General features: G+C 42.1%; 2 protein-coding genes, 1 long non-coding RNA gene and 4 other non-coding genes across 9 annotated transcripts; 2 read left to right on the forward strand and 5 right to left on the reverse strand.

Annotated features, from left to right (window-relative positions):
* Window positions 1-26,470: 26,470 nt before the first annotated feature.
* On the reverse strand, window positions 26,471-30,314 carry LOC106608110 (40S ribosomal protein S7). The gene is made up of 7 exons (XM_014205827.1): window positions 30,231-30,314; window positions 29,363-29,448; window positions 29,187-29,258; window positions 28,589-28,732; window positions 28,054-28,118; window positions 27,005-27,155; window positions 26,471-26,583 (listed from the first exon to the last, which is right to left on the reverse strand). Exons 2-7 carry the CDS (start codon window positions 29,435-29,437, stop codon window positions 26,506-26,508), a joined length of 585 nt encoding a protein of 194 aa, XP_014061302.1. The 5' UTR covers window positions 29,438-29,448; window positions 30,231-30,314; the 3' UTR covers window positions 26,471-26,505.
* LOC123743584 (small nucleolar RNA SNORA73 family) lies at window positions 26,742-26,964 on the reverse strand. Its single transcript, XR_006770440.1, has one exon. It is a non-coding gene; the product is annotated as a small nucleolar RNA SNORA73 family (small nucleolar RNA).
* On the reverse strand, window positions 27,673-27,897 carry LOC123743586 (small nucleolar RNA SNORA73 family). Its single transcript, XR_006770442.1, has one exon. It is a non-coding gene; the product is annotated as a small nucleolar RNA SNORA73 family (small nucleolar RNA).
* Window positions 28,196-28,418, reverse strand: LOC123743587 (small nucleolar RNA SNORA73 family). The gene has a single exon (XR_006770443.1). It is a non-coding gene; the product is annotated as a small nucleolar RNA SNORA73 family (small nucleolar RNA).
* Window positions 28,828-29,050, reverse strand: LOC123743588 (small nucleolar RNA SNORA73 family). Its single transcript, XR_006770444.1, has one exon. It is a non-coding gene; the product is annotated as a small nucleolar RNA SNORA73 family (small nucleolar RNA).
* Window positions 30,290-36,664, forward strand: LOC106608109 (ribonuclease H1). Of its 3 annotated transcripts, none has more exons than XM_014205826.2 (9): window positions 30,290-30,378; window positions 30,705-30,806; window positions 30,917-31,041; window positions 31,220-31,417; window positions 31,753-31,852; window positions 31,938-31,992; window positions 32,135-32,219; window positions 32,385-32,509; window positions 36,322-36,664. In XM_014205826.2, the coding sequence occupies exons 2-9, from the start codon at window positions 30,742-30,744 to the stop codon at window positions 36,406-36,408; spliced, it is 840 nt and encodes a 279-aa protein (XP_014061301.1). In that variant the 5' UTR covers window positions 30,290-30,378; window positions 30,705-30,741; the 3' UTR covers window positions 36,409-36,664. The 3 variants fall into 3 exon arrangements, with proteins under 3 accessions (XP_014061301.1, XP_014061299.1, XP_014061298.1); XM_014205824.2 differs by having other exon boundaries at window positions 30,292-30,401; XM_014205823.2 differs by having other exon boundaries at window positions 30,315-30,806.
* A 3,774-nt stretch (window positions 36,665-40,438) lies between these two features.
* LOC106608108 (uncharacterized) lies at window positions 40,439-44,237 on the forward strand. The gene is made up of 3 exons (XR_006770328.1): window positions 40,439-40,734; window positions 43,805-43,960; window positions 44,131-44,237. It is a non-coding gene; the product is annotated as an uncharacterized lncRNA (long non-coding RNA).
* Window positions 44,238-64,018: the final 19,781 nt, after the last annotated feature.

The following is a 64,018-nucleotide window of genomic DNA, read 5'->3' on the forward strand; positions in this document are numbered from 1 at the left end:
TCCATTCTTGTATATTTTATTCCTCTTGCGTTACTAATTTTGTACTCTTACGAGGCCTTGGGAAGGGCAAGCATTTCATGGTAAAGTCTACACCTGTTGTATTTGGCGCATGTGACAAATATTTTTGGGGGGATTTTATTTTATTCTCACGTATCACGCTTGTGACGTCCCGGCCTGATGCTTCTGTAATGAGATGCTATATGAGATGTGCCAATGCACCCACACACTGTGACAAAGAGTAAAACAACATGAGACTGAAATAATGTGATAGGAAGAGCTTTCAACAAGGAAGACGATGTGATGAAAGCAGATAAGGAGCACTAAATGATCAGGTCTTATAACCTACTCAGTGGCCTTGTGGTTAGAGTGTCCACCCTGCGATTAGCAACTTGGGGGTTCAATCCCAGGTTCAGTCATACCAAAGACTAAAATCTGACTCTAAAAACCCTCAGGAGATAGGCTCCTGCCATATGGGCCCTTCAGGATCAGACAAGGCTATTGTACTTTAAATGGCCAGAAGTTATCACAATATTTGATATGAGGCTTGTGTAATTTCAAGTAACATTAAACATTGTCATGCATCTGATGGGTCACAACATATGGCTGGGGGCTGGTCAGGACAGGGGCTATTTCCCCCCCATGTTTAAGTTGCATAATTTAGCATTTTTCAAACACCTGAAACAGCTTTTTCCTGTAATCTAGAGCCATAATCAATATCCTTAATTCTATGTAAAAAATATGTTTATTGTTCTGTATATCTAAGCATACCTCTTGAGCTGTCTGTCTGCCTCCTGACTGGTGGTCTTTTTTCTAAAGACACATAATATGCTTCTCTGCTTCTCTGCTCAAATCTGGGTAAAGATTTAAAGGAATGTGAGTCTTAGTCAGTACATTTAGTTAATGATTTATTTTCTAAAGTCTACCAACCTTGCCAGCAGGCATGCCAGCTAAGATACATGTAACTGACAAAATAATGGAAACACTTGAGCAAATGTGGGATACAAATTATACTGAAAGCAGGTGCTACCACCCATGGTTCCTGAGTTAGGCAATTAACATCCCATCATGCTTAGGGTCATGTATAAAAATGATAGGCAGGCCATTATCTTCACTACCATGGCTATGCCCCCATCCACAGGGCACAAGTGGTCACTGAATGATTTGATGAGCATGAAAATGATGTAAGCCATATGCCATGGTGGTCTGAATCACCAAATCTCAACCCAATTGAACACTTATGCTAGATTCTTGGAGCGACGTCTGAAACAGCGTTTTCCACCACCATCAACAAAACACCAAATGACAGAATTTCTCGTGGAAGAATGGCGTCACATCCCTGTATTTTCTTTATTTTGGCAGTTACCTGTAGTTAGACAAGCTAGCTATTATAAGTTGATTGATAGCCTGAAATGGCTTCTTGGTAGCTAGTTATGAGGTTGGGAGATTGGGAACCTATCTGGGCCAGCTAAAGACAACTTCATAAAATTTCTAGGTGGCCAGTAGTATTACAGAGAAACAACAAGGTATTTTTTTTTTAACAGGACATATCTGAGGGGGCATGACGCCTCTGACGTTAAATTGAATATTCACTCAAATATGTATGCACGCACACAAACACTCATACATGCCACACACATCGTTTTCGTGATAGAGTTCATGGCGTTACACTCTAAAGCTAAGGATCAAAGGTTCTGAATCCCACAGACAGGACATTCTAACACTGAATTCTGGTTCTCTACAACTCTCAATCTCCCACTGGCTCATAGAGTTAACACTGGATTTCACAAACACAACTGCTTGGCAAATAGGCGATATTAATATTAACTCTCTCTCACTTTAGAGGCAATACACTTCTTTGTGTGGTTGCATGTGGCAGAACAATACTACTGCTGAGTAGGGTTGCAAAATTATGGAAACTTTCAATAAATTCCCTGGTTTTCCAGAAATCATGGTTTGAGGATTCTGGATTCCCTACTTATTCCCTCTTGATTACGGGAATTCTCCAACCGGAATTTCGGGAAAACCAAGGAATTTATTCAAAGTTCACTTAATTTTGCAACCCCACATTCTGAGAAACATCGCCAGACCTACTTTGATTGGTCTTCTGGCTCTTAGTTTTTACTCCATAATGGTTTAAAATGGTCTTAATTTGTATTTGGTACCTCATTTTGGCAGCCAGGTATAACATGCTTTAAATCACAATCTTAAGTCTGGAAATGTGCAACGGATCACAGTTTTCCCAGTTAAGCTCATTTCATGAATCAGTCGGACTCTCTGACTCTCTCAGCAGCTCTGTGAATTCACCATTCAGAACGTTGGGCCTTTTTTAATACCAAACCAAAGATAAGAACACCCCACAGTGATTCATGCTTTGATCAGTTCACTTCTCTCTGGAACAGAATACATATATGGAATTATATTATTGTTCTCTACTACATATATGCATGTGTGTCAATCACCAGAGCCATATTTTTTATACTGAGATGGGATATGGGCTCTTCACCATAGCTGGTGCATCTTCCTACATGAGAACCCTTGACAGAGGCGGTAAGCTACTTGAATGCAGTGTAGTTTAGGCCTACTCAATGAGAGTGAATGAGTATGCCCAGCCTAGCCCGGGCCCATTGATGGGATGTGAAAGCTACAAGAGCAGAAAAGCAACCTGCGGTGATTCATCCCCTCTGACTCAAGGGCTCTTTATTAGCTATAAAAAAATAAGGAACGTTTCAATGGAAAATGAAGGAGAGAGAGGGGGGGTATAGAGAGATAAAGAGGGAGAGAGAGAGAGCTATAGAGAGATAGAGAGGGATGGGAGAGGAAGAAAGAGCTGTACAGGGGGAGAGAGAGAGCGAGAGAGAGAGAAAGAGAGCTGTGCTTTGTCAAGACTAGATATGTCTCCAAGCCCGTCAATATTTACCCTACCCAACATCATCATCATCATCATCATCGGGGTGGCAGGTAGCCTAGTGGTTAGAGCGTTGGACTAGTAACCGAAAGGTTGCAAAAAAAAAGTTTATTTTTTTTAAATAATTACAGTACCATATTTATGAGATTGACAGCGCAGAGGATACTTTTTGTTTTTCCTTTCCTCCAATAGACATTTTAAAACTTCCTCCTTTGTTGAGTTTTGTTGGACTTTTAACACCCACAAAGTCTTGGTTAAAATGGATGCGCCTGTCCCTGCCAGGAGATCAGTGCTTTGAACCAATGTGCCGGTAAGGAGAATGTTTGTCTCACAGCTAAACGTCAAACAGCTCAGAGGGGGAGAAAAGGAGGAACAAGGAGAAAAAAAGAGGGGAGGAAGATCTCTGAGAAAAGGAGTGAACCACAAATGGATACCGTCATTATAAGTAGTGAGAGCTGGCGTGAAATAAATGTGAATAAAGGGCCAGCTCTCCTCCCACCATCGACAGCTCGCACACCTCAGTGAGCTGTGCACTAACCTTGATGTAATTGCTCCATCTAGTGCTGAGGGATAATAGAGAATGAGCCAATGTATGACATATCCTATTGATTACACTATTGATTACAGTAGGATTAGAGCCCATATGCTATAGTATGGACTAGGAGTCTAGGACTACACTGTTTTGCAATATTGGACTTCAGGATTCACACGACTCTATTTCAGAGGAGAACTTACACTGCATCTGAACAATTTAACATGAGGCTTAGAGTCATGTTAGCGTCACTACTGAGGGAGTTGACGGATTTCAACATTTCCTGGTGCTGTAGTGACTCCTACTGGACAGGAAAGGCATTGTCATAAAGGAGAAGACACGTGACACTTTCTGCTCCTGTTCTGACAGTAAACCAGCAATTTGGAAAAATATATTGACAAAATATTGCTTGTTACAGGCTGTTATCAATGCTAGATTAAACATTGTTAGGGTGACAAACAAAGTAGGGTGCATGTGTTATCAAACATAAAAACACTTATGCTCACTATGCTTAATTCAATGATGTTATGTTTCAGTCAGTGGACATATACAGTTGAAGTCAGAATTTTATGTACACCTTAGCCAAATACATTTAAACTCAGTTTTTCACAATCCCTGACATTTTAATCCTAGTAAAAAAATCCCTGTCTTAGCTCAGTTAGTTGAAAAAATGATTTATTTCAGATTTTATTTCTTTCATCACATTCCCAACGGGTCAGAAGTTTACATACGCTCAATGAGTATTTGGTAGCATTGCCTTTAAAATGTTTAACTTGGGTCAAACGTTTCGGGTAGCCTTCCACAAGCTTCCCACAATAAGTGGGCGTATCCTTCCTGAGCGGTATGACGGCTGCGTGGTCCCATGGTGTTTATACTTTTGTACTATTGTTTGTAAAGATGAACGTGGTACCTTCAGGTGTTTGGAAATTGCTCACAAGGATGAACCAGACTTGTGGAGGTCTACAATTGTTTTCTGAGGTCTTGGCTGATTTCTTTTGATTTTGCCATGATGTCAAGCAAAGAGGCACTGAGATTGAAGGTAGGCCTTGAAATACATCCACAGGTACACCTCCAATTGACTCAAATTATCTCAATTAGCCTATGAGACGCTAAAGCCATGACATAATTTTCGGGAATTTTCCAAGCTGTTTAAAGGCACAGTCAACTTAGTGTATGTAAACTTCTGACCCACTAGAATTGTGATACAGTGAATTATAAGTGAAATAATCTGTCTGTAAACAATTGTTGGAAAAATTACTTGTGTCATGCACAAAGTAGATGTCCTAACCGACTTGCCAAAACTATAGATTGTTGTCAAGAAATTTGTGGAGTGGTTGAAAAACGAGTTTTAATGACTCCAACCTAAGTGTATGTAAACTTCCAACTTCAACTGTACCCAAACAGTATATGCTGGCGCCAGAGATTACAAAATGTTCAGTGGTGAAATCTCTCTTAATGACCCCGTTGCATATTTGAAGCGAGATCACAGATCTTCATTGAAATTGGAGCAAAAAATGACCCAGTCATGTGCCTATACGTGACGTCAATTTCCCAGCGTACAAGTGTGTATTATATGCATGTGTGAAATGTAAATCTGTTTTTTGCATATGCCCACTCTCCCTGAGACACCCTTGGAGAGTGGGGTCACGGCGAGGGTCAGCCATTATCAACAGCAAACCTAGAGCAATTAGGGTTAAGTGCCTTGCTCAAGGGCACATTGACATATTTTTCACATTTGACATACCAAAGCCTTACTGTACATTATGATAGAGCTGTTTTAGTACATATCATAGAGCTGTTATAGTACAATATCATAGAGTTATTTAGTACATTATCATAGAGTTGGTTAGTACATATCATAGAGTTGTTTATTATATTATCTTAGAGTTTAGTACAATATCAGAGCTGTTTAGTATCTTATTATTGAGCTATTTTAGTACATAACATTGAGCTGTTTTAGTACATATCTTAGAGCTGTTATAGTACAATATCAAAGAGTTGTTTAGTACATTATCATAGAGCTGGTTTAGTACATTATCATATAGCTGTTTTAGTACAATATAATATAGTTGTTTAGTACATTATCATATAGTTGTTTGGTATCTTATCATAGAGCTGTTTTAGAACATATCATAGAGCTGTTTTAGTACAATATCATAGAGTTATTTAGTACAATATATTAGAGCTGTTTAGTACATTATCATAGAGCTGTTTTAGTACAATATCACATAGTTGTTTAGTACATTATCATATAGTTGTTTAGTATATTATCATAGAGCTGTTTTAGTATAATATCATAGAGCTGTTTTAGTACAATATAATGTAGTTGTTTAGTACATTATCATAGAGTTGTTTGGTATCTTAATATGGAGCAGTTTCAGTACAATATCATAGAGTTAGTTTTGTTTTTCTATGTTGTTATGTTCTAGTTTTGTATTTCTATGTTGGGTTTTGTTTGGGATAATCTCCAATTAGAGGCAGCTGGTCCTCATTGTCTCTAATTGGAGATCATACTTAAGTAGGTGGTTTTTCCACCTGGGTTTGTGGGAGATTGTTTTTGAGTAGTGTATGTTTCACCTCTGTGTCACGGTTTGTTGTTTTGTTCTTTAGTTTATGTTTATGTATTGCATAGTTTCACAGTGTAAATAAAGTGTGGAACGACACACGCTGCACTTTGGCCCGCTTCTCCTTACGACACCCGTGACAAAAGCACCTCGCCCAAGTTGCTCTGGATAAGAGTGTCTGCTAAATGACTAAACTGTCAATGTAAATATGTTGTCCCCTATTGGATATATTTAGATATGACATGTATTAGGGCCTCAAAGAGCAAGTAACCAGCCCACCTACTGGCTAATTGATTAAATATCATTGTATGAATTGATGGCCTTTCTGACTTCTTGTGGGGATCCTGTGTAACAAATCAGATTAGAAAATAACTTGTCTTTTCTAAGTCTAGTAATCAGTGATAACCCCTTAACAGGGATTAACGCAGGTTGAGGGTGGTGGGGCCCACTCAACTTAATCATAACATATTGATAGCCTTAACCATACCACCATCTAGGGTGCCCTAGTACAGTGTTTCCCAAACTCGGTCCTGGGTCCCCCCAGGGTGCACGTTTTGTTTTTTTCCCAGCACTACACAGCTGATTCAAAGCCGGATGATTAGTTGGATATTTGAATCTGCTGTGTAGTGCTAGGGCAAACAAAAAAAACATGCACTTCTTTGAGTGGGAAGTTTTGAAAGAGAAAAAAACAACTCATAAGTCAACAACATAATAATAAAAACAAATAATAATAATAATAATAACCAAAACTAACACACTAGACCGATTTATAAATGAATGGATGGTTTCATATTTTGTACCATCACGATAGAGTTGTTTACTCACATTGATAATTCTGGCAAGCCTTTGTAGGAAGGAGAACTTCACTTTGGTAGTCTTCACATCCTCAGCCAGAGGAAGAGCCTCCGGTCTGGTAGCTTCGAACGATGTTCTTCTGGATGATTAGTTGGTCATTGCTGCCTCATTATATCTGTCGAGGAGTTCTTTACTCAAGGACTTGACAAGAATCCTATCAAATGAGTCCTGAGTCGACACGGCCAATTGAAGGATTTTCTCCAAGCCAAACTCCTCCAACATATGTTTGTACACGGCCCTGTACACTTTATGAATCTTTAGGTTCTCTGTATATGCTTGGGTCTCAGAGGAGCCTGACATTGCACAGAAGACAGATTTGACTTTTGGGATTAGGTCTTGTGACGTGCGTGCAACGTCAACTGGGTACAGATCAGTTTGAGTTGTGATCTTCGACAGAAGTCTCAACACAAGCATGCTGATGAGGCTGGTGAAGTCATCATCAGTGTCTGAGTTTTCAGAGGATGGGGTTGGAGGCGGGGCATCTTTGACAACATCCGGGCTGGTTGTAAACTGATCACCAACAATGTTCTGAGCTACACCAGAACGACTGGTGGTATCCTCTTTCTCTTCATCCATGTTGGCCCTAAAGCGTCGTGCTACAGTGGAGGTCTCACTGACACGGGAGAGAGACAGCTGAGGGGAAGAATTGCCACTCAATAAACTGCCAAGGTCAGTGACATCTGTCAGAGATTCTTGGAGAGATTCTGATCTCTTGGTTGGAGATGACCCTCTGCTTTGAGCATCAGAAACCACAGAGTCCATGATCTGGCTTACCATTACTTTATTAATATACAGACTAACTGTGCCACTAAATATTGATGTGGAAGAAGTGCATGACATCCTATCTTCGGACTTGCTAGCCGACACACTGACTACCTGAGCCAAAGTCATTGAAGATAATGAAGGCACAAGGCTAGGAAGAAAGAGGCGCTACACAGACTCCTCTGCAAACAGCCGAACCAGCTCGTAAGCTGTGTCCTTCCCTGTATCCTCCTTCCTCTTCAGCTAAGTAAGGACTGTATTCAATGCACTCTTTCCAGTCGCCACTGTCAAAACCAGAGGGGTCAAGTTGCTGTCAGAAATGATGCGATTGACTAAGTGAGTAAGATCACGGGAGAGAGCACCAATCCTCCCCTGAGATGTGAGCTTCTCCAATCTAGCTATTCAGGCTGTCAGATCATGGTGAGATGTAACCTGCCCTTCTTCCTCTGGATATACCTCCTTCATGGTATCTGCTGTAGCAGACATGGACTTACTGGCATCACACACCACATTTTCCAGTCGATGATTAACTAAGCATCTCACAATGGTCAGAGGAGTTCTCTCGGGTAATTCAGAAGAGATTGGAGTGCCAGGGATTGCAAATTCCCACTCCAACTTCCTTGATTTGATTGAAGATGTTGATTTGGCTAATGATGTTAATTTGACTGATAACATTGACAAGGAGGAAAAAGGCCCCTGTGGCTCTCGCAAGACCAGTTCCTCACCACAATCACTGCTTACATTCTAAATGTCCTCCAGCATCATTTCAACCACATTCTCTATTTGTGAAGGCTCCCCTGCTGCCACCATTTGTTCAGATTTCGACAGCTCTTTCTGAATGGAAACCAAAATATGGCTGAGGGATTCTTTGGCTTGAGCCATCATTGCTTTGGCTTGTTTTACCAATGTGAAATAGCTTCTCATCTTCAGATTGTGGTAAAAAGTATTTGCAGTTGTCCAGATCTTCTTCTCAGATACTTTCACAACAGTCTGGGAGCCTTCGGGTGCGGCCTCGGTAGCTTTGGAGATTTTCTCATCGCGCTCTTGAAGCTTAGAGTCTACATGCCATAGAGTAGCAGTAGAAGACTGCAGGAGAGAAAAGGCTCTTCATGTCGTTCGCAATTGATCCAACCATTTCAAATGCAGCTGTATGCTTCAAGGACATGATTGATGTTGCTGGAGACCTTTGATAATCTGTCTGGTGGAGAGGTGTTGACTGGCTTGATCTGGGTAAGCTACTGACTGATTTGGTCAGTATTTAACTGACCTTGTTAGTCACCTTCATCTGGAACTCTTCACTTGAGAGATTCTCGATGACAGAGGATGAAGAACTGGACAAAGACGTCTTCTAGGTAAGACATGAAACTGCCCAAAAAGTCACCGACATCAAGGGAGTTGTAAGAGGAACTAACTCTCTGCAACAGAGGATATGCATTCTAAATCTGCCACCTCTGAACTGTACATGGCCACAATCTGAGATAATACCTCTTTGGTGCAGAACTCTCAGTTTGGATCATAGAGAGCCAGTAAAAGTTGCACGTTCTCACTCTGGCATTTGTGTAGAACACCAAGACCAGCTGACCTCTTGCAGTTCACTCTTACTGAGAAGAGGAAAGATGCGGCTTTGAGTATGATCTGATCTGGATTCAGGTTGCTCTGGTGTTTCCTCTGCTACAGAGGTAGCTGAATCCCTTCAACCAGACAGAGAAGATGAGCTGAGTTCTGCTACGGGAGATTCACTCCTACTTGGTGAAGAAGAGTCCAGAGTTGAACCAGGCAGAACACTGGAGCCAGCATGCTCCAGAAGCACAGCGCTGGAGATAGTGTTTTCTGGGAACAAAGCACTGGAGTCCATTGTCTCCAGAAATTCTTCCTCTTGGACTGTAGCTCCATTCATTCTGAGGAATAATTATTTGAGTTTTGCCTGAAGACTGCCGCAGAGTCTACGAGGTGCATGGAATGGTTTCCGCTTTGACATACAATGTCCCACTTGGGGATATCTCTGGGTGCTTGTTGGTTGATCTGATTCAGCTTGCTTCACAATGTCTTTGACATCATCTTCAAAGTTGTCAATTATTTTAGATGCCTCAGAATCCACATTGGTCTGTATGAGCCCAGGGGCCACAGAATCAAGGATCCTGTCAGATGGGCCAGACGTATTCAGCTGGGAGTGGCACTAAATGTAGGGGAAGTTTGAAACAAAACAGAGGTAGCGCTACAGAACCTTCTCAGTACAATCTCGCTCACAGCCTTTGAGGGTTTAGACTTAAACTTGGCACTTGACAGAGTGTCAAGGTTTTTCACCACGTTGTGGCAGAGTTGCAAAGAAAAAGCCATATCTCAGACTGGCCAATAAAAATAAAAGATTAAAATGGGCAAAAGAACACAGACACTGAACAAAGGAACTCTGCCTAGAAGGCCAGCATCCCGGAGTCGCCTCTTCACTTTTAACGTTGAGACTGGGGTTTTGCGGGTACTATTTAATGAAGCTGCCAGTTGAGGACTTGTGAGGTGTCTATTTCTCAAACTAGACACTCTAATGTACTTGTCCTCTTGCTCAGTTGTGCACAGGGGCCTCCCACTCCTCTTTCTATTCTGGTTAGACCAGTTTGCACTCTTCTGTGAAGGGAGTAGTACACAGCGTTGTACGAGATCTTCAGTTTCTTGGCAATTTCTCGCATGGAATAGCCTTAATTTCTCAGAACAAGAATAGACTGATGAGTTTCAGAAGAAAGTTATTTGTTTCTAGCCATTTTGAGCCTGTAACCGAACCCACAAATGCTGATGCTCCAGATACTCAAATAGTCTAAAGGCCAGTTTTATTGCCTCTTAATCAACCCAACAGTTTTCAGCTGTGCTAACATAATTGCAAAAGGGTTTTCTAATGATCAATTAGCCTTTTAAAATGATAAACTTGGATTAGCTAACACAACGTGCCATTGGAACACAGGAGTGGTGGTTGCTGATAATGGGCCTCTGTACGCCTATGTAGATATTCCATAAACAATCTGCCGTTTCCAGCTACAAATGTCATTTACAACATTAACAATGTCTACACTGTACTTCTGATCAATTTTATGTTATTTTAATGGACAAAAAAATGTGCTTTTCTTTCAAAAACAAGGAACTTTCTAAGTGACCCCAAATTGTTGAATGGTAGTGTATGTTCAGGTCCTCTGGAACAGGAGAGTCTTCAGTATCCAGGTGCTCCACTGCAAGGGCACTGCCAGATGCCAACATTTAAACTTTCACAGCCACTTCTCAAAGCAGCTTAGCCAATTCCCAATCTTCTTTTTTTCAATTCCTCCAACGTCTTCAAAAACAGTCATCACCTCCTCTATTGCAGGTGGAATGCAGGAATCAACATATAATTGGTCCATTGGATTTGTGTGATCATCAAAAAATCTCTGGACCATGTTGACCATCTGTTCAGTTGTCTGAGTACCAGAGGCAAAAGGGGATGACCGCCCTGAAAGGGTTCTGCTGATAGTCAAAGAGAGGGCAGAGTTGAGCTGTTCACCTCCTTGATAAGGCCAACGGTAAGCTCAGGTGGGCAAGAGGACAGGATCTCATGGTCAGACAGTTGCTCCTGGACACTGCTGATGATACTGTCTGACATCTCTAGGTGGACTTTCACTGAGCTCTGGGAACTTCAAAATGAACACGCAATGCATGATCAAATCAATCTCTTACTGATACGTTATTTGAAAACAAATCCAACAAACATTGTTACAGATGTCGGATCTTAATTTGAACTCTTTCGTCACAGTAGCAAAATAATCCTGTGGCAGGAAGATTTTAATATCTGGAGAAATAATTAGAATCACAGCCAGGGGCAGCAGGAAGCTGTGTTTGTATACAATGCACACCATCCTACATTGTACCTTATGTAGGTTACATGCAGGCTACAGCACATCTCGTGTGAATTCTTAAGGACATATTTGAAGACGTAGATGTATTATTCGTTAGGGAAAATCTGTTTTTATATATAAATTGTTTTATTACATGTTGTAGGCAAATAATAGGCAGAATAAATTATTGATTTCTAGAGGTCGACCGATTATGATTTTTTTTTTAACGCCGATACCGATTCGCGATTATTGGAGGACCAAAAAAGCTGATGCCGATTAATCAGCCTTTTTTTTATTTTATTTTATTTATAATAATGATAATTACAACAATACTGAATGAACACTTACTTTAACTTAATATAATACATCAATAAAATCAATTTAGCCTCAAATAAATAATGAAACATGTTCAATTTGGTTTAAATAATGCAAAACAAAGTGTTGGAGAAGAGAGTAAAAGTGCAATATGTGCCATGTAAAAAAGCTAAGGTTTAAGTTCCTTGCTCAGAACATGGGAACATATGAAAGCTGGTGGTTCCTTTTAACATGAGTCTTCAATATTCCCAGGTAAGTTTTAGGTTGTAGTTATTATAGGAATTATAGGACTATTTCTCTCTCTACAATTAGTTTTTCATATACCTTTGACTATTGGATGTTCTTATAGGGGGAGTGATGAGCTCTACAGCAGAGTCTCACAACTCAATCGCTGGTTGAAAACTGTGTTCTGCCCCTCCCAAAAGATGGAATTTGTAGATAATTGGCCCTCTTTCTGGGACTCACCCACAAACAGGACCAAGCCTGGCCTGTTGAGGAGTGACGGACTCCATCCTAGCTGGAGGGGTGCTCTCATTTTATCTACGAACATAGACAGGGCTCTAACTCCTCTAGCTCCACAATGAAATAGGGTGCAGGCCAGGCAGCAGGCTGTTAGCCAGCCTGCCAGCTTAGTGGAGTCTGCCACTAGCACAGTCAGCGTAGTCAGCTCAGCTTTCCCCATTGAGACCGTGTCTGTGCCTCGATCTATGTTGGGCAAAATTAAAAATGGCGGTGTTCGCTTTAGCAATCTCACTAGTATAAAGACCTCCTCCATTCCTGCCATTATTGAAAGAGATCGTGATACCTCACATCTCAAAATAGGGCTACTTAATGTTAGATCCCTCACTTCCAAGGCAGTTATAGTCAATGAACTAATCACTGATCATAATCTTGATGTGATTGGCCTGACTGAAACATGGCTTAAGCCTGATGAATTTACTGTGTTAAATGAGGCCTCACCTCCTGGTTACACTAGTGACCATACCCCCCGTGCATCCGGCAAAGGCGGAGGTTTTGCTATCATTTACGATAGCAAATTTCAATTTACAAAAAAAAAACAATGACGTTTTCGTCTTTTGAGCTTCTAGTCATGAAATCTATGCAGCCTACTCACTCACTTTTTATAGCTACTGTTTACAGGCCTCCTGGTCCATATGCAGTGCTCCTCACTGCGTTCCCTGAATTCCTATTGGATCTTGTAGTCATAGCAGATAATATTCTAATTTTTGGTGACTTTAACATTCACATGGAAAAGTACACAGACCCACTCCAAAAGGCTTTCGGAGCCATCATCGACTCAGTGGGTTTTGTCCAACATGTCTCTGGACCTACTCACTGCCACAGTCATACTCTGGACCTAGTTTTGTCCCATGGAATAAATGTTGTGGATCTTAATGTTTTTCCTCATAATCCTGGATTATCGGACCACCATTTTATTGCGTTTAGAATTGCAACAAATAATCTGCTCAGACCCCAACCAAGGAGCATTAAAAGTCGTGCTATAAATTCTCAGACAACCCAAAGATTCCTTGATGCCCTTCCAGACTCCCTCTGCCTACCCAAGGACGTCAGAGGACAAAAAATCAGTTAACCACCTAACCGAGGAACTCAATTTAACCTTGCGCAATACCCTAGATGCAGTTGCACCCCTAAAAATTAAAAACATCTGTCATAAGAAACTAGCTCCCTGGTATACAGAAAATACACGAGCTCTGAAGCAAGCTTCCAGAAAATTGGAACGGAAATGGTGCCACACCAAACTGGAAGTCTTCCGACTAGCTTGGAAAGACAGTACCGTGCAGTATCGAAGAGCCCTCACTGCTGCTCGATCATCCTATTTTTCCAACTTAATTGAGGAAAATAAGAACAATCCAAAATTTATTTTTGATACTGTCGCAAAGCTAACTAAAAAGCAGCATTCGCAAATGGAGGATGGCTTTCACTTCAGCAGTAATAAATTTATGAACTTCTTTGAGGAAAAGATCATAATCATTAGAAAGCAAATTACGGACTCCTCTTTAAATCTGGGTATTCCTCCAAAGCTCCATTGTCCTGAGTCTACACAACTCTGCCAGGACCTAGGATCAAGGGAGATACTAAAGTGTTTTAGTACTATATCTCTTGACACAATGATGAAAATAATCATGGCCTCCAAACCCTCAAGCTGCATACTGGACCCTATTCCAACTAAACTACTGAAAGAGCTGCTTCCTGTGCTTGGCCCTCCTATGTTGAACATAATAAACGGCTCTCTATCCACCGGATGTGTACCAAGCTCACTAAAAGTGGCAGTAATAAAGCCTCTCTTGAAAAAGCCGAATCTTGACCCAGAAATTATAAAAAACTATCGGCCTATATCGAATCTTCCATTCCTCTCCAAAAAAAATGTAAAAAGCTGTTGCACAGCAACTCACTGCCTTCCTGAAGACAAACAATGTATACGAAACGCTTCGGTCTGGTTTTAGACCCCATCATAGCACTGAGACTGCACTTGTGAAGGTGGTAAATGACCTTTTAATGACGTCAGACCGAGGCTCTGCATCTGTCCTCGTGCTCCTAGATCTTAGTGCCGCTTTTGATACCATCGATCACCACATTCTTTTGGAGAGATTGGAACCCCAAATTGGTCTACATGGACAAGTTCTGGCCTGGTTTAGATCTTATCTGTCGGAAAGATATCAGTTTGTCTCTGTGAATGGTTTGTCCTCTAACAAATCAATTGTATATTTCGGTGTTCCTCAAGGTTCCATTTTAGGACCACTATTGTTTTCACTATATATTTTACCTCTTGGGGATGTCATTCGAAAACATAATGTTAAATTTCACTGCTATGCGGACGACACACAGCTGTACATTTCAATGAAACATGGTGAAGCCCCAAAATTGCCCTCGCTAGAAGCCTGTGTTTCAGACATAAAGAAGTGGATGGCTGCAAACTTTCTACTTTTAAACTCGGACAAAACAGAGATGCTTGTTCTAGGTCCCAAGAAACAAAGAGATCTTCTGTTGAATCTGACAATTAATCTGGATGGTTGTACAGTCGTCTCAAATAAAACTGTGAAGGACCTCGGCGTTACTCTGGACCCTGATCTCTCTTTTGAAGAACATATCAAGACTGTTTCAAGGACAGCTTTTTTCCATCTATGTAACATTGCAAAAATCAGAAACTTTCTGTCCAAAAATGACGCAGAAAAATGTATCCATGCTTTTGTTACTTCTAGGCTGGACTACTGCAATGCTCTACTTTCCGTCTACCCGGATAAAGCACTAAATAAACTTCAGTTAGTGCTAAATACAGCTGCTAGAATCCTGACTAGAACCAAAAAATTTGATCATATTACTCCAGTGCTAGCCTCCCTACACTGGCTTCCTGTTAAGGCAAAGGCTGATTTCAAGGTTTTACTGCTAACCTACAAAGCTTGCTCCTACCTATCTTTCCGATTTGGTCCTGCCGTACATACCTACACGTACGCTATGGTCACAAGACGCAGGCCTCCTAATTGTCCCTAGAATTTCTAAGTAAACGGCTGGAGGTAGGGCTTTCTCCTATAGAGCTCCATTTTTATGGAATGGTCTGCCTACCCATGTGAGAGACGCAGACTCAGTCTCAACCTTTAAGTCTTTACTGAAGACTTATCTCTTCAGTAGGTCCTATGATTAAGTATAGTCTGGCCCAGGAGTGTGAAGGTGAACGGAAAGGCTGGAGCAACGAACCGCCCTTGCTATCTCTGCCTTGCCGGTTCCCCTCTTTAACCCTATTACAGGGGCTGAGTCACTGGCGTACTGGTGTTCTTCCAAGCCGTCCATGGAAGGGGTGCATCACTTGAGTGGGCTGAGTCACTGATGTGGTCTTCCTGTCTGGGTTGGCGCCCCCCCTTGGGTTGTGCCGTGGCGGAGATCTTTGTGGGCTATACTCGGCCTTGTCTTACGACGGTAAGTTGGTGGTTGGAGACATCCCTCTAGTGGTGTGGGGGCTGTGCTTTGGCAAAGTGGGTGGGGTTATATCCTGCCTGTTTGGCCCTGTCCGGGGGTTTCATCGGATGGGGCCACAGTGTCTCCTGACCCCTCCTGTCTCAGCCTCCAGTATTTTTGCTGCAGTAGTTTATGTGTCGGGGGGCTAGGGTCAGTCTGTTACATCTGGAGTATGTCTCTTGTCTTATCCGGTGTCCTGTGTGAATTTAAATATGCTCTCTCTAATTCTCTCTTTCTCTCTTTCTTTCTTTCTTTCTTTCTCTCGGAGGACCTGAGCCCTAGGACCATGCCTCAGGACTACCTGGCATGATGACTCCTTGCTGTCCCCAGTCCACCTGGCCGTGCTGCTGCTCCAGTTTCAACTATTCTGCCTGCGGCTATGGAACCCTGACCTGTTCACCGGACGTGCTTGTTGCACCCTCGACAACTACTATGATTATTATTATTTGACCATGCTGGTAATTTATGAACATTTTAACATCTTGACCATGTTCTGTTATAATATCCACCCGGCACAGCCAGAAGAGGACTGGCCACCCCTCATAGCCTGGTTCCTCTCTAGGTTTCTTCCTAGGTTTTTGGCCTTTCTAGGGAGTTTTTCCTAGGGAGTTTTTCCTAGCCACCGTGCTTCTTTCACATGCATTGCTTGCTGTTTGGGGTTTTAGGCTGGGTTTCTGTACAGCACTTTGAGATATCAGCTGATGTACGAAGGGCTATATAAATAAATTTGATTTGATCTTATAGGCACTTTAGTATTGCCAGTGTAACAGTATAGCTTCCGTCCCTCTCCTCGCTCCTACCTGGGCTCGAACCAAGAACACATCGACAACAGCCACCCTCGAAGCAGCGTTACCCATGTAGAGGAAGGGGAAACAACTACTCCAAGTCTCAGAGCGAGTGTTGTTTGAAACGCTATTAGTGCGCACCCCGCTAACTAGCTATCCATTTCACATCGGTTACACCAGCCTAATCTTGGGAGTTGATAGGCTTGAAGGGGTGGGTATAATTTGTGGAACGTTCCAACAGGAATCTGTTCCAAAAAACGTAAAGTAAAAGGTTGCCAACCAACAACGCATACAAAGTCGCAACGCATACAAACCTAGCTAACTAGTTGCCGAATAGGCATCAACTCACCACGTAGCTTATTCTTAATGTTTGTCCATAGGCAACAAGAGTGAGGACAGACATTTTTCGGAATAAACGTGATGAGTGAAAAAACGCAATGACATAGACAACTCACTACCCGGTATCTTATTCTTCCGCTATACAGCTTTGTATGCGTTGTTTTTTGGCAACCTTGTTATTAGGAAGTTTTTGGAATAGATTCCTGTTGGAACGTTCCACAAATTATACCCACCCGGTTTGAAGTCATAAACAGCTTGAAACACAGCGAAGAGCTGCTGGCAAAACGCACGAATGTGCTGTCTGAATGAATGCTTACGAGTTATGTTATGTCAATGTTATGTCATAATTACGTAAAATTCTAGCAAATTAGTTCGCAACGAGCCAGGCGGCCCAAACTGTTGCATATACCCTGACTCTGCGTGCAATGAACGCTAGAGATGTGGCACAATTTCATGTTAGCAGGCAATATTAACTAAATATGCAGGTTTATGATATGATATGATGTTTATGGTTAGTTACATTGGTGCAACAAAGCTTGTTAAATCAACACCTTTTTGGTGAAATAGGCTGTGATTCAATGATAAATTAACAGGCACCGCATCGATTATATGCAACGCAGGACACGTTAGATAAACTAGTAATATCATCAACCATGTGTAGTTAACTAGTGATTATGTTAAGATTGATCGTTTTTTATAAGATAAGTTTAATGCTAGCTAGCAACTTACCTTGGCTTCTTGCTGCCCTCGCATAACAGGTAGTCAGCCTGCCATGCAGGCTCCTCGTGCGTTGGATTGGATTAGTAACCGGAAGGTTGCAAGAACGAATCCCCGAATTCCCCCTGAACAAGGCAGTTAATCCCCGTTCCTAGGCCGTCATTGAAAATAAGAATGTGTTCTTAATCTGACTTGCCTAGTTAAATAAAGGTGTAAATCCTTTTATTTATTTATTTATTTTTTTAATCGGCAAATCGGTGGCCAAAAATACCGATTACCGATTGTTATGAAAACTTGAAATCGGCTCTAATTAATCGGCCATTCCGATTAATCGGTCGACCTCTATTGATTTCCTCAGTGCCTGTGTGGTCCAGCAGATACAGCCACTGACTCCAGTACACATATGCCAGAGTCAGCATGGGTTCGAATCTGACCTTTGACTCATGGATGAATGTAAAAAAAAATTCAGCATGGTTAAAGGGTTAATACCGTGTGGTTACAGGGTTAAAACAGAAACAACTCAAAGAGTTACCAGTTTAGGCATTCATTCAGAGTGGTTAAGGTTAGGGCTATAGTTTGGGGAATGCTCATGAACCTCATGAGTTTGCGCCCAGTGCTGGACGATATAGTAAATTAATAGTCTGATCATTTACTCATCAAAGAAAAGTGTCTCAGCTTAACGAAACTGTCTTTGGATAGGCTCAAATCATTTTGTCACAGCTTTACAAAATTGAATATCACAGCCACAGAATACAGGCTTTCAATCCACACCAAAGACCAGAACAATATTGACAAATTATACATAGCCTAACTATAAAACCTGGATGAGCATCTATACTGGAGGAAAGTTTATCGTTCTACAATAGGCCTACAGTACATCTGTCAATCAACTGATGGCTCAAATCAGCTCATCAACTCAGCCAGGGATACACTATAGCCTGTTATGGGGTTTCACACCGTTCATTATGTGACAATGGATAGGCTAACGGATAGCCTACAGAATGTAGCCTATTGGAATATAATCAAATAACAAGGAGCGTATTACAACCATCAGTGGCACTAGATTAGATTATTGTCAGTTGATGTCTCGTTAAACCATCAATACACACTAAATTCCCCCGCACAGCTGATCTCAATTGCAACCATTATTGGTCACGTCATTACCGTTCCCTAAAAAATGATATCAGTACTACAGTCCTGCTTACAACCAAAGTTTCAAGATATGTTCACCTTCTGGTTGGTTGTAATCAGAACAACTTAGTCCTTTTTGAACATACTAATGGTGATGTGTCTATGGCAAACATTCCATACAATAGAAATCAAGTATTTTATCATTTACCACAGCAAATCTACTGTGGCAATTTACCCGCCACTTCGTATGAATGGAAACTAAATGTTGTTGTAGCCTACTGTTATTATTTTATTTGTTTCCTATTTCTGGTATGGTCATTTCTTATCAAGATCAAGGGTAAAATATCCTTGAACTGTCCATATTTGAAATGTGTAAATAAATCAAATCAAATCAAATCAAATGTATTTATATAGCCCTTTGTACATCAGCTGATATCTCAAAGTGCTGTACAGAAACCCAGCCTAAAACCCCAAACAGCAAGCAATGCATGTGAAAGAAGCACGGTGGCTAGGAAAAACTCCCTAGGAAAAACTCCTTAGAAAGGCCAAAAACCTAGGAAGAAACCTAGAGAGGAACCAGGCTATGAGGGGTGGCCAGTCCTCTTCTGGCTGTGCAGGGTGGATATTATAACAGAACATGGTCAAGATGTTAAAATGTTCATAAATGACCAGCATGGTCAAATAATAAATCAAGTGGACTGAGTTCTTTGTGCCAAAAGGGCATGGGACGGAATCAAACCCTAACCACTAGACCAGCTCAGGCCACAATTTAGACCTTAGGATACACTTGTATGTCGTAGCCTGGTGGAGACCAATATCTATCTTGTGTTATTAAGCTATATAAAATGACGGTTGTTGATGTGTATGGCTGCATTTCAGATACATTTTGGTACATTTGAATGTTGCAGGAATAGGACCTAGGACTAGCGTTTGAGCGAGAGAGAATGATTTTGACAGCAAGCCCTGATCCCAGTGACTGCCCCCGCATGGAGAGAAAGAAAACTGCTTTTTTTCAGGGACTCACAAGGCTCCTGATGCAACAGGAAAATCCTCTGTGACAAAAGATTAATATACGAAATATGTAGTCTAGTATTCTAAATATAATTCACATTTGTGCTTGATTTCTTTTTTCCTCATCATCAATTCAAATCTGCTCAAATAATGTGAGTTGATACAACATTTTGTACTGCATTAGATGGTGTGGAATGCACCTGCTAGAAAGCTGAGAAATATGTGAATTTCAATGGAGAAATGATCAGGGATATCCACACACACACACACACACATTAACACCTTGTGGGGAACATACCCCTTGGAAGAGCGTGTGCTGGACCTGAAACAAAAATATAAATAGTAAAGTACAGATACCCATAAAAAACTACTTAAGTAGTACTTTCAAGTATTTTTACCTAAGTACTTTACACCACTGTATTTCGGTACGTCATGTATGATCCACTTTTCCCTCATCACTGTCTTACATGCTGACCACACCGCTTGCGTTGCTCGCGCGCATCAACGAGCGTCTGCGTAGCCAGTCGCTAAAATAGAACTTGGTTCTGAAAGTCCCGGCACTGCAAGTCCCGCCTCTCCCATCTCCTCATTGGTTTTTAGGAGCATTTACCCATGTGCCATCTCCTCATTGGTTTTTAGGTGGATATACCCACGTGGGTGATTGAAAGATGAACTGAGGTCCCCACTCCAGTCCAGTTGGTAGTGCACTTTAAAGTTGGTTGCCAAAGAGGAAGAAGAAGCCTAAAGGAGGCGAGATTACAAGAAACAAACTCGGTTTACCCTTTTATTTGTGGATTAATTGTCGAAGTAGAGGACCTTGTGCATTTCAGGTAAAATAACAATGGAATGGTTATATCCCAGGGAAAATTAGCTAGCAAAAGCAAACTAGCTAGCTAAATTGCCATAAATGTTTAATGCTTTTCGACCTGTCACCAAATGAATATAGTTAGTTCAGAGTTTGTTTTGATATTTCAAACTGCGTGTCCTGATCGCGTCTGGTGTGGGTGGACAAAATCAACATGCAAGCAATGGCGGACGCACGCTGACCACACCGTCCGCGTCGCATGCGTGAGTGTTGCAAAATAAATGAACAAATACATGTTATTCAATCATTGCACCCACACTGCTCACGCGTCTGCATAGCCAGGCGCTAAAATAAAACTTGGTTACATTTGTGACGCTTGATGCACTGCAAGTCTCGCCACTCCCATCTCCTCATTGGTTTTAGGATCATATACCCACATGGGCGTTTCGAAGATGAACTCAGGTCCACACTCCAGTCCAGTTGGTGGTGGTAATGCACCTTAAAGTTGGTGGCCAACAGCCATATAAAGTCCAAAGAAGGTGAAGCATGAAGGAGGAGATATTTCTAGAAACGAACTCGGTTTACCCTTTTATCTGTGGATTAATTGTCAGTGTAGAGGACATTGTGCATTTCAGGTAAAATAACAACGCAATGTTTATATCCCAGGACAAATTAGCTCGCAACAGCAAGCTATCTAGCTAGTTAAATTGCCATACATTTCTTATGCTTTCGACCTGTCCCCAAATTAAAATAGTTGGTTCAGAGTTTGTTTTGATATTTCAACCTGCTTGTCCTCATCGAGTCTGGTGTGGGTGGGCAAAATCAACATGCGCGAGATGGCGCACGCGCGTGCCCGGTGTAGTCAGCATGTTACACTTTTATTAATTAGTTATCATCAAACCCAAAACCTCAGACAAACCCAAAAGCTTTAGAAGGCTTTTTCCAAACCTGCTTTACCTACCTGTCAACTTAATGTTGCAAAGATACTGTACCTTACTAGGCTGTTTTAATTCGGTCTACTTCCATCTGATTGTCGCATACACAGGTCAAATAAATGTTAGGCTACATTTAAGTAGGGTAGCTTGTCTGATTGAACTTTTATGGATGTTTAGTACCTAGGCCTACATTGTAGCCTAAACATGATCTAATGAGCCAGTTCTAAAAATCTCACATATTTAGTAAGGCCTACCTTGTCTTCATCCATATTTGCATGATGAAATGAGCCATGAATGCGCATGTCCACTGTTACGGATTTCAAGTCCTGCTGCCTACTTCATCACGTGATGCCGTGACCTAACAAATTACAAAACACTTTTGCGGTGATAGGCCAAGGCTACATAGCGCTACGAATGTGGGAAAACATTTATACAAATGGAAAAGTACAGTATTATTTTTCTTTTTACAGTGCACACATTTGACCAGGCAAACGGATGTGTTTAAATGTTATTGTCATCACTGGTTGTAGTCTAGGAGTTGTTTTGGTACTGAAGCAGAATTCAGGTGCAATTGCATTAGGAAAGATAATACGTTGGCCGGATCGACTGTCGACTTCGATGACGTTTCGCTTTCACAGAAACTTGGTTGATTCAAATACAATAGAGAGTGAAGTGTAAAGTGCAACACTGCTCAAAGATATGGCAGACATCGCCATCACATTTGCCAAGACCTGATTTGATTTAGTTATTATACATACACATTCAATATTGTTTACCTAACTAATAGTCTTTGAAACACATATATTTGCCGTCTACCCATCTGTCTGGAATATGGACATTTAAATACTGAATTGATTAAGATGTTTAAAAACACTTTCTGGATGAAAATGAACAGGGCCCATATTGATAAAGTCTCAGGAGTGCTGATCTAGGATCACATCCTCCCATGTCCATGAAATCTTATTTATTCTGATCTAAAAAGCAAAACTGATCCTCGATCAGCACTCTGACAGGCCCAGGCATTGAATCAAGTGGAGTGAATTATAGGAAAATGCTGGACATACTTTCTGGAGGGGGAGAAGGACCTGCCACATCTTTCCCGGATCGCCGATCCACCTGACATTTAAATACTGGCCCTCCTCCACAGGGGTCAGATAGCACGCTTCTATCTTACAGGAGTCTGGGAAGTTTCCTGTGTGTTGACGTCACATGATGCAGTAAGAGTAGCACAAGCTCTGTCTGGTGGGATGACTTTTATCTCAGTATACGGTACAGTGGGCCAATGTGTTTACCACAGAGGCGTTATGTCGATGTCTCCATTGTGATACCTTGTAACCCCACCTGTTATATTGTGATACCTTGTAACCCAATCTGTTATATTGTGATACCTTGTAACCCAATCTGTTATATTGTGATACCTTGTAACCCAACCTGTTATATTGTGATACCTTGTAACCCAATCTGTTATATTGTGATACCTTGTAACCCAACCTGTTACATTGTGATACCTTGTAACCCAACCTGTTATATTGTGATACCTTGTAACCCAACCTGTTATATTGTGATACCTTGTAACCCAACCTGTTATATTGTGATACCTTGTAACCCAACCTGTTATATGGTGATACCTTGTAACCCAACCTGTTATAAGTGTTACCTTTTAACCCAACCTGTTATATTGTGATACCTTGTAACCCAATCTGTTATACTGTGATACCTTGTAACCCAACCTGTTACATTGTGGATACCTTGTAACCCAACCTGTTACTATCATAACATGTAACCAAGTCCTTAACATAGGAACTTTGCAGGGCCTCAAAATCTGTTTGTTCAGTGGGGTGAAAGAGAGTACCAGCGTGTGTATCCATGCACGTGTGTTACTCTACCTTTTGAAGTGGTTTCATTTACATAATTTAGCAGACACTTATCGAAAACCAATTAGGGTTAAGTGCCTTACTCAATGGCACATCGACAGATTTTTCACCTACTCAACGATGAGAACCAGCGACCTTTCAGTTACTGGCCCAACACTGTTAACTGCTAAGCTACCAAGTGGTTGGTGTCTATCTCGATATGGCTGATCATTCCAGAATGTTTGAGGACAGCCCCATCATAACGTGATACCTGTAGGATGCCCTTCCCATCCACCTGTGGAGCAACGTATCACATCACCAGACGATTCAAAAGGGCACAACATAGCAAAACATTTTGAAATGTAAACCAAGATGAGTGTTTCTCACAGGAGGTTGGTGGCACCTTAATTGGGGAGGATGGGCTCGTGGTAATGGCTGGAGCAGAATAGGTGGAACGGTATCAAATACATAAACACATGGTTTCCTTGAGTTGGAGGCCATTGCATTTGCTCCGTTCCAGCCATTATTATGAGCCACAGCCACTCAGCCTCCTGCTCCCTGTCTTAAACCACTTCCACCTACTGAACACCACCCAGTTCTATGGCATGTGCCAAATTGTGAGCCCTGAAGTTACCTCCAGTTTACTGGGCATGTCCAGTCGAAGCGCTGTCTCCCATCCATCACCCATGTTAGCAAATCTTCCCAAACCTGTGAAGGCATGACATACTACAGTCAACCCATTCTATAGACTGCTCTTTTTGATATATTCATTACCAATGGTATGCATTAAGAATGAGATTCTGGATTGAAACATATAGGCACATCTGCCTATATGGGTGCACTTCAAGTGTTAAAGAGAGATCACCAAATGAGATAGACAGACGTTTTCATTTTTCAAAAGCATCAGTGGTAAAGTACGTTTCCCTATTTGTTTTAATGTTATATTCCAGTGGTATCTATACTGAAGTTAATGATTCTTGCTTTCAGTATGATGACAGAAGCCCCATTGAACTGTTGGCAGACAGTTCAATGACATAAAATCCTCTTCCGTGGGTTGCCAAAGTGGGCGTCGCTAAAGTGGGCATCGCTATAGCCCAGACAAACCCCACCATTGACCAGCGCCACCAGATCCAGTTGGATCTGACTGGTTATCTACTCTAAACGGTGCCTGAGGAAGGCACGACGCATCATCAAGGACCCAACACACCGCAGCCATGAGCTGTTTTCTCCCTTATCGGTGCATGAGGTCCAACAGGCTCAGAGAGTTTCTGTCTACAAGCCTGCTGAACACTTGAACTGACCACATGTCCTTATTCTCCACACCATAGCACACATACTAAGTATACAAAACATTAACACCTATTTCCATGACATAGACTGACTAGGTGAAAGCTGTGGTCCCTTATTGATGTCACTTGTTAAATCTACTTCAATCAGTGTAGCAGTCCACCACCCAAAGGACATCCAGCTAACTTGACACGACTGTGGGAAGTATTGGAGTCAACATGGGCCAGCATCCCGGTGGAACGTTTTTGACACATTGTAGAGTCCATGTCCCGATGAATTGAGGCTTCACAATATTAGGGAGATGTTCCTAACGTTTGGTATACTCTGTGTACATTCATACTACACACAATCACAACTGCTGCTGTCAGACTCGTATTATTGTTGTGGCATTGTCCAGAAGGAAGCTGTAGCGTTTCGTTGTACGATGTATACCATGCGTATCCCGTACATAGAACTAAATACAATTTGAAACCACAGACCAGTCTTTCCACCCAAGGTCATAGACCTTAATTGCATTTATTTTTGCAGGGACAGTGTACATTAATCAACATTTTCAGTAAAAGTGCCAGTTTTAGGCAACCGGCAAATTTTAGATCTTAGTCCTTCAGTCTATCAATCCTCCATCTGCAAAACATTAACCAAACAGCAGGTGTAGCTTTCAGTGGGCTTTAACAGATCCTTTAACTGATGAAAGCAGTAGTGTAACTACATGGAGTATCTGACATGGAGGTGTTACCTGAGTACATGTTGAGTTGTAGGTGGGTGACTGCCTGGATAGGTGATGGGAAAGTAATTATGACAGGAGTCCTGAGTATCCAGGCTTCAGCTCAACCATCCCATATAATAGCAATCAGTCAATAAAATCAAGAACTATCATCAGGAATCACACGATATGAATGAGTGGGGCACTGTATAATATAATACAAGTCTGACAGCAGCAGTTGTCACAGGAACACGCTCCTCATCACTCAGAGCGCAACTGTCAAATGGTTGATCATTGACCTTCTCCAATCAAGTGGCAGAGGGCGGGTAATTCTGGTAAAGGATGTGTCCACATCCAGGCTGTTTCCTGCAGTCAGTGATTTACCCATAGATTATATATATTTTTTCCCAAATGCTTCTATTACAGTCTTACACCCATCCTACCTCAAAACCTAAGGTTACTCCACTGATTATAGTTTAAGTATTCCTCACAAGGAAGCCATGTTAATTTATGGACTGCTGGTCCATGCAGCCCAATAGCTCTCAGTGGCCTCGCACTGCACAACATAAGCTTAAACTTGACTGTCGTGAGCAATAGCCTATATTGGGCACATATCCCAGTGTAGATTGTAACAAATGATGGATTTATACATAAGCAAATACATTACCTGTCAATTCCACTCAACATCTAATAATTGGATCAGGACATTTCCCAGTGTGCAAAAAAACCCATTGAATACTACCATTACAGAGGCCCAAAAGCAATCTGAAAAAGCCCCCTAGCACCACAAGGTGTAGGACGTGGCAATACAACTGATCAGTCATCAAAGCTGCTCCAAGTCTTCAGTTACTCAAGTTAATGGTCCTTCTGACAGACATACTTTTCTGAAAGGATATTAGTCTCTAGACCAGGGCTCTCCAACTGTTCCTGGAGAGCTACCGTCCTGTAGGTTCACTCCAACCCTAATCTAGCGCACCCGATTCTAATAATTAGCTGATAAACTGAATCAGGTTTGTTTCAACAGGGGTAGGAGAACACCTACAGGAGGCTAGCTCTTCAGGAACATGTTTGGAGCCCTGGGCTAGACCATCATGTATGGGATTGGCATGACTGACCACCCTATCCCCAGAGAACACAGAGCAATGACATTGAGAGTAAACTCATTTATTTTGTCATCTGCACTCTACAGTTGGAATTCGGGGAATTCAAAAACAACATCTTTGCCTGTGAGCTTCTTGTAGACACCGGAGAAGGTCTCAACCTGAAAATAAAGGCAACCACTGGTTAACGACTGCATAGACTGCAACATTTACAGGATGATGATGATCAATATGTCAATTGCATATGACAACACAAAAGGCATGCATTTGGCACAAGACATTTGCAGCACATACACCATTTGAGTCGTCAGTCAAGAGAAGTTGTACACTGCATGGTTTAGCCCCCCAGTCATGGCCCAAAGGGCTCTGGGAAGATGTAGGAATATACAGAACGCCGTCCTCACCAGCCGGAGGGCCGGGGACAAAGCTTGCTCTCCAACGTCGTGGAACGGGACTGTACGTCACAACACTGAAGTGCTACGCTCCCATACGCCACAAGGACAGAGCCATGCGAGAGCAACCTCACCGGATGTCCACGTTGGGGTTAAGGTGGGTGAACTAGCAAACTGCGACATGACTCACTTTGTGTTCCACATTGTTCTGCTGAGCCTTGTCAAGGTGGACCTTGATGAGCCGACTGCTGTCCAGTTTCACGCGGATCCTCTTGCCAACAATCTCACTGGGGAAGACCAGGTCTTCAAGGATGGCATCGTGCACAGCGGTCAGAGTACGGCTGGAGAAACAAAGCACAACGTGCATTAGACATTTGAGGTAATTACAGAAATTTTCTAAACCTTGCGAAAACGATTTTCCCTACAATCAGTCTCATTCAAAATCAGAGGAAGATTCTTTATGCATGTATTGAAAGGGCAACAATCAAATAGCTATACAGGTATTTTGAAATCATTACTGGAGACAAGCAGAGTCTGCTTTAGATTATAATTGTTATTTTACCAGGAAAGTTTACTGAGAACACATTCTTATTTACAGCAATGACCTGGGGAGTAGTTACAGGGGAGAGGAGGATGAATGAGACAATTGGAAGCTGGGGATGATTAGGTGACCATGATGGTACGTGGGCCAGATTGGGAATTTAGTCAGGACACCAGGGTTAAAAAATCCTACTCGTAGGGTAATGCAAGGTAATAGGAAGGAAAGTTGCATTATATGGTTTGTCCCCGTTTAATCGTGTAGCTATATAATAACCTATTATAAGATCCCATTAAAAGCATACAACATGGTGTTAGTAAAGTTGTACACTGCATGGTTTAGCCCCCCAGTCATGGCCCAAAGGGCTCTGGGAAGATGTAGGAATATACAGAACGCCGTCCTCACCAGCCGGAGGGCCGGGGACAAAGCTTGCTCTCCAACGTCGTGGAACGGGACTGTACGTCACAGCACTGTGAAGTGCTACGCTCCCATACGCCACAAGGACAGAGCCATGCGAGAGCAACCTCACAGGATGTCCACGTTGGGTCCAAATATGGTGTGCAAGTACGGCAGCATCAAATATGGCACAACAATTTCAACTTCTAAACCTAGCACCCATTTGCTCTAACTTTAAAGCTACAATCCACTCTCTTCCATACAGTATGTAGTCGTGGACATGCAGGCGAGACAACAAAACTCACCTCCTGGGACGCTTCTGCTTATTCTTGATACGACTTTTCCTGGTTGGTTTGGGCAGGATTCTCCTCTGCCAGTTAAAAAAAAATAAAGGATTACCAATTTACACAGGCAGACTTTTAAAGCCCAACAAGCATTCTAAATAAATAATGTACACTGCATGGTTTAGCCCCCCAGTCATGGCCCAAAGGGCTCTGGGAAGATGTAGGAATATACAGAACGCCGTCCTCACCAGCCGGAGGGCCGGGGACAAAGCTTGCTCTCCAACGTCGTGGAACGGGACTGTACGTCACAACACTGAAGTGCTACGCTCCCATACGCCACAAGGATAGAGCCATGTGAGAGCAACCTCACAGGATGTCCACGTTGATATTACGCTACACTCACAGCACAGAAACATGTATATTTGAGCACTAAAGATGTCTGTTTATAGACTTCCCCAAAAGAACCAAGCTAACCGACAGCGGGGTCACCGCAACAGCTCTGCAGCTGCCCCTGCAACTTGTGGAAAACAGGACAGCGAGACAACATCACCCTAACCTGTGCAACGAAGACGACGTGTTTTCCGCTGAACTTCTTTTCCAGCTCCCTCACGAGTCGCACCTGAATCTTCTGGAAAGACTTCAGCTGGGGCACGGGAACAAAGATGATGATGGCTTTCCTGCTACCACCAACTTCAATTTCCTGAGGGAAAGGATAGCATTTCAGTTAGAACAAACTGAGGCAAATACAAACACTTTAATAGATGCTTTGAGTGCTTCAGCTGTCTGAATGAAAAATTGTATGCACTGCATGGTTTAGCCCCCCAGTCATGGCCCAAAGGGCTCTGGGAAGATGTAGGAATATACAGAACGCCGTCCTCACCAGCCGGAGGGCCGGGGACAAAGCTTGCTCTCCAACGTCGTGGAACGGGACTGTACGTCACAACACTGAAGTGCTACGCTCCCATACGCCACAAGGACAGAGCCATGCAAGAGCAACCTCACAGGATGTCCACATTGGGGTTAAACTCAAACACAGCTCCTTTTACTAAGCATCAGACAAACTCCTACCACGTTCATCTTCAGTTATCCAAAAATGGTGTGATCAAACAGTCAGAATGAAGGCAAGTACAAGACATGCAGTACAGGATCCTTACCTTTGCAGCAGTGATGTTCAGCTCCCTCAGCTGAGCCTTCATGTCCGAGTTCATCTCCAGCTCCAGGAGAGCCTAGAAAGAAGGCTGACATGTTGAATACTGCTTACAGCATTAGCCAAGCGACTAAGGAAGTTTTATATGAAGTGCCATATATTGACAGCTTTGCCATAGCTTACCTGGGAAATGCCAGACTCGAACTCATCCGGCTTTTCGCCATTGGGCTTCACGATTTTGGCGCTGGTACTGAACATGGCCTATGTCTCTGGAATTAATGAAAGACAAGACTACCATTTGAGCATTCTCCCGAGTCCTGTATGTCTTTGGCCATCATGCAGTTTCAGGTAATGTAGTATACACACTGAAACTAACAAACGTTAGCCGAGTGGTCCATGCCGACTCCATCACACCATACAGACATGCAGTTACTAGCTAGCGCTTTCGGCTAAGGTTGATCAAACGAACAGTCGACAATGGCTGATTTCATGTACACATTCAAAATACAAACTACCTTAGCTAGCTAGTAGCCATGCCATCATAACCAACCTAACAACTATTGCATCAAACATTGTACAGGAGATAGGGTCGCATGTTCCAAGTTAAACTACTTAACATTAGCTAGCTAGCTAACGTTAGCCAGTTGGCCGTCTTTAAACCAGGTTCATTATCAAATGGCTAACGTTAGCTAGCAACGAACTACAGACAGTACTCAACCATACTTTAGGCTAAACAACTGTCAGGACACTTGACAAAAGGAAAATATTAAAACGGTTAAATAAAGCCACTAGTCGACGAACTACAGGCAATTCTTACAAGAACACATGGGCCTCAACGAGCCAGTTATGCCTCCTTTCAGTTTTCATGTTAGGTCTATCCTGAAACACTTTATACAATTCATTACACAACGGCCATCCAAAAACGTAAATATAATAATCTAACGCATCAACAGTCTTACATGAACTCTGATACAAGGACTAGAAAATTCTGTGCACATTTACAACAGTTTGACAAGAAATTCCGATCAGTGGGAGCATTATCTTGACCTACCTCAATCAACGACGGCCAGGGAAGAGGCCGGAATCTCGCGAGATGAGTATACAAGGACGTCGTGGAAGGAATCATGGGAACACGGAAGTGTGATTTTTAACATCAACAGATCAGTGCAGCAGATATCGTTAACTTTAAAGCCATTAATGTAAATACCGAGTCCAAAAATAAGTATGTCAGCGAAGATCATGTTCAAATGTATAGCTAACTTGTAGAGTTGTGTGTTGACATTACGGTTGTCAGGTAGTAGCTAGCAAAATGTGTTTGTTTTGGGTTAGTGGTCTAGCAAGCTAGCCACTGTTTACATACCTGCATTTGTTTCCAATGATGGCTAGCTAATAGTTGTCCTTGTATTTTAACACATAGCTAGTTTGTTCAACTTGTTAACATTTCTGAAATTAAGACAATGACCGGTGCTTCCACTTTTAAGTAATTGCTGGTCTAAGTGATGTTCAGGTTACCCGTTCTTTATAGTATAATACACAGGGCTGTCTGCATTGGCACAGAGGAGATGGTGAAAGGCAAATTCTTCTACGCTGTGAGGAAAGGATTCAAGCCTGGAGTTTACCAAACTTGGTGAGCTGTGTAGTAGTTGCCTAGCTAGGGAGCTAGTTACCACTGTAGTGTGTCTTTAAACACATTTGTCATTTCTATTCACATTGAATATCATGTGTTTACTTTTTCAGGGATGAATGTAAGAGCCAAGTTGACAAGTTCCCATATGCCAGCTACAAGAAGTTTGCTGCTGAAAAGGATGCCTGGGCTTTCGTGAGAGGCAAAGCAATGTCGATAACACCAGACGTGTCAGAGGGTAGAGCGATGGCTATGTTCTTTCTCTATAGGTCACTGTTCTTGTGAAATGACAATACAATGGGTACTGTTGTTACTGGCTTTAGGAATGGGCAGCCTATCTTGTCATTAGACAAGTAGTGCAACATTCAGGCACAGCAGAATCAGACTTCTACTCACACCAAGGTATTATCTTTCAGGAACCAGCTATGAGGGAACACTCCCAAGAAGGGCCCCGGAGGCCCTTGAGTATATTCCCATTGGTCAGAAGAGACACTATGATCACCTGGAGGAGGAGGAGGAGGTGGTGTCCCCTGCCAAACGAGCTAAACCGTCCCAGGAGGCATCTCAAGACAGCTGCGCATCTTCAAAGAGCTCTGATGGATTCACCTACATGGGTAAATATACCTGTTACTCCTTTAAATCATATTTCTTGTTTTTGTTTAGAAATGTAAAACATAATTTTTGTGAACAATTATTTTTTGTATATTCCATATAAGGTAACATAAAAGCAGTAAATACAGCAGTACACATGAAAAAGTAATAATAAATAAAGCAAAGAATCAAGAAGGAAAACACAATGTTTGACTGTCATATATACACATACCTATACACATAAACATGCACAAATAAACCCCAAACTTACAAATATAGCTTATAGTAGCAGCAAATGTCCTATAATGATGATTGAAAACTAATTAAACATGATTAAGACAACAGTCTGTTTTTCCAGGTGATGCAGTAGTGGTGTACACAGACGGCTGCTGTTCAGGCAATGGGAAGGCCGGAGCCCGAGCTGGGATCGGGGTGTACTGGGGACGTGACCATCCTCTGTGAGTAGGCCTGGGTCTGTGGTTATAACTCATAGACTGTTTGACACTACAGTGGGTTGGTTTTCATGTGGACTCTTTACTGTAGGAATGTAGCAGAACCGCTGGATGGAAGACAGACCAACCAGAGGGCAGAATTACAGGCAAGTACTGTGTTTGTCTTATTTGTTTTAATTCTGAACTCTCTTAACCAGATTGCTGTTATTTGGATGGAATTGCCACAGCAACCTTTGGATTGTAACCCCACAGAGATTTAATCCCACATTTTGCTTCTGAATGGCACAGGCAGCCTGTAAAGCCTTGGAGCAGGCCAAAGAGATAGACATCAAGAAGTTGGTGCTCTATACAGACAGCAAGTTCACCATTAATGGTATGTGTGTGCTGCTTATAGCACTTTACTAACACTCTATCAGCTAGGGACTGACTGATTGTGACATGGCTTTGTGTGATGCTGCAGGCATGATGCAGCATCTAACGTTACTAGCTAGGCCTGCTAATGCGACTATCTTAATGACTGTTGTGTTGTTTCCTCCAGGCGTCACCAGCTGGGTGAAGAACTGGAAGCTGAACAACTGGAGGCTCAAATCTGGTGGCCCTATCGTCAACAAAGAGGACTTTGAAAAACTTGACAAGTTAAATGAAGAGCTGGAGGTTGTATGGGTAAATATCAATGACGCCTGTTGCTCTACATATCTGTTAATATTTTCACTTCAAGTGTAGTGGGTTTCAAAGAATAGAACATAGTTTCCCAAACTATGGATGATGAATGGGTCGCGTGTCCTGTGTGGCTCAGTTGATAGAGGTTGTGGGTTCGATTCCCACGGGGGACCAGTGTGAAAATGTATGGGCTTACTAATGTAAGCTGCTCTCGATATGACTAAAATAAAGAAATATGTGGGGTCTCCTGATTTGAAAATGGTTTTAGAACACCTATTCATACAAGGGTTTTTCTTTATTTTTACTATTTTCCACATTGTAGAATAAGTTTAGACATCAAAACTATGAAATAACATATATGGAATCATGTAGTAACCAAAAAGGTGTTAAACAAATCAAAATACATTTTAAATTCTTCAAAGTAGCCAACCTTTACCTTGATGACAGCTTTGCACACTCTTGCATTCTTTCAACCAGTTTCGTGAGGTAGTCACCTGTAATGCATTTCAATTAACAGGTGTGCCTTCTTAAAGTTAATTTCTGGAATTTCTGTCCTCCTTAATGCGTTTGAGCCAATCAGTTGTTTTGTGACAAGGTAGGGTTGGTATACAGAAAACAGCCCTATTTGGTAAAAGACCAAGTCCATATTATGGCAAGAACAGCTCAAATAAGCAAAGAGACAGTCCATCGTTACTTTAAGACATGAAGGTCAGTCAATCCGGAAAATGTCAAGAATTTTGAAAGTTTCTTCAAGTGCGGTTGCAAAAACCATCAAACGCTATGATGAAACTGGCTCTCTTGAGGACCACCAACGGAAAGGAAGACCCAAAGTTTCCTCTGCTGCAGAGGATAAGTTCATTAGAGTTACCAGCCTCAGAAATTGCAGTCCAAATAAATGCTTCACAGAGTTCAAGTAACAGACACATCTCAACATCAACTGTTCAGAGGAGACTGCGTGAATCAGGCCTTCATGGTCGAATTGCTGCAAAGAAACCACTACTAAAGGACACCAATAAGAAGAAGAGACTTGCTTGGGCCTAGAAACATGATCAATGGACATTAGACCGGTGGACTTTTGTCCTTTGGTCTGATGAGTAAAAATTTGAGATTTTTGGTTCCAACTGCCGTGTCTTTGTGAGATGCAGAGAAGGTGAACGGATGATCTGCATCTGTGGTTCCCACCGTGAAGTATGGAGGAGGAGGTGTGATGGTGCGGGGGTGCTTTGCTGGTGACACGTCTCTGATGTATTTATAATTCAAGGCACACTTAACCAGCATGGCTAACACAGCATTCTGCAGCGATACGCCATCCCATCTGGTTTGCGCTTAGTGGGAATATAATTTGTTTTTCAAGTTGGACCACAGAGTGAAGGAAAGCAGCCAACAAGTGCTCAGCATATTTGGGAACTCCTTCAAACATTCCAGGTGACTACCTCATGAAGCTGCTTGAGAGAATACCAGGAGTGTGCAAAGCTGTCATCAAGGCAACTTGATGTGGCTACTTTGAAGAATCTTGAAAATAAGGGAGAGCCGCACACTCTAGGAGCTCAGATGCAAAAATGTAATATCCAACGTTTCGACAGCCAAGCTGTCTTCATCAGGGTATGATCACAAACACTGCGAGATGACTCGTGTCTGTAATCATGGCCAAGTGTGGCCTAATATCATTGGTTAATTCTCAAATATAAAAATGGCATACAAAGAACAGCATACAAAAAAAATACTTTGAAGAATATAAAATATATTTTGATTTGTTTTACATTTTTGGTTACTACATGATTCCATGTGTTATTTCATAGTTTTGATGTCTTCACTATTATTCTACAATGTAGAAAATAGTAAAAATAAAGAAAAACCCTTGAATGATGTGTCCAAACTTTTGACTGGTACTGTGTGTGAGCTATATATTACACATACACACACACACACACACACACACACACACACACACACACACACATACACACACACACAGTGCCTTTAGGAAAGTATTCAGACCCTTTGACTTTTCCCACGTTGTAAGGTTAGACTCACTCAAATTGATTAAATAGTTGTTTACCCTCAATCTACACACAATACCCCATAATGACAAAGCAAAAACAGGTTTTTATAAATTATTGGTAATTAAAAAAAAGATTACTTCACACATTTACCTAACTATTCAGACCCTTTACTCAGTACTTTGTTGAAGCACCTTTGGCAGCGATTACAGCCTTAACTCTTCTTTGGTATGACGCGACAAGCTTGGCACACCTGTATTTGGGGAGTTTCTCACATTCTTTTCTGCAGATCGTCTCAAGCTCTGTCAGGTTGGATGGGGAGGGTTGCTGCACAGCTATTTTCAGGTCTCTCCAGAGATGTTGGATCCAGTTCAAGTCCGGGCTCTGGCTGGGCCACTCAAGGACATTCAGAGACTTGTCCCAAAGCCACTCTTTCATTGTCTTGGCTGTGTGCTTAGGGTTGTTGTCCTGTTGGAAGGTGAACCTTCGCCCCTGAGCGCTCTGGAGCAGGTTTTCATCAAGGATCTCTACTTTGCTCCATTAATCTTTGCCTCGATCCTGACTAGTCTCCCAGTCCCTGCTGCTGAAAATAATCCCCACAGCATGATGCTGCCACCACTATGCTTCACCGTAGGGATGGTGCCAGGTTTCCTCCAGACGTGACGTTTGGCATTCAGGCCAAAGAGTTCTGTGGGCATAAGCCCACTGTCGCTGGACCAGACAGGACTGGCAAAAAGTGCTGTTCACTGACGAGTCGCGGTTTTTATCTCACCAGGGGTGATGTTCGGATTCGCGTTTATCGTCGAAGGAATGAGCGTTACACCGAGGCCTGTACTCTGGAGCAGGATCGATTTGGATGTGGAGGGTCCATCATTACATTTACATTTACATTTAAGTCATTTAGCAGACGCTCTTATCCAGAGCGACTTACAAATTGGTGCATTCACCTTATAATATCCAGTGGAACAACCACTTTACAATAGTGCATCTAAATCTTTTAAGGGGGGGTTAGAAGGATTACTTTATCCTATCCCAGGTATTCCTTGAAGAGGTGGGGTTTCAGGTGTCTCCGGAAGGTGGTGATTGACTCCGCTGTCCTGGCGTCGTGAGGGAGCTTGTTCCACCATTGGGGTGCGGTGTTCCACCATTGGGGCGGTGTGTCACAGCATCATTGGACTGAGCTTGTTGTCATTGCAAGCAATCTCAACGCTGTGCATTACAGGGAAGACATCCTCCTCCCTCATGTGGTACCCTTCCTGCAGGCTCATCCTGACATGACCCTACAGCATGACAATGACACCACGCACAGAATGTCTGATTTCCTGCAAGACAGGAATGTCAGTGATCTGCCATGGCCAGCGAAGAGCCAGGAGCTCAATCCCATTGAGCACGTCTGGGACCTGTTGGATTGGAGGGTGAGGGCTAGGGCCATTCCCTCCAAAAATGTCCGGGAACTTGCAGGTGCCTTGGTGAAAGAGTGGGGTATCATCTCACAGCAAGAACTGCCAAATCTGGTGCAGTCCATGAGGAGGAGATGCACTGCAGTACTTAATGCAGCTGTTGGCCACACCAGATACTGACTGTTACTTTTTATCCACCGGGACATGCAAGTACACCTATACTTTGACTGCTTTGCAATGACTGTCATTGGCTGTTGATTACATCACTTTTTCACATAGTTGGGGTTGCAATAATTTTCTGATATCAAAAAAAGTTTTGGAACAGTTTTGTTTTGAACAGTCCAGAACTGAAATTACTAACAGTCTCCTTCTGCCTTTGACTCTCTCTTCTCTTCTCTCTCTCTTCTTTCTCCAGTTGCACATCCCAGGCCACGCTGGGTACCTAGGAAACGAGGAGGCTGACAGGCTGTCCAGAGAGGGGGCAGCAAAACACTTACATTAGCCTTACAAGCCCTAATATGTCATATTTACTTCTCTTGGTTTCTCAGTTAAATTCTATCATATTGGGAGTTAAAGAATTAATCATTCAAGATCGTTTTTGTGTGTGGGGGGGAGGGGGGTATTTTTATTTTCACATGTTAATTTTCCAGGATAATTGTTTTGTCTGTTCTGTTGGGCTGCCAAGGTCTTTTCCAGAGAACAATGTTCTGTTTCTAAGTTTATTTGTTTTTATTAAATAAAGCATCCTGTCTGAAATATTTTTGGTTATTTAATTTAAGGAATTCATTCAGCTTTTACTTGTAGCATCATATGAGCATGTATTAATACTGCAAAGTAATTCCATTGTGGTAGTATAGTCGGCCTATTCACTAACCACGTTTCCATCCACAGTTTGTATGCCAGTAAAGTAGGGCTGACCCCAATTAGTCAACTGGTTGATTCTTTGGTCGTTAGGCTGTTGGTTGACCGAGATTGTTTTAGTCGAGCAGTAACAAATATATTATTTGCCCCCATCTCAGTGAACTTATCCATTGCGGAGGCCTAGACTAAAATCAAATGTATGCTTGATCTGAAAATGTGGTCGGAGGCTCCATATGGAGGGTGTGACGCAATTGCATAGTCTCCAGAAGCATGCAGAGGCCAAAGTTTGTAACAATGCGGATTGGTTGACGGTAGGCGGGTCGGTACATCTTGTATAAACACAAACTCACTTCCTCGATAACAGCTCTGCACTGCTCCGTAAAGCGCAAGAAGTATGAATGCACTGAGTTCTGCTGAGGCCATATCACAGTAAATGCTGCACGGCCAATGCAGACGTCGGATTGACCATGCAGCCAAATAACACAATGCACTTCTCTCTCTAGAATGCGCTCTCTCCCGCCAATTTGTGCACATAAATTGTTTCATAACTTCATTGTGTGAATTGTTAGCGGGTTTTTTGTTAGTGTATATCAATTCCCCATTACATATCACCAATAGTACATTTACCGTTAAATCTTACAATTTCCAATTAACAACGTTGCTTTGGCTACAGTAATTATTGTAATACATTCAATATTCTGTCTTCACGTTCTCATTGTCTGGCTGGACACATCGTTTGCAGAGTACACAACCTATGCTACATTTGTGAGAAACAAGTTTTGGTTTATTTCATCCCATTTACCAGTTTTGTCAATCTAGTTGTCTTTTGTTTAAGGGCCCTCCTGTCGATGTTGAGTAAGGACGCGCACGCATAGAAGTAGGCCTCTATAGGATACCTGACAAATGTTTCCAGCTCTCTCCCTTTCGATAACCACTCGAAAGGGAGAGCACGACCGAAAATGTCGTGTTCTGATCCAGTGGAATTACTTCTTATCTACCTGATTACTTCTTATCAGTGCTTGACTTGGACTGAAATAGGTTGCGGTGTTGTGCAGAAAATCACCCCCCTGCCATATAGTTGGGTCCAGCCCGAAGCTTGAGCTAGCGAACTTGCAACATTGTATAAAGTATTCTGGGCCCTCAGAGTTTCCCCTCAAGCGAGCTCGGGACAGACACAGCTGTAGGCTATTTGTTTCATGTGTGTGTGGCGGTTCTAGCTTGTATAGTGCCCTGGGCGAACCCTCCCTTCAGCGCCCTCCCCTGCGCCCGGTGCCGCCCCCGGCAAGATGCTGCTGTGGTCGGCTGCCCATGTCGCCTGTACCTAAATCCGCTTCTGATTTTAATTAGTCTTTAAATACATCTCTTTGCCAAAAGTCGTCATCCCTCCCATGTCTTATTTGACTAGTATTTTTGAAAGTGTAAGGATAATAATTCAGTAATAGTTGTTCTGAAATGTTTATTGCTTGGGGGGGGGGTTCTGACTATAAATAGTTGATACAATGTTTCGAGTTCGTTGCAGACAGGCCTGTGTAGACAGTGTGATGAATAGAATATTTATTTTTATCAGGATATTTTCTACCTGCAGGCTGCAAGGTTTTATTTTTTTCGCTTTATGTAGGCTATTTGTACTTTTTACATAGTTGGCAATGGCAATAGAAGTTACTTTTTAGGTTTGTATCATTTTCATTTAGATGGGGGCGGGGTTCTACTAAGCAATGAGAAGTGTTTTAAGAAGGTAATACCAAGGATCATTTAGCTATTTGATTTTGAACTGACCCCTTGAAGTATCAAAATATATTTAAAAAAATAATTTGCTGACATTTTTTTTGCCTCACTACTACACTGTAGAAAAAAGTTTGGGGGATTAAGTCAAAATAACTTATTTCATCTATTCAAGTAAACTAACTGTGCAAAATGTGTTGATTTGACAAATCATGTTAAGTTAAGTTGACTTCAAATCAATAAAAGCTGTAAACATAAAAAATCAAGTTCAGGTAGCAAATAACAATTTTCTCAGTCAACTTTCAAATCAGAACTAATAAGTCAAATAAACTAAAACAAGATCCCAGTTGTGTTGACAAAAAATGACATATTATATTAACTACAAGTCATTACATTGTCTTAACTTATAAAATCAAGTTGAATCAGCTATGAACTATCTCTTCCCTCAACTTTCAAATTAGATCCAATAGGTCAAATTAACTAAATAAAGACAACAGTTGTTTGGACTTTAAATGTCAAGTTAGGATAACTACAAATCTTGACATGAACTTTACTTACAAAATTAAGTTAAATCAGCTAAGACCTGTGTGTTAATTTAACTTTAAATTCAGAACCAAGAAGTCAAATCAACAACACCAAGATAACAGTTGTGTTTACTAAACATTTCAAGATTTGATAACTACAATTAATTACACTGTCTTAACTTACAAAACCAATTTCAATCATCTAAGAACAATTTGTTCAGTCAGCTTTCAAATCAGAACTAATTAGTCAAATAAACTAAAACAAGATCCTAGCTGTGTTGACAAAAAAATGGCATGTTATATTAACTACAAGTCATTACATTGTCTTAACTTATAAAATCAAGTTGAATCAGCTATGAACTATGTGTTCCCTCAACTTTCAAATTAGATCCAATAAGTCAAATTAACTAAATGAATACAACAGTTGTCTTGACGTTAAATGTCAAGTCAGGATAACTACAAATCTGTACATTAACTTAACTTACAAAATTAAGTTAAATTGTCTGAGACCTATGTGTTCATTTAACTTTTAAGTCAAATCAGTGGTCTGTGCAAATGCCTCCAGTGCACATGTACTGTTGTGTGGATTTGAGTCTGGGTTTGAACTTATTAATTATTTCCCTAATGGTGTACCTATTGTTTAGTAGTGGAAACCATTATTTTCTTTTTGAGTTTGTGAGTGTTTTTGCTTTTCCACATTGTGATTGATGAAAAATGCATATTCCATGTGTGTTAACTTATTTTTATACCCAAATTAAAGGAGCCATGGAAGGCCACAATACAGCTCCTTTTTTCATAAGTAAGAATCCCTATGGGGTGCTAACAATTGTCACAATTGTAATTTTGTTGATCTGTTTTCTATTAAATGGAATTTGATTGGTGCAACTTTGCTGGAGTGACTTCCCCCCGTGTTCCATGCAGCCAATAAATTCTTGTTTTGTCTGTGAGGGAAAAGGTCACATGCAATATCTCATTTTCTAATTTCTGACACCAATGCAGCAAATGTTAAAGAATATGGAGCCACATAGCATGAACTGTGTCAATTGTATGGGCTATGGGTTCATATTGTGTTAGCTGAGGGTTACAGGTTTTTACTGCATGAAGGTCATGTGTAACTATGCCAAGCTGCTTGCTTAGCAAGTAGGCCTATTGCTTATTCCAGTAAGACTAACTGTAAGTTTCTCTGGAAAAGAGTGTCTGCTAACTGACTAAACTGTAGGAGAATGATTTACATATACTATTTCACTATGCATTCACATGTATTAGTGATCCTAATTTTGGGCCTAAGCTTTTCGTGTTTTGTGAGGCCAATGTAGTGAAAGTAAAATGTGTAATATTGCAATTGGTTATAAAATAGATTAACTACAAAAAAAACATTCGGATTGCATCAGATTACCGGTCCCATTGTGTGATATTTGTGTAGAGTTTGCTCCTTGTTTGCCATTGATAGGGGATATAGATCAAACTTAATTTGGTTTAGCACTTGCTCCTTGTAATTCTAGTAATCAATTAATTCTTAAACAAAAGTGTATAATGTTTAGAATCTAACATATTTTTTTATTTACTTAAGCCTTGTCATACTAGCACAATTTATTTTAGAACGCAGTGTTAATTTATAGGCGGCGGCTTCATTTCAGGAGTGGCTTGATCAAGACCATGCTTCGGCAACTATTCTACTGCATTTAGCAGCTTTCTAAGCTGGAGTGAAAAGCTTGGCAAATGTGAGTATCTCATTTAAAACAATACAATCACTTTCATGTTATTTATCTACTTGGTAACCTACACGGTATAAATAATTATTGGGTAAGTTAACAAGTGCCCTTAATAAAAAAACAATGATAACCTTTCAGCACAAGAATAGCAAGGACATTAGCCACTATGTTACATGCTAGCTTGCTGCTTAGCACCGCACACGCTCCATGTTAAAATGTTAATTTGGTTAAATTAAGAAAGAAAAATAGATATGTGGCTACGTTTGGCAAATATTATTTTACTATATCAGTTTAAATCAGATTACCTGTGCAATTCTGCTACGTGTACTGTAGTAACATTTAGTTAAGCTTGCTGTTATCATGCTGTTAGGACCGTTAGGACACCGAATTTGCACATGTGCTGTTTAATTTAAAGTGGGTTTAGTTAGCATGGTGCTAGATAGTGCAATTGCACATGTGCTGATAAAAGCTGCTTGTTGGCTAGCTTGGAAGTAGTTTGATAATCTGCATAAAAGTACAAAGGAAAGACGTTTGCTAGCCATGCTTCTAATTAGTATTTGGTGTTAAACCCATCTTTTTCCCAAAAATATATGATTTAAAACTTAGCTAAGAATATCCTAATGATTAATTAGCCTAATCTTGCAAGTAGTAATGTTAGCATATATTTTGTTATTTTACAATTGTTAGTTTGGGTGTAATCATCAAATGTATTTATATAGCCCTTCTTACATCAGCTGATAAATCAAATTGCTGAACAGAAACCCAGCCTAAAACCCCAAACAGCAGGTGGCTAGGAAAAACTCCCTAGGAAAAACTCCCTAGAAAGGCCAAAACCTAGGAAGAAACCTAGAGAGGAACCAGGCTGTGAGGGGTGGCCAGTCCTCTTCTGGCTGTGCCGGGCGGAGTTTATAACAGAACATGGCCAAGATGTTCAAATGTTCATAAATGACCAGCATGGTCAAATAATAGTAATCACAGTGAACAGGTCAGGGTTCCATAGCCGCAGGCAGAACAGTTGAAACTGGAGCAGTAGCACGGCCAGGTGGACTGGGGACAACAAGGAGTCATCATGCCAGGTAGTCGTGAGGCATGGTCCTAGGGCTCAGGTCCTCCGAGAGAGAGAAAGAGAGAATTAGAGAGAGCATACTTAAATTCACACAGGACATCGGATAAGACAGGAGAAATACTCCAGATATAACAGACTGACCCTAGCCCCCCGACACATAAACTACTGCAGCATAAGTACTGGAGGCTGAGACAGGGGGGGTCAGGAGACACTGTGTGGCCCCATCCGATGATACCCCCGGACAGGGCCAAATAGGCAGGATATAACCCCACCCACTTTGCCAAAGCACAGCCCTCACACCACTAGAGGGAGAGTAATGAGATGTTATGTTAAACAAACCATGTTATAAAAATGAATTTTGAAGTTAGTAAACAGGTTTACCTAGACAGCACTTATTGCACTTATCCAATCAACGCATCCTTATTAGACATTACAAATTGAAGCATGGTCATTATGCAAGAACCTGTCCATTACCATGTATCCATCAAGACTGTCCATCAGAAATAGCACTCAAGAAGCATTTGACTCAACACCGAAGAAATGTTCATGAAACACTTACTGCTTGTATAAAATGTGACCTCTGTAATTTTTCTGAGCCCTGTAATGTTAAGCAGTACTTTCTCATTTGAGAAGTCATTTCAACAATAAGGATTATATGCAAGGAGAGATTCAGAAAATAAGTCCTGACTGGGTAACTGTTGATGCAGCAATGATCACTACTTTCTCATTAAGAAGAAAGGAGATTGTGGAAGCTGAGCCCCTTGTGATTGACATAAAATTTAGATGGCCAGTGCTGTTCAGACATAAGTAAGTGCTTATTTAAAATCTGCAAAAGGTCCAATAAGATTTTCTGTGATTGTTGAAATTAATAATATACCGTTTCTCATACCTCAAGAGCTTGTCTCCCTTCAGATTTTTGTGCATTTTGAGTTGGTGATTAGAGGACACAAGGAACTACACAAGTTATTAATGTGATGCGCTTTCCAAAAATGTATTCCTTTTATCTGTAGTTGTCACGTCCTGACCATAGTAAGTTGTTATTTTCTATGGTAGAGTAGGTCAGGGCGTGACAGGGGGTGTTTGTCCGTTTTTGTATTTCTATGTTTAGTTTCTAGTTTTGTATTTGTAGATTCGTTTTTGTTTGGCATGACCTCCAATAAGAGGCAGCTGGTTATCATTGTCTCTAATTGGAGGCCATATTTAAGTTGATGTTTGTCCCACTGGTGTTTGTGGGTGATTCATTTTGTGAGTAGTGTATGCCTGCTCTGCGTCACGGCTTTCTTGTTTTGCATTTCAAGTTTATTGTTTATTGCATTCGTTTCACGACTGAATAAAAGATGTGGAACTACGATCACGCTGCGTATTGGTCCGATCCTTCTGAAAGCCCTGACAGTAGTGCTCTTAGGCTGGGTGTAAAAATCATAACTCTTGAACTGTTTATAGGTCACACTAATGCAGGGCTCTATACAGTGTAAGCCTTTCACTCACATTTTCTGAAGTCAATTATGGCTATAAACCATTGTTGTTTTCAAAGTATTTCTGTCACTTAGTTTCATAGCTTGACTCTGAATCCCTTAACTTTATTCAACATTGAGCGCAGAGGCAGTCACAGGCTGTCATAGATACATTTTAAATTATCCCAACTGAGACTTAGCTAGTTTTCATGTTTCTTGGCTATGTATATTTCAATCACATGCTTCCGGGTTTTTTTGTGTTAGTTTCAGTTTAAACTGCAAAATCAAGATATATTTCCCTCAAATCAGTATAAGTACTGTAGCTCCATTTCCATGGTTACCCTTTGGTCTGAAAGTGGCAGCGGATCATTTTAATCACTTTCCTACATTAAATGCTTAAGGTTTTTTAACAAGTGCTTTTTTGTTGTTTTGTAGCAATGCAATGTCTATTTTGCTTGATGGCCTTTGTGCCCTGGATGATTTGTTTTGGTGCACTGGCAGATTAGGCACCCCCTTATCCCTAAAATTCCTTCCCTGGTATGTTATGCTTTTCAAACAGGTTGCTCTGGAGTTCATGAGACTGGTGTCTGTGGACCTCAAGAAGACATTTTATGAAGGCCTGGACAGTCATCTTTCTAAGCTCCTTGAATTCTCCCGGGCCAAGAGTGGTGGAGGGATGGAGCTAAAACACCTTATGGACAGTCTTGACAAAGACGTATGTTCCATAATATTGACATTAAAGTCTTCTGTACAGTTATTACCTACGTTATGGTGTATTGATAATTGCTACTTTTTTAAATACACATCAATATTGGGGATGAGACCTTATCGTTGACAACCACATTAACAATGTCGTAAAACAGTCAATTGTGCATTTGTTGTTAGAGTTCCAATCAAAGGTAGAGTGTGCTGTGCTCCGAGGCTTGCCAGACTTCCTGCGAGAAGACCCTACCAATTTTTTGAAGACGTGAGGTATACAACCCTACAACATAACTTTATGCTTTCTCCCAGGAGTGAAATTTCCTATGAATTAATGATGCATTGTAACATTCAATGGAGTTAAGTTGAATGTCTGTCGCCATCTGAAGTGATTATAACACACAGGCTAAATCAAATGTGAACCAACTACACTATATAATGACCTCTCTTTTAGCAATGTTTTAGTTGTTTTACTTTTACTCAACCTTTCTCCCTTGCTATTCATTCAGTTGAGAATAGTGATTTAGCCTGCTTTTTGTCCAGAAGAAACAATCTTTATCTTGGACTGCAAAGCAGAAATCAGGACCAAACATTAAACACAATACTAGGTTTGGGTGATAATACCTAACTACCATGTAAGCAACTATTGATAGCAGTTGTCGACGGTTGTGAAATGTATGTATGTTCAAGTCTTAGCATATTTGAACGTATCACACATCCCTGGTGTATGGCAGCACACAATACTGCAGTGTCCTTAGTGACATGTCCAATCCCCTATTGTTAGACAATTAACAGAGTTAAAGTGGCACTGTGAGGAATTCCAAATTCTATACAAAAGCTTTAAAAATGGTATTTCTTGTTATTAAAAAAAAGAAAAAGATTTTGATAGGACACGCAGTGCTGATTTTGCCATTTGAACAGGAATTCCAATCAGTTTTGCTTCTACATTGTTCGTCAGTGGGCTCACGCCGGTCCGTCTTCAATATAAACGTAGCATTTTAGGCTGTGCTTCTGTGTAACAAATGAATTCCATATTGTAGGGAGTCATTGTCCTATCTAAATAACTTTTTTATATTTTTTTAATATCTAGAAATGTAGTTTTTACAGCTTTTGTAAGCTGGTCATTTAAAAGGAAAGTAGTAGAGGTGGAATTCTACACAGTGCACCTTTAATATAATGAATGTTGTAGAAAGAGCTGATTGTCAAAACAGCACTGAATGATAGATGAGGCTTTACGTGGTTTTCCCCCTCATTTTCAGTGTTGGATGACCATGGGCTTTTGCGGCGCTATAGCGGACAATCAATTGTTTTTTGCAAATAGGAAAAGAACAGACGTTTTACCTCAACTAAGAACCCATTCGATCTAGACCTGGGAGCAATCATGGTTGACTGACGTGCTAAGGACCATGCTTGTTTACTGGCGCCATGCTCTTGACCACTAGGCTACTTGCCACCCCACTTGCCTGCATCAATATGCAACAGTATATTTGCAGAGAGTTTCGCAGAAAAATTCTATTGGAGGATGTTCTGTAGGGCAATGCCTCTAATCTTTGCCTATTTTTGTTCTGTTTTTCACGGGAAGTCACCCACTGAGTGAAAATCGGTATACTTGTCGTTGTGGAAGGAGCTGCAGCAGATGACCCAATGCCAGTTGACAGTGTGGACGTTGGCCTTCCTTGTCGTTGTGGATGGAGCTGCAGCAGATGACCCAATGCCAGCTGACAATGTGGACGTTGCCCTTGTGATAGAAGAGCAGGTGATCATACATGAGCTTCACAATGTTCCAAATGCCTTTGCCACTTTGATTGGGCTTCTTAATTATCTGAACATGGATTACCCAAAATGTTTGAGGAATACTTTTGAGGTAGTTCAGAAAATATTGTTGAAGATTGGTGCAGAAAACTGTACAGCAAAAGTACATGGGCTGAAGAACCGTCTTCTTTGTTAAGACATCTAATTGGTGTGTTTTTGTTTTACTGGCAATAGTTGAGTTAATTCCTCGGACAACGATGCTGTTATTTGCCTAAATCTTACAAATCTCAGTTTTGGGAAGACTTAAGTTATCCTATTTTTACGTGTGACCTTCAGTCTACAAACTACAACTGTCTTTTGTTAGAGACCATTGATTTGCTATCATCTCTTCCCATTAACTACAGTGCATTCTGAAAATGTTTACAGCATGTTATAATTTTTCACACTCAACACCAACTTGGCTTAGAAACCATTCTGAAGGTTGTCTTTGCTCAGTTGGATTTTTTTTTTTTACCGTTCCATAAAACCGTGTTTCAGTGGTACCATTTACAAATGTGTATGGGTTTATTGGACAGTAGAATCATTTATTTATTTTTTTGACAAAATATTTCTCATTTGAAAACAAAATTCTTAGCTGATATTGATTAAAAGACCAATTAGTGACTGCAGAATTTGGCTACTCGTTTAAATGTACCTGAAGACATGCATCTAAAAATATACATTGTTAAAAAAAAATACTGATGACAATCAAAATGCATTCTAGGGAACAATACATTGTTGCAAATGTATTTGTTTGTTAATACATAGATTAATAAATGTTCTGAAATACACGATAGGACTATTTTGTTGTCATTACAAGCTAGATGGAATTAACTGATTTCAATGTACTCTTGATGGTAAATCAATTATTGTAAATATAAAGTCATTTTGAAATGGAGATAAGCTTTACTAAGTCTGAACATCGTTGAACTGGGTTATATTATGTCGACATGTTTAATTAGTCAGTCATTTTGTTGCGTTTGAATAGTGGTTCTCAACTTGCAGCCTGTGGCAAGCTTGTATGTTATGTCATTAATAGTATAGTTATTTATTTGTGTGGGCTGCTTGACTTGCTCGTAGCCACAGTGTAGCACCACCAGCCAAACAGGTTGAGCACTCTGTGTTACAATAACTCAATATGAAATAGGCTTGACTTAAGTTAACTCTTTTAAATGTGTCTTTAGATCAGATAACTCACACTTTAATGTTGTTTCAACTTATTATTTCCAGTTATCTAGTTACATGGCCTTGTTCAAGCTCAGAGTACGTTACATGTCACCTTATCCTAGCTTAGACAATTTTGTTATGTAGACTTTAAATGTAGTTATCATAACTGTGTTACTAGTTATGATAACTTTAATAAAAGTTGACAACAAAATTGGAAAAAGATTCAACTCAGAATAGTAAGTTATAATGGCAAATGGTTAACTCTTTTCTAAATTGAAGTAACTGACTTTAGTTCAGATAACTCTAGCTGTAAGGTTGTTTCAACTTGTTATTTCCAGTCATCTAGTTGCGTGGCCTTTTTCAAGCTCAGAGCACTTAACATGTCACGTTATCCTTGCTTAGACCATTTTGTTATGAAAGCTGTATTACTAGTTACAATAACTTAATTGAAAGTTGACTTAACAAAAATGTGAAATTAATTCAACTAAAAATGGTCGGTTATACTGACATGATGTGGACTTAAATGTTTTTTATTCGTCAACAATAAATGTTGAGTTAATAAATGTTTAAGTTGATTCAAATGAGAATAGTAAGTTACACTGAAAAATGAAGCAGTGGACTTAACTGTCTTTTATTTGTCAACAATAATGTAGCTTTAGTTATTAGAACTCCACATTTATTGTTAACATAACAAAGGTTTAAGTTGATTCAAATAATATTAAATTAAGAATTAACAAATGTCAAATTAACCGTCTATTGTTAGTCAAAATAAATGTATTAAAAGCTAGGATAACGTGAAATGTAAAGTAAACTGAGCTTGAAAAGGGCTACGCAACTAGATCACTGGAAATAATAAGTTGAAACAAATCATTTTTTGTGTATTAGCCCATACAAACGTATTGAATAACAGATTCACTACATGGAACAACAGATAGTCCCCCCCCAAAAAAAAAATCTAAAGGAAGTTTGTTCCGAAGTGTCTGTTCTATATCTGAGAGATCAGGAAACACGTTTTTTTTTTTACATGCAACAGTTTGTGACAACTATCGGTAGAGTAGAAAATGCGATGGAAACAAATTGAACTTCAGGTTTTTATTCTATAGGAAGCAGACCCGTCTTCCAGGGCAGGTGGGGTTGAGCCCCACCTGTTTTGAGCCCCACCTGTGTAGCAAATCTTTTTTATAAAAAATGGTTGCCTGTTTTGCATGTTGTTTCAGCATTAATATGTGTCACATATCAGTTTGCAAACAATGTAATTTTTTACATAATTGAGTTAATAAAGCAGCATACAAACAGTCTCTTTTTTGCTTTCTTGAGTAAGGCAGCTCCAAAATGCAGGTGTTTCAGCCAAGCTCTGTGTTTCTGTGGTGGTGGGGCAGCCAGCGGAAAATATGGAGCGTGGGGGTTGGTAATGTTCTCTAGTTGCGCCATGATTGGCTCAGTGTTCTGTCACTCATGGGGACACTATTTCACCGCAAAATCTACAGGGAGAGCTCTATTTCAAGCCCCATGGGTGCTGCCATAGAGTTACATTAGAAGTGCCAATCCAAGAAGACTCAAGGTCATTGGCCACAGATAAAATTACGTCAAATCATGTTATATCTACCTTAGCTTTGATTGGACTGGTCATGTCAACATCAAGCCAGACAAGCAGTCATCATGAATCAAGTTGATAATCTACTTTCAAATCCTTTTCAATCCTTGTCATATGAAGAGTAATTATAGATAAAACATATCAGTGCTCATTGGCCATATGACATAAACATTACACAAGTAGGAAATCATAAATTCAACTGAGTGGTTTAGAAGGAATCAGTGGGTAACTGCAAGTGTTGCAAAGCAATCACTAGCCTGCTAAACAGTGGAGTGGGTGTGTGGTCCAAGGTTTAAGGGTCTCTTTTCCAAGCTTAAAAGGATCAACATTCAACACCATGGGCATGACTTCTACCGCATTCAAAACAACTGGAAACTCTGAACTTAGAAATCTCAGACTTTTGTGAGTTCAGACAACTGGGGTCTCGGGGGAAAAAAACAAGCTCCGACTGGGAAAATACGTTTTGAGCGGTCATCCAACTCACAATTCCAAGTCAGGAACTCGGGCCTCTTTCTAGAGCTCCTACCTGAAGATCACTGACGTCATCATGATTCTCCCTTGTTTTTTTCCCAGAGTTCCCATTGTCTTGAAATCACCATAAATCCAGAGAATGCCAGACTTTGATAAAGTTTGATGACAAAATTTGCCCACGAGAAGGACCGTCGCTCCACCTTCCTGTTCAAGAGAGCACAGCACAACAAGGTGAGTCCAAAAATGTCTTGTATTCTGCTTTAATATGCCAGGGAGATATGTATACTGTAGATAAGAAAGTAATACTAAGTGTATGTTGTGTAGTAAACTGTTAGTGGCCCATGTGCCTCACCCTAATAATTTAGTCCCTTTCCCCCTCAATTTAGCCTACTGTTCTGACTTGGTGGTGGACATGTAGCCTATGGCCTGTTTTAGAGAAATGTAATAATTTAATATTGTAAGAGCTTTCATTGTCTGCTTATATACCCACTTTATTCATCCTCCATTTCTGACTTGGTGTACAGGTGTAACCGATGTGAAATGGCTAGTTAGTTAGCGGTGGTGCGCGCTAATAGCATTTCAATCAGTGACGTCACTCGCTCTGAGACTTGAAGTAGGGTTTCCCCTTGCGTTGCAAGGGCCGCGGCTTTTGTGGCGCGATGGGTAACGATGCTTCGTGGGGTGTCAGTTGTTGATGTGTGCAAGGGTCCCTGGTTCGAGCCCGGGTTGGGGCGAAGAGAGGGACGGAACCTACACTGTTACACAGGGAGATTCCTGTAAAAATGGCCCATGTTCTGAATTCTGTCGCTGTACATTTCAAAAGTGCTGAACAAATACTTATATTGGCTGTGCCCGTCCTAGCTCGCTCATTAATGTCTCAATCGTATTTAAGGACTGCCTTTTATCCGCTCATCGTCCCCTTATGCCATAGTTTGTACATCTTAATTGTCAGTAGAAACCACATTTGTTTAAGCAAGTCAGCCGTGTCAGCTATGTTTTTTAAAAAGGCAGTAAATGAGGCTGAACTGTTTCGCTGCCGTAGTGGCAAAGATTCACTCCATGGTGCTGAACAGAGGGCTCTGCTATTGGGACAGCTTTATGTAGGCCCTAACAGTTTGTGGGCACTGTTTGTCATTGTTAGAGTGCGATGAATGCATTGTTTAGTGTTGTGTAGTGGATTTGCTGGGGTCTACATTTGTTGGGGGGAGTTTGCACCATCAAGATTTACATGCTGAAATCGCCACTGCATTGAACATTTTTATTCGGGAAGGTAGGCCCTACATGAAAACTTCCTGTGCTTCCATGTCATCACACAAAGATTTTTATCCACAACAAGTCTGTTTGGTGGAAACACCACTGGTGGGAAAATGAGCATATTTTCTTAATGTGGATTTTAGAATATTCGCATGAAAATCTGTCACCAATGGATTGAAATCTAGTTGCAGATGTCTTTTTTTCTGCCTATTTAACAAGGGTGTGTAATATACAGTTCAGCCAGTAGATAGAGCTCGAGATCATTTATCAGAACACAAATCCAATACCTCAGAATAGAACTGGCTCTCTTAATCACATTCCTCACTCTGTGGAAAGAGGATTTCTCCCATATAAACCATAGAAATCCATCATCCATGTGTGAGAAATGCTGCATGCTATAAGATAATATATAAGACTGACATTTTGGGGTGACCTCGATGATTATGGGTCTTCCTCAAATGCGAAAAAGGGAGTGAACGTTATTTATAATAAGGGTGACATGGAGAAAATCGGCTCTCTGAAATGAAAATGGGAAATAGGAAGAAATAGGCTCCAACACAAAACCCTCTTGTTGTTAGTAAAGTCTCATTAAAATGAAGACGTTGAAATGAATTACGCTTACTTGAATCTTTCAGCACCACGAGCCGTCCATTTCAGATTGATTGTGCAGTGGTTACTGCTTCAAATTTCAGCACCACAATCAATGTAAGTTACTAGAATCTGGCTTACTGTGAGGTCAATAACTGATAAATTCATAATGGACAAGAAACGTATTGTTTTTAATAAAAATCAATTATTGTAGTTGCAAGCTATCAAAGTTGACCCCCGGTCCTTCTCATATTCACCCTCTCCTTCTCACACTGAACAGAACATAGGATATAGTATAGACTATTCTGTGCAACATATTTTGGACTGGGCATAATAAAACATTATTTTCAGAAGAAGCCTTTAACTCTCCTCCTGAACTACCACCATTTGCCTACACAGCACCGCCATTGGTTAGGCAGCACAAATAAAAGTTGTATAACTTTGCTCTGTGCCTATATGGTATTGATCATTTGATTGAAACATCTAAATGGCCTATAGACGCACTTGATATTGCACGCCCAGCAGAGAATCAGAGATGAGGGGCGGAATCGGACATAATAAGCAACTAATTCTAAAACACTGAGAAATGTTTGACATTTCATCAATTACAAATGACATGACCATCTCCATCCCTAACCTATCACTAGAACCAGTGGTGGCATTGTTTCACTCTTCTAAAACAAATGGAAACAATTAGCCTATCTATTCATGTTTGCTCTGACATTAACTGATCTTGGTGATACTCTATGACTAGTTGGTGCGCAATTCCATCTCAACTTCGCTCAGTCAGCTCTTGACAGATGTACTTTGTCTTCTGTAGGTGTCTCATCCATTCCGTAATCTGGTGTCTAGACACTGGACCTATACGCGTGTGTGTGAGAAAAAATAATGACAGCTCTAGCTGCAGTTGAGAAAAGAAAAATCCCCATATGGCCTTTCCCCTCTGAGGCTGGTGATTGTAGGAAACCAGAGCACCCCATCACTGACCTTCGCTGGCGGGCTCTCCACGGCTCCCTCTCTGCTCATCTGGAGATGTGAACACCTACCTGGGGCTGGGTGTTGGAGAGACTGCGGCTGCAGTCAGAGATCAATGCAAGACGGCGTGGGTAGGGGTCACAATGCTTCACCCCAACAGACTGAAGCTCATTAGGGCTTTGTCTCAATACATTTCCCCCATCAGCAAATATGCTGTTCAGGCATTCATCTGTTTGACACCCACTCTTCTATTTGGCTCTTGTGGCTAACAAGCTCTTGTCCCCTAATTGGTAGTCTCCCTTGCCAGATGCATGGATGTCAGAGTCACAGCGGAGGTGGGAAGAGACTTCCTCATTGGTGACTCTTATTAAGAGTACTGGGTGTTGTGTAAATTAACTGCATGAGTAACTCCCACCTCCCAATAAAGTCTAGATTCGAAGATAGTATTTTATCAGAGGGTTGATTGCTACAGTGAAATATATTGCCAAATAGCATAGCCCTATGGTTATCTAGATAATCAATTTCAATCTGTTATTTTTTTCTAAATAATAAATAAGTACTCAGGGTGTGTGGCAATGGAGAACTATTGAATGCTATTTATCAGTCTGAGATACAGGCGAGGAGTAGACTGAGTCCTAGTCATTACCACATCTTGTGCTGACTCTGTTCACAGAGTGTCGGCAGCTGACTCTTGTCATGTGCAACCCATCCAGCGTGTGTTACTGGTGGCAGTAGCAGGCCCTCTTTGTGCTGGGAAACATCAAGGGAAGCCACACTTGGTGAAAGGCAGAGGGAGTCACAATCAAACAATGTTGGCAGCCGCCTCTGTGGAGCAAAGCGGCACCTCGGAACAGAACTGGCATCTGTTTCCATGACAGCTGTCTGGCTCATCCTAACTAACTCCCACCTTAGAACTAATGCAATCGTTTGATACCACCGCTAAAAGAAAGACACATTCTGTCAGAAATACTCACTCAGTATTGTTTTCTTTCCCTGAATCGAAAGGAAGTCGAACAACAAGGTTGTTTTTCTCATCTCAGCAGGGCCAGCTAATGTATTTTAACCTGCAGTCATTGTTGGACGTTAATTGAAGGTGGGGATATAAGGGGGCAGGATAAAGGGAATATGAGGTAAATATTTTTGAGATACGGATGCTTCATAAGGAGGAGCAGAAAGGAAAATAGAGAAAAAAAGTAAATGGACATGCAAAGAAGCTTGAAGCTAAAATCATTGAAAAGTGTGAGCTGCTGAATCTCTCTACCAACTGTGCCACAGGAGGTTACTTAATCAGCCTCATTAGGATCTCTGTCCCTCTCCCACTTTTTCTCTCTCTCTTTCTCTCTTTACTGGCATTCAGTCTCCCTTCCTCCCTCCCACACTCTCTGTTTCTGTGTCCATTCCTCTCATGCTGTCTCTCTCTATCCCCGTTCCTCAGCAACCAACTCCTCTCCTCCATTCCTCTCTCCTCCCACTTTCTTCCTCCTCCTCCTCTTCCTCCCCTCTGTTTGGTGAGGGTTGGGTAGAGCAGGCATCCAGGCCCAGTCTTGGCATGCTGCCCCTGGATGAGAGCCTGTTAGGCTGTAGGCAGTAGTCAGGCCCAGCATGGGCACCTCAGAGCCTGACAGCTCACTCCCAGAGACATTCACCGCTGGAAGAGGGGGAAGGGCAGGGCCAGCCTGCTGTCTGCATGTGAGCCGTGCCCGCAGAGGGGCATGACAAGGTGAGCGGCTGGCACTGCGGTATTCTGCAGCTCCTCCTCTCCTAAAGGCTGCCTCCAGCCCACCCCCTCCCTACCCGACAATACACCTGCTCAGGAAGACGAACACTCTCCTAACTCATCCTGTAGCTCGTTAAAAAATGCAGGTATCATATGGAGCGATTTGAGAAAATATATTGCAGAAAGGTGTTTTAGCTCAGTTTCTTGCTCACAGTAGATGAGACATATTGATCAATTTCAGCAAGCCTTCACTTTCTACCATCTAATTACACGAGATCCATAAAAAGTAACAGGATTCAGTTGATAAAACCCCTCCCTAAAGCGATGATTATGAGCCCTCATTTAGACAGTATTTGCAGTCTGAACACTGTGGTCATGGATTGTGAATAATATGAGCATGTGAGGTCTATTGTTTAGCTAAGAGGTAGGGTATTCGCCACTCCAGCTAGGAAAACACCACATTGGTAAACTGTCAGTGTGTCTGGTTTTCATCCCACGGCTTGACGAGGAGTCTGAGAGGATGGCATCTGCTTGTGCCAGCATAGAGGCAATTTTAAGTCTCTCTTCTCTACAGAGGATGCTTGGGATGAAAATCTGCAGTGTGTGCCTGTGGAAAGAGAGAGAACAGCCTTGAAGTTTTATCTTCCCTTGCTGGCTTGTATAAAACATCTACACAGACACCCACAGGCCAAATCACAGATGGAGGACACATTTTGAGCGGGAGTTTGTTCGGGTCTGAGGCAGTTGGACTGGCAAGGTTCCTGAATCTTAACATTGGGATCGGTGCTTTGTGCAGAATTTGTACAGGGACTTCAGGGTCACAATATTTCATTTCTAAAAAAATTACAATATTGGATGGTCAAGGTTCTGTTCAGCTTATTATTTTGCCTTTGTTGTACTGCCAGCTTGCAACTGCAGCCATCAATTAAACTGTGTTTATACCGTACCAATGTTGTCTTTTTCTCTGAATATGCCATAAACTACACTTTGTATACAACATTAACCTTCTATAGTGTACCCTTCATGCTCCTGCAGCTTTCAGCACTCAGGCCATCCAGAGAAGCCTGCAGGGGGAGTATCAGCCGTTCAGGGGAGTAGAAAAGGCTGAGAGAGGATGAGGTGGAGGGGGGGACAAATGGTCCCATTAAAGCCAGCAGCTGCTTGCTCGCCAGCGCTCGAGCCGGTCCAGTCGGCCCTGCCGTCCCGTAATGATGGGAAGGTCAGGCGGGTTGCGTGGCGTGCCGCTGCAGTGCCATCCATCAACCACCAGGCCTCTATTAAAGCTGCAGATCCCTAACCAAGCGTGAGATGTCATTACGCAGATGGAAGCTCTTCTCTTTCGCTCTCTGGCCGACACTGGGACGTGTGTGTGTGTGTGTGTGTGTGTGTGTGTGTGTGTGTGTGTGTGTGTGTGTGGGGGGGGTTTGAGAGGAGCGAGTGTCAGGTGTGTGTGTAACATGGGTGGAGGTGGATCCATTGCCTCTGAATTGTCATTAGTTGAGGCAATGTAGCTCGAAATAGCAAAACAAAAAGGTACAGCTCTCTGAACAGACTGATTCAATCTTTCTGAACTGGACTACTCCACCAGCTTAGCCAGACCAACAGAGCATCAAAATTATTATAGCACAACCCCAGGTTCAAAATCCTAGTATTTTCCCCTTCTGTATTCCATGGCAGCGTTTATTCTTCTCAGCACCAGAAAGATAACACTGTGAAAACATTGCATTGAATAAGTCATTCAAATCGTTGTTATGCTTCTCTCCCAACCACAGGGGCTAGAGGAAGTGATTTAATTGCCTCTATTAGCTTTTGAACCTAGGTTACCCTCACACCCATGGCTTTCCCTGAGCAGTGCCTAGGTTACCCCCACACCCATGGCTTTCCCTGAGCAGCACCTAGGTTACCCTCATGCCCATGGCTTTCCCTGAGCAGCGCCTAGGTTACCCTCACACCCATGGCTTTCCCTGAGCAGCGCCTAGGGTACCCTCACGCCCATGGCTTTCCCTGAGCAGCGCCTAGGTTACCCTCACGCCCATGGCTTTCCCTGAGCAGCGCCTAGGTTACCCTCACGCCCATGGCTTTCCCTGAGCAGCGCCTAGGTTACCCTCACGCCCATGGCTTTCCCTGAGCAGCGCCTAGGTTACCCTCACGCCCATGGCTTTCCCTGAGCAGCACCTAGGTTACCCTCACGCCCATGGCTTTCCCTGAGCAGCACCTAGGGTACCCTCACGCCCATGGCTTTCCCTGAGCAGCACCTAGGGTACCCTCATGCCCATGGCTTTCCCTGAGCAGCACCTAGGTTACCCTCACGCCCATGGCTTTCCCTGAGCAGCACCTAGGGTACCCTCATGCCCATGGATTTCCCTGAGCAGTACCTAGGTTACCCTCACGCCCATGGCTTTCCCTGAGCAGCACCTAGGTTACCCTCATGCCCATGGGCTTCCCTGAGCAGCACCTAGGTTACCCTCACGCCCATGGCTTTCCCTGAGCAGCGCCTAGGTTACCCTCACGCCCATGGCTTTCCCTGAGCAGCACCTAGGTTACCCTCACGCCCATGGCTTTCCCTGAGCAGCGCCTAGGTTACCCTCACGCCCATGGCTTTCCCTGAGCAGCACCTAGGATACCCTCACGCCCATGGCTTTCCCTGAGCAGCACCTAGGGTACCCTCACGCCCATGGCTTTCCCTGAGCAGCACCTAGGGTACCCTCACGCCCATGGCTTTCCCTGAGCAGCACCTAGGGTACCCTCACGCCCATGGCTTTCCCTGAGCAGCGCCTAGGTTACCCTCATGCCCATGGCTTTCCCTGAGCAGCACCTAGGGTACCCTCACGCCCATGGCTTTCCCTGAGCAGTGCCTAGGTTACCCTCATGCCCATGGGCTTCCCTGAGCAGCACCTAGAGCTGATGTTTAATTGTAATGAGAGGTGAATTCATGGAAGAAACTGCGGGGTGCTGGAACACAACTGAGAAGAAGTGTGTTCAAAAAGGAGCGGTTGGGGGAGAGAGGAGATGGAGAAGACAGACTGAGATGTGTTAGAAAGAAGTGAGAGCAGTGGTGAAAAAAGTACCCAGTTGTCATACTTGAGTAAAAGTAAAGATATCTTAATAGAAAATTACTCAAGTAGAAGTGAAAATCACCCAGTAAAATACTACTGAAGTCAAAGTCTAAAAGTATTTGGTTTTGAGTATATTAAAGTATCAAAAGTAAAAGTAATTGCTAAAATATACTTAATTATCAAAAGTAGAAGTATAACTTGCTTCAAATTTGTTATATTAAGAAAAACAGACCGCTCCATTTTCTTGTTTTTAAATATACGGTTAGCCAGGGGCACAATCAAACTCTCAGACATAATTTACAAACATAGCATGTATGTTTAGTAAGTCTGCCAGATCAGAGGCTATAGGGATGACCAGGGATGTTCTCTTGATAGGTGAGTGAGTACCCGTTACATTCTGTCCTGCTAAGAATGTAACGAGTACTTTTGGGTGTCAGGAAAAATGTATGGAGTAAAAAGTATATAATTTTCTCTAGGAATGTAGTGAAGTCAAAAGTAAAAGTTGTCAAAAATATAAGTAGTAAAGTATAGATAGCTTTACACCACTGTATGAGACAGCAAGGGAAATGAGTGAGGCACTGAAAAAGAAAAAGAGAGGAGCGAGAAGAAGTGAGAAGAAATCAGAGTGACGTTAGGAAAACCTGCCTGAAGCTCAGATACATTCTTGATACCATTTGAAGGGAAACACTGACGTTTGTGGAAATGTGAAATTAATGTAGAAGAATATAACACATTAGATCTGGTAAAAGATAATACAAGCAAAAAAACATGTTTTCAACAACAAAAAAACGGTCATCTTTGAAATGCAAGACAAAGGCCATACATTGAGTTAGGATTATAGGTGTAATTTAGATGTTGTCCACAAGATGGCAGCAGTGTGTGTGCAACGTTTCAGACTGTGAAGAATTACATCGCTACACAGTATTTTGTATCAAGTCTGCCAGGAGTTTGCCCAAATGTGCCGAATTGGTCAATTTATACATTTTCGAGTACATAACTATAGAGAACACACAACAATGTTATGGTAATAAACACACTCCCAGGAATGTCATACATGATGGATCATTAGCTTCCCAACAAAAAATACGCTAACCTTCACACATCTAGATGGCCGGGTGGGGATGGGTGTGAAGCCAGAGACAGCAGTGGGGTCAAACTGTAGACCCCAGTTATTACATTTGAATATAAAAATTGATTTTATCAAACAAAACTATGCTAGGTTTTATCTCTGGGACGCTCAGGAGGACAAATCAGAGCATGATTACTGAATGTAAATACATTATTTACCTTCAGAGATGAATGTATCAAACCAGTTGCCGTGATAAGTTTTTTTTATCCTCAAACAATAGCATGATATTATTTTGCTGTAATAGCTACTGTAAATTGGGCACTACAGTTAGATTAACAAGCACTTAAGCTTTCTGCCCATATAAGACATGTCTTGGCTGTTGTTTACAACGTCATTCTAGTTACATTATCGTATATTGAGCAACAACTGTCCCAGTTTAGGAACACCAATCCTGTAGAGGTTAAACAGCATGTTCATTGCACAGGTGCATCTTGTGCTGGGTACAATAAAAGGTCACTCTAAAATGTGCATTTTTGTCAAACAACACAATGCCACCGATGTCTCAGGTTTTGAGGGAGTGTGCAATTGGCATGCTGACTGCAGGAATGTCCAACAGAGTTGTTGCCAGAGAATGTAATGATCATTTCTCTACCATAAGCCGCCTCCAACGTCATTTTAGAGAATTTTACAGTACATCCAACTGACCTCACAACCACAGACCACGTGTAACCACGCCAGCCCAGGACGTCCACATCCGGCTTCATCACCTGTGGGATCGTCTGAAACCAGCCCCCTGGACAGCTGATAAAACTGAGGGGTATTTCTGTCTGTAATAAAGCCCTTTTGTGGGGAAAATGACTTCTGATTGGCTGGGTCTGGCTCCCCAGTGGGTAGGCCTGGCTCCCAAGTGGGTGGGCCTATGCATTACCTGGCACAACCATGGCTGTGCCCCTGCCTAGTCATGTGAAATCCACAGATTAGAGCCTAATCAATTTATTTCAATTGACTGATTTACTTATATGAACTGTAACTCAAGTCAAATCTTTGAAATTGTTTCATGTTGTGTTTATATTTTTGTTCAGTGTATAATAATGGTAGGTTAATAAAAACATTAAAACGTAGTCCTAATGATAAAACAGATGCATTTGCTGTTGGTAAGAAGATCACATAGCAGCATGTCACTGTCACGGTTGTCGTCTGGAATGGAGGACCAAAACGCAGCAGGAATGTGGATGCTCATCTTGATTTATTTTAAAATAAAGTGAACACCAAAATAACAAACAACGAAGAACTAACGATCAACACAACAGTCTTGTCAGGCTTACATACGCAAAACAAGAAACAATCTCCCACAAACACTAAACCAAACAATTACCCATATATAGGACTCTCAATCAGAGGCAACGAGAAAGCACCTGCCTCCAATTGAGAGTCCAACCCCCATTAACCTAAACATAGAAATACAACTAACTAGACTAAACATAGAAATACATTAACATAGAACAGTGCCCAAAAACCCCGGAATACATAAATCAAATACACTTCTACAAAAACACCACCCCGAACCACATAAAACAAATACCCTCTGCCACGTCCTGACCAAACTACAATAACAACTAACCCTTATACTGGTCAGGACGTGACAGTCACTTTATATATTTATTTTACTTTTATTATATATGTCTAAATCATAATCATATTCGATGTCTCTCCTTTTCTGACATGACATGAATTATTGCCGCTCCACAACAAATATTAGGCTACCATTTATTCATCGCTCCTTCAATAGTCAAACATGCTCGACAGTATTAGCAGGCTACAGTAGCGTGACGAAATATATTATTTCATTTCAGAGCCTATACCAAGGCATGAGACCAAAACACATTCATGTATTGATAAAAAATGATTAAACATCAATTAAATCTCTTGTATGGGCTGTAGGCAGCATTTACTTTAAAATTGTTCAATAGACAATACATCTTGCAGAATGGGCAGCCAGTGTTAAGTACTCCCTATAGAGTTTTGTTTGAAAAAGTCACTGCAAAATATGAAAACATTCTGGCCGTAATTCTACAGAAATGTGATCAAATTTGCTATTCTGCTTTCTTTTAAAAACGGACATGACTCCGTTACATTTCCAAATCATACAGCAAATTAGGGTGTTGTTACCGTAAAAGGTGAGTGGAGGACATTTACCATATATAGTCACAAATATAATATGGCTCTGATTAATCAATGAAAACACACTTGAATGTTGCGTGCGAAAGATACATCGCAATAAATTGTGGCGCACACAAATCCTAGAATCTCCACATACGGCAGAATTTAGTTAGACATGTATGCACTGTTAATAAATGAGGCCCCAGGGCAGTGGTGATTTTAGCATGTAAATCTTGTTGGAGCAAATTATTTAATTTTCTTAGATGCATGCCAGCAAAGCCACAACACAACACTAAACAATACATTAATTGCACTATAACGGTGACAAACGTTGCCCACAAACTCTCAAGCCTACATAAAGCTGTCTTGACAGCAGAGCTCTCTTTTCAGCACCATGTAGTGAATCATAAAGATGTCCCGACAGCAGAGCTTTCTTTTCAGCACCATGGAGTGAATCCTTACCACTGCTACAGCTGGTTATCACCGGAGCCTTCTCTGGCAGCGAAACAGTTCATTCAGCCTCAAAATATAGCTGATATGGCTGACTTGCATAAACGAATGTGGTTTCTACTGACAATTGAGATGTACAAACTATGGAATAAGGGGATGACGAGCATATAAGATGCAATCCGTAATTTCGATTAAGACATTAATGAGCGAGCTAGGACAGACAAAGTAAATATAACTATTTGTTCAGCACTTTTGAAATGTACAGCGACAGAATTCAGAACATGGGCCGGTACTACGGTATTCTCCCTGTACACCAAGTGTCACACCCTGATCTGTTTCACCTGTCTTTGTGTTTGTCTCCACCCCCCTCCAGGTGTCGCCCATTTTCCCCATTATCCCCAGTGTACTTATACCTGTGTTCTCTGTTTGTCTGTTGCCAGTTTGTTTTGTTTCGTCAAGCTTAGCAGTGTTTTTCCCTTGCTCCTGTCTGTCTCTAGTTCCTGTTTACTAGCTTTCCCGGATTTTGACCATTCTGCCTGCCCTGAGCCTGCCTGTCATTCTGTGCCTTGCCATACCACCTTGGAATACTGACCTCTGCCTGCCCTGACCCTGAGCCTGCCTGACGTTCTGTACCTTTCGGACTCTGCTCTGGACTACTGACTTCTGCCTGCCCTTGACCTGTCGTTTGCCTGCCTGACTGTTTGAGTAATAAACTTACTGTTACTTCGAAACTGTCTACATCTGTGTCTTCTCCTGAGCCTTGACAGTACAAACTGGCCATGATGCACCCAGCAGACTCGGACCCAAGGAGCCACCATTGGAAGGCACGAGGAGTTGCTTCGTGGTCTTATGGAAGGGTTTCAGACCTTGGCTGAATTCCATGACCACGCATTGAACACTTAACCTCCGATACGCATGGGTTACCGGAGGTTAAGAACGAACTAGCAGCCCGGGAACTACCGACGGATCTCGACACGCTCATTGCCTTGACCATCCGGATTGATGGGCGGCTACGGGAATGTAGGAAGGAGAGGAGGTCTGATTCCACTTCCCCTCCGAGGCATCCCGGAGGACCCAAGGCTACCCGAGTTCCCCTGAGAGTCTCCGAAGTCTGCTGATTCCCCTCTTCCTCAGCCGATGCAACTAGGCAGAGCTAGGCTGTCCCCAGCCGAACGTCTACACCGGCCTCACACGAAGAGTTGCCTGTATTGTGGGACTACCGGTCATTTCGTGTCCTCCTGTCCACTAAAAGACCAGGTTCACCAGTAGGGGTGTGTACTCTGGTGGGCCATACAGATAACTTTTCCTCTCCCCTTACTTGCACCACTGTTCATGCCATCCTGCTGTGGGGGAACCAGTTGATATCTCTTCGGGTGCTCATTGACTCTGGGGCCGATGAGCGTTTAATGGACGCTACCCTGGTGTCCGAACTGGGCATCCCCACTCAGCCCCTCTCCATTCCCATGGACAATAGAGCCCTGGAAAGGCGCTCTATAGGCCGGGTCACTCACAATAACACTCCCATCAACCTACGAGTGTCAGGGAACCACAGCGAGGCTATCCAATTCATGCTGATTAAGTCTCCTCAGGTTCCCGTGGAATTCGGATTTTCTTGGCTCCAGCGACACAATCCCCTTACTGACTGGACTGCTGGTGCCATCATGGGCTGGAGCCCCTTTTGCCACGGCCATTGCCTGAAGTCAGCACAGCCTGCCCCGGACGTCTTCCGGTAGGCTCGGAAGTTGCCCCGGAGCTCTCCGCCATTCTCGCAGAGTACCAGGACCTCCAGGAGGTTTTCAGTAAGGCCCGGGCCACTTCACTTCCTCTGCACCGACCCCATGACTGCGGGATCGACCTTCTCCCAGGTCCCTCACCGTCCCTGGTCTCACATATCACTGGACTTCGTCACGGGGTTCCCCTGTCTGATGGCAACACCACCATCCTGACAGAAGTGGACCAGTTTTCCAAAGCCACCCACTTCATTCCTCTCCCCAAGCTACCCTCTGCCAAAGAGACTGCCCAGCTCATGGTGTAGCACGTCTTCCGGATCCATGGACTCCCGGTGGAGATGGTCTCTAACAGGGGTCCTCAGTTCTCGTCCTGGTTCAGGAAGGCATTCTGCAAGCTTATTGGGTTGTCGACCAGCCTGTCCTCCGGGTTCCACCCTCAGTCCAACGGCCAGTCGGAGCGAGCCAATCAAGACCCGGAGATGACTCTTTGCTGCCTTGTTTCCACCAACCCCACCGCCTGGAGCCAGCAACTCGTGTGGGTTGAATCTGCCCGCAACACCCTCCCCTGCTCTGCCACTGGGTTCTTGCCTTTCGAGTGTTCCCTGGGTTACCAGCCCCCGCTCTTCCCGGAGCAAGAGGTTGGCATACCCTCGCCCCAGATGTTTGTCTGCCGTACCTGGAAGAGAGCCCGGTCGGCTCTTCTCAAGACCACCTCCAGGTATCGACGACAAGTGCACCGCCACCGGATCCCGGCACCCCAGTATTGTCTCGGGCAGAGGGTATGGCTGTCCACCCGAGATCTGCCCCTCCGGGTGGAGTCCCGCAAACTTTCCCCTCGCTTTATCGGCCCTTCCCCCACCTCAAAGATTATTAGCCTGTTCGTCTTCTGTTGCCTCGTATCCTCCGTATACATCCCACTTTTCATGTGTCTAGGATTAAACTTATGTCTCACAGCCCTTTATCTCCTGTTTATAGGCCTACCCCTCTTCCCTGTCATCGATGTCCAACCGGCAAACATGGTGAGGCGCCTCCTGAAGGTTCGACCACTGGGCAGGGGATTCCAATACCTGGTAGACTGGGAGGGTTATGGCCCAGAGGAGAGGTGCTGTGTCCCCGCCAGGGACATTCTGGACCCAGACCTCATCGCTGAGTTCCAATGTCGGCACCCTGGTCAACCAGGTATGTGCCCAGTTAGGACGCCAGGTGGCGCCCCTAGAGGGGGGGGGGTACTGTCACACCCTGATTTGATTCACCTGTCTTTGTGCTTGTCTCCACCCCCCTCCAGGTGTTGCCCATCTTCCCCATTATCCCCAGTGTACAGTACTTATCCCTGTGTTCTCTGTTTGTCTGTTGCCAATTCATTTTGTTTCGTCAAGTTTTTTCCCTTGCTCCTGTCTGTCTCTTGTTCCTGCTTTCTAGCTTTCCCGGTTTTGACCATTCTGCCTGCCCTGACCCTGAGCCTGCCTATTGTTCTGTACCTTGCCATTCCACCCTGGATTACTGACCTCTGCCTGCCCTGACCTTGAGCCTGCCTGACTTTCTGTACCTTTCGGACTCTGCTTTGGACTACTGACCTCTGCATGCCCTTGACCTGTCGTTTGCATGCCCCCCTGTTTCAGTAATCAACTTTTGTTACTTCGAAACTGTCTGCATCTGGGCCTTCTCTTGAGCCTTGACACCAAGTCAGAACCGTAGGATAAATAAAGGGGGCATATGAGCAGACAATGAAAGCTCTTACAATATTCAATGATGGCATTTCTCTAAAACAGGCTATATGTGGACCACTAAGTCAGAACAGTAGGCTAAATTGATGGGGAAAGGGACCAAATTATTAGGGTGAGGCACATGGGCTACTAACAGCTTACTACACAACATACACTTAGTATTACTTTCTTAGCTACAGTCTACATATCTCCCTGGCATATTACATAATTTATGTAGCGGCATTCAAGACATTTTTGGACCTTGTTGTGCTGTGCTCACTTGAACATGAAAGTGGTGCGATGGTCCTTTGTGGGAAAATGTTGTCATTAAAGCCCATATTCCCTGGAT

The sequence above is a fragment of the Salmo salar genome, chromosome ssa06 (genome assembly GCF_905237065.1).
Source record: "Salmo salar chromosome ssa06, Ssal_v3.1, whole genome shotgun sequence".
In the NCBI taxonomy this organism is placed as follows: domain Eukaryota; kingdom Metazoa; phylum Chordata; class Actinopteri; order Salmoniformes; family Salmonidae; genus Salmo; species Salmo salar.

What these genes read in the sequence shown, in the direction of transcription:
- LOC106608110 (XM_014205827.1), bottom strand. Translation starts at nt 29,437, where the DNA reads ATGTTCAGTACCAGCGCCAAAATCGTGAAGCCCAATGGCGAAAAGCCG. An exon ending in TGAACATCACTGCTGCAAAG is followed by an intron (nt 28,733 to 29,186) that starts GTAAGGATCCTG and finishes CCTTTCCCTCAG; the next exon opens with GAAATTGAAGTTGGTGGTAG. An exon ending in AAGCAGAAGCGTCCCAGGAG is followed by an intron (nt 27,156 to 28,053) that starts GTGAGTTTTGTT and finishes TTGTTTCTCCAG; the next exon opens with CCGTACTCTGACCGCTGTGC.
- LOC106608109 (XM_014205823.2), top strand. Translation starts at nt 30,679, where the DNA reads ATGTTCAGGTTACCCGTTCTTTATAGTATAATACACAGGGCTGTCTGC. An exon ending in CCTGGAGTTTACCAAACTTG is followed by an intron (nt 30,807 to 30,916) that starts GTGAGCTGTGTA and finishes TTACTTTTTCAG; the next exon opens with GGATGAATGTAAGAGCCAAG. An exon ending in TGGGGACGTGACCATCCTCT is followed by an intron (nt 31,853 to 31,937) that starts GTGAGTAGGCCT and finishes TCTTTACTGTAG; the next exon opens with GAATGTAGCAGAACCGCTGG.